The 72,089-nt window shown below is 35.9% G+C and overlaps 3 protein-coding genes across 8 annotated transcripts; 2 read left to right on the top strand and 1 right to left on the bottom strand.

Moving 5' to 3' along the window:
• Positions 1–15,210: 15,210 nt before the first annotated feature.
• Positions 15,211–21,921, top strand: LOC134233704 (calcyclin-binding protein-like). The gene is made up of 6 exons (XM_062715697.1): positions 15,211–15,476; positions 17,463–17,667; positions 17,992–18,088; positions 18,457–18,559; positions 21,216–21,331; positions 21,637–21,921. The coding sequence occupies exons 1-6, from the start codon at positions 15,459–15,461 to the stop codon at positions 21,776–21,778; spliced, it is 681 nt and encodes a 226-aa protein (XP_062571681.1). The 5' UTR covers positions 15,211–15,458; the 3' UTR covers positions 21,779–21,921.
• A 4,992-nt stretch (positions 21,922–26,913) lies between these two features.
• On the top strand, positions 26,914–43,742 carry LOC134233701 (allene oxide synthase-lipoxygenase protein-like). Of its 3 annotated transcripts, none has more exons than XM_062715691.1 (15): positions 26,914–27,612; positions 38,447–38,491; positions 39,844–39,972; positions 40,070–40,167; positions 40,375–40,510; positions 40,601–40,696; positions 40,876–40,972; positions 41,063–41,180; positions 41,570–41,662; positions 41,782–41,842; positions 41,927–42,038; positions 42,244–42,335; positions 42,428–42,601; positions 42,933–43,096; positions 43,313–43,742. In XM_062715691.1, the coding sequence occupies exons 1-15, from the start codon at positions 26,995–26,997 to the stop codon at positions 43,425–43,427; spliced, it is 2,148 nt and encodes a 715-aa protein (XP_062571675.1). In that variant the 5' UTR covers positions 26,914–26,994; the 3' UTR covers positions 43,428–43,742. The 3 variants fall into 3 exon arrangements, with proteins under 3 accessions (XP_062571675.1, XP_062571677.1, XP_062571676.1); XM_062715693.1 differs by lacking the exon at positions 26,914–27,612 and adding an exon at positions 31,884–32,589; XM_062715692.1 differs by lacking the exon at positions 26,914–27,612 and adding an exon at positions 34,329–34,964.
• Positions 43,743–44,585: 843 nt separating this feature from the next.
• On the bottom strand, positions 44,586–55,477 carry LOC134233699 (protein inturned-like). 4 transcript variants are annotated; one of them, XM_062715687.1, is made up of 19 exons: positions 55,229–55,477; positions 53,252–53,336; positions 51,780–52,453; positions 51,537–51,619; positions 50,959–51,377; positions 50,727–50,816; positions 50,541–50,618; positions 50,260–50,437; positions 49,872–49,928; positions 49,691–49,753; positions 49,198–49,416; positions 48,956–49,113; positions 48,734–48,858; positions 48,193–48,270; positions 47,802–47,947; positions 47,517–47,602; positions 47,216–47,405; positions 46,583–46,710; positions 44,586–46,236 (listed from the first exon to the last, which is right to left on the bottom strand). In XM_062715687.1, exons 1-19 carry the CDS (start codon positions 55,329–55,331, stop codon positions 46,137–46,139), a joined length of 3,060 nt encoding a protein of 1,019 aa, XP_062571671.1. In that variant the 5' UTR covers positions 55,332–55,477; the 3' UTR covers positions 44,586–46,136. The 4 variants fall into 4 exon arrangements, with proteins under 4 accessions (XP_062571671.1, XP_062571673.1, XP_062571672.1 ...); XM_062715689.1 differs by lacking the exon at positions 48,193–48,270; XM_062715688.1 differs by lacking the exon at positions 53,252–53,336.
• Between the last annotated feature and the right edge of the window lie 16,612 nt (positions 55,478–72,089).

The raw sequence follows: 72,089 nt of genomic DNA, 5'->3' as shown, positions 1-72,089 counted from the left end.
CTCTGATTACCTATGTTTTTATTATAATTTCTTTGAAACTAAGCTTAACACTAATTCAAGAAAAGTGAGGTCAAGGTCACAGGAAAGGTCAAGGTAAAAAGTTAATGCAGATAAAGAGCTCTCATCAGTATGTATATGCAGAAAGGATTAGATAAAATATCTCAAGATTCCTTGAAATTGAGATAAGCACTTATTTAAGAAAGTAAGGTCAAAGAAAAGGGTGAAAGTTAAAGTGTTGATGCAGTTAAATAGCTATCATCGGTATGTATTAACAAACAAAGTTTGATTAAATATCTTGAATAATTTTTTTGAAATTTAGCTAAACACATAATTAAGAAAAGTGAAGTCAATGTCAAAGGAAAGGTAAAAACTAGAAATATGTCCATGGGACATGAATGCCCCGCCGAGGATATATTAGTAAAGCAACATGAAAATTTGTATGTGTATAAAATTTGATCAGAATATCTTGAATAGTGATGCAGCTGAATTGCTTACATTAGTATGTATCAGCATATGAAGTTTGACACTAATTTCATTAAAGTGAGGTCAAGGTCAAAGGAAATACCAAGGTCAAAAACTGTTGATTCAGTTGAAAAGATCTCATCAGTAAGTGTCAGCAAATGAAGTTGAAAATATAATTATAAATGGTTTCTTTAAAACTGACTTAAACAAAAATGGATAAAAGTGAGGTCAAGGTCAAATGAAAGGTAAAGGTAAAAAATGATGATACACTTGAAATGCTTACCTCAATATCTATAAACTTATGATGTTTGACACTAATTTAGGAAAAGTGAGGTCAATGTTAAAGCAAAGGTCAAGGTCAAAAATGTTGATGCAGTTGCATATCTCTCATCAGTATGTATCAACATATGAAGTTTGATAAAAGTGTCTAGAAATGATGTCTTTAATAAAACATACGTAATCAAAGATTACGAAGCTCGCCTCAACGAATGTTATCAGTGTAAGTTAAATCCAAATCTCACATCATATTTCCTTAACATTTAGTATTTATCCCAACAACAATATTCTTGAGAGTTGTGTTTTACCCCATACATGGCATATACTTATTTCTACACATGTAGCATGAAAAACGTGTATAGTGTGAACAAATATTAATAACTTTGATAATAATGTAGATATTAAGAACTTCAAATTCATTGGGATTGATCTGTTCCCAGAACTTTAACCTGGTCTCTGGTTTGGAAAATATAGGTCAGATCCAGCATCCGAAGCAAGTCTGGTAGTGTCCATCCCTAGATGCAACATCCATGCAAGTTTGGTTCAGATAGGGTTTATAGTTACTTGGGAATGAAAATATAGGTCAGATCCAGCATCCGAAGCAAGTCTGGTAGTGTCCATCCCTAGATGCATCATCCATGCAAGTTTGGTTCAGGCAGGGCGGAGGGCTTATAGTTACTTGGGAAAGAAAATATAGGTCAGATCCAGCATCCGAAGCAAGTCTGGTAGTGTCCATCCTAAGATGCATCATCCATGCAAGTTTGGTTTAGGTGGGGCTTATAGTTACTTGGGAATGAAAATATAGGTCAGATCCAGCATCCGAAGCAAGTCTGGTAGTGTCCATCCCTAGATGCATCATCCATGCAAGTTTGGTTCAGACAGGGCTTATAGTTACTTAGGAAAGAAAATATAGGTCAGATCCAGCATCCGAAGCAAGTCTGGTAGTGTTCATCCTAAGATGCATCATCCATGCAAGTTTGGTTTAGGTGGGGCTTATAGTTACTTGGGAATGAAAATATAGGTCAGATCCAGCATCTGAAGCAAGTCTGGTAGTGTCCATCCCTAGATGCATCATCCATGCAAGTTTGGTTCAGACAGCGCTTATAGTTACTTGGGAATGAAAATATAGGTCAGATCCAACATCCGAAGCAAGTCTGGTAGTGTCCATCCCTAGATGCATCCTCCATGCAAGTTTGGTTCAGGTAGGGCTTATAGTTTCTAGGGAATAAAAATGTAGGTCAGATCCAGCATCTGAAGCAAGTCTGGTAGTGTCCATCCCTAAATGCATCATCCATGCAAGTTTGGTTCAGGCAGGGCGTATAGTTCCTTCGGAATGAAAAGATAGGTCAGATCCAGCATCCGAAGCAAGTCTGGTAGTGTCCATCCCTAGATGCATCCTCCATGCAAGTTTGGTCCAAGTAGGGCTTATAGTTCCTTAGGAATGGACCTGCTCCAAAAACTTTAACCTGGTCACTCATCTGGAAAATGTACGTCAGATCCAGCATCCGAAGCAAGTCTGGTAGTGTCCATCCTTAGATGCATTGATCATCCATGCAAGTTTGGTCGAAGTAGGGCTTATAGTTCCTTAGGAATGGACCTCCTCCAAAAACTTTAACCTGGTCACTCATGTAGGTCAGATCCAGCATCCGAAGCAAGTCTGGTATTGTTCATCCCATGATGCATCATCCGTGCAAATTTGTATCAACATGTGAAGTTTGATAACACCATCTTGAGTGGTATGTTTAAAATTGAGCTAAACACTAATTTAAGAAAAGTGAGGTCAAGGTCAAAGGAAAGGTCAAGGTCAAAAAATGTTGATGCAGTTGCATAGCTCTCATCAATATCTATCAGCATATGAAGTTTGATGAAAATATCTTGGACAGTTTCTTTGAAACTTAGCTTTGAACAGAGCTAAACGCAAAGTGTGAAAGAAGGACAGACGGAAGGACGGAAGACGGACATGACAAACACTATATGCCCCGGTCATTTTCATAGCGGGGCATAAAAATGATGAGGCTAAATAGTTCTCTTCAGTGTGTATAGGCAGTATTCACTTACAGAAGATGGTTTTCTGCTAACTGTCAGCTTGGCACACTTAAGCATGCCTGTCACTATCTGTAACTTTCGCCCCTGGTCTCGCCTGTCGGTTCTGATCATCATCAGATTGTCTCCAACCTTCACCGGATGTTTCCACCCATAACCATGATATCCTCCAGTTGGTGGGTCAGCAGTGGTGGCCAATCCACTACTCAATGGATCCTGACTTCCAGCACAGATCGTCTCGGTGGTGCCATATCCAGCAGGATGACTTTTCTGCTTCTTCTCCCAGTCTCCTTGCTGCTGTCTTGCTTGCTCTTCATGATACACCTAATCTAGTGAGCAGCTTCCACACTGATTGCACTTGGAAACCTCTTCAGCCGACCTCTATTGGAAACAGCCAGACACTCCAGCCTCTATCCCTGCAGTCTGCCTTGCATATTTAAGGCTCTTCCTCTCATGTGCTTCCTCAAAATTTTCTTCCCACGGCACAGTCAGCTCCATTGTGACCATGTTTTCGATTGCTGGGACACTAAACTGCGTCTGGTCTTAGGTTGATTTCCACGATGTTAGGGAAAACTAACTTCCTGTCTGGATCAACTCTGAGCTCCCAGTCATGTCCTCTATCCAACACTTATGTCTGCCTTGCTGCTCTTATGTCAACCATTGCTTCACCCTCACAGACTGTATTTGTCTTTGTTTCTTGTCTGCTGGTTGTTTCCTTCTTCTCTCCACATCCAGCCGACTTCCACAGGACTTATCATGTCGCTATCTATGTCTTCCCTGGGTCAGCGCAACTTGGCATCCTGATAGAATATGCACCATTGTCCCTCTCTTTCCACACAGCTTGCAACTAGTCTTCGCTTATCCCCCACTGTTGCAAATTTAAAGGATATGGGAGTGTGTCATGCACTGACCTCAGAAGGAACGAGATTCTAAACTGCTCCTTTCTCCACTGTTCTGTCCAGGTTAATTCCCGCAACGGTAAGTCCCACTTCATCCTGGCCCCCTGTTTACAAAGCTCTGTTGATTTTGCTTTCCGTTAATTTTCCTCAGTGCGCCGTACTTCAGCCTGAACAATAGGGCATAAGTAAAGCATACTCTCTGCTTGATCCATTGATGTTTTTGCTGACCACTTTCTTCCTGTCCTTGTCTGGATCCCAGCTTCTGCGACCCTGTCATCTGCTGAGTCACGTAACGTCATTACCAAGCTGCATTTTGCTATCTTGACCACTTTCTTCCTGTCTTTGTCTTGATCCCTGCTTCTGCGACCCTGTCATCTGCTAAGTCACGTAACGTCATTACCAAGCTGCATTTTGCTGCTTTGAATTCTTCCACCACAGAGGAAACTGGTATGCGTAACTGGGTTGAGTTGATGCAGAGTCCAATCGATGTAAATGATGATGGAAGTCTTAGCCACCTCCTCAGACACCCAGTAATTTTCCTTTCCTTGGTTTCGACTGTAGTAGTTGCAATTTCGTATACTAGTATGAGGAGCAGCCATATAAGTCTTGGTAGGATCCCATGCTGATAGATCCATGCCTTATATTTTCCAGGTTTTCGCTTCCATCGACTCTTTTCAACCAAGCAATGAGCTTCTTCTTTGTGTCCTCGATGCTATCCTTGTCTGTGAGGGATTCATTAAACCACTTCCCCAAGCACTTGATCGGGTTTCCTACTATTGATGGGATCTCCTCTGCTTGAATTTGCATCTTGACTTGCCTGATGATACGCCCCTTCCTCAAAACGAGACATCTGGATTTCTTTAGCATGAACTTCATGCGTGTCCAGGAAACACTATATCTTCCAATGCTGACAGGTCCCATCTCGCCTGTATATCGGTCGTTGTTGTCACAGTGAGATCATCCATAAAGCCTCGAATTGGTGGCTGATAAATCCCTGAGTCCATCTTTGGCCCTCTTGATTCTCTCTCTCTGCAGTCCTGGTCACCATACCCATTACGAACAGAATAGGAGAGATTGTACATCCTGTGACTATCCCTTTCTCTACTCTTTGCCAGGATGTGGTGTAGTCATCGACAGTGAACCGGATCTGCATTCCCCCGAAGTAGCTCTTGACAATCCCCTGAACGTTCTCTGGTATTTTGTACCGCTCGATCACCGACTCAATCAGCTTGTGGGGCAGAGATCCATACTCGTTGGCTAGGTCTAACCACACAGCTTCAAAATATTTCTTGCCGTCTTTGGCCTCCTTGATGAGTTGACTTATGACACTTCTGAGCTCTCCGCATCTGGAGTACCCTTCTGCTTCTGAATAGATGGATTTATGTATCTGCTCTCCACCATGTACCCTGATGATAGCTAAGCTAGCACTGACATGAACAGTTTCACCTCCACATTTATCACAATGTCCTAAACTGGTTGATTGTCCTCGAGTTCTCTTTCGATACAAAACATCCCTCTGCCTCTTTCCAGCCATCCTCGCAAGCCAGGGGTCCCGAGTCAACACGTTGCCGTTAGACCCCTGGCATATTTCATTCAATATCCGTGGGCTTGCTTCTCTCATTGAGAAGCACCAATCAAATCAAAGATTTCAAAAATAGGTAGATAAGGATTCAGCTGACACCTCAAAATTAATGCACGTGTTACAAATTGTTTATCATAGAATGGCTTTATGTGATTGGTTGAGAGATAAGAAAAACAATCAAGTTTAACTATTTTTCCGTAAGACGTCGCTTCGCTACAGTCAGCGCATGGATATTGTATTGTATATGAGATTTGCCAGGGGTCTAACGGCAACATGTTGTCTCAGGACCCGGCTTGTGAGGATGGCTGATGGCTGAAAATAAAATAAAATAAAGGCTTTCTATACATAAATGTTAAATCAGGATCTTCAACAGCAATGTCCTCAGTTTCCCCCTGTAAGGCTCATAAAAATCCTTACATGTACAAAGATACTTAGTTTTGAACATTTTAATATTCCAAACAACAAAATTGGGTTCCAGTAAATGTTCTATCAAGCATCTTTCTTTACTACTAACTAAGTAGCAGAAGTGAAGGAGGAACCTCAAGAGTACTGTTCAACAATATATTCGAGAAGTGGTGTAAATCAGATGTGGATACAAGAAAAGTCGGAGGAACTTTTGAGACATTTGAAATCATAAAATTTTACCAAAATCATCAACATTAAAACTTACGACTTTTCAACTTTATATACAATTATCCCCCACGATAAAATAAAGTCCAGGCTTTCTGACATCATTTACAGCTGTATTTTCAATAAAAAAATGGAACTCGTAAATTTACTTACCTTGTCATTGGTCATTTGCAAAATTAATTTGTTAAAACATTCTGATTGTACACACAACCACTGTGGAGTTGACATTAAAAAGTTTCTGATTGACAATATCTATGTGGTTTTTGGAGACCAGGTCTCCCAACAATCTATCAGAATTCCTATAGGTACCAATAGCGCACCCTTCTTAGCAGACCTATTTTTATTTACATGAAGCAGAATTTGTTCAAAATCTTTTACGTGAAACGAAGAAAACACTTGCTGTAGCCTTCAATTCGACGTTTAGATATATTGGCGACATATCGTCAATTAACAATAGTTGTGTCCATTCTTTGCTGACACTATACTCGTACATCCCAGTGAGCTTAAATTAAAAGATACCACAGAGTCTGACACATCTGTTTCATGTTTGGATCTTTTACTAAAAAGACGTAAATGGGACCTAACAACATTAGCTTTATGATAAACAGAATGACTTTAACTTTTCAATCGTCAACTTCCATTACTTATGAAGCAATATACCTGTACATTTTTCACGTGCTTGTGGAGTTTATATATCTCTGTTGATTCGATACGGAAGAGCATGTTCTACGCATGGACAGTTTCTAAAATGAGGTAAGTTATTGACAAACACGTTGGTGATGGTAGAATATTAGCAGTCTCGTTTAAAGTCATCATTTCGTAAGTTCTATGGTCGATATAATGACCTTATTAGCAATTACAATTTTTCATGAAGACAAATGCTGAATGCATTTTTTTCTTTCATGTTGATTGTTAGGCTATTATTTAAACACGGAGTTGTCCGTGTATTTTTCCGTTATTTCCCGATCGTGATAAGGAACACACTGCATGCGGTTGTGACCGATCGGCAGGGGATGCTCACTCCTCCATGGCACATAATCCTGCCTCTGATGTTTTGGAGGCCCGTGTTTGCTTCGCTCCTATTTTGTAAAGTTTAATGGACTTCTGAGATCAAATACTGAATATATCTCCACATGTTTTATTTTAAAAGCTTTTTGAATACTTAAATCACTAAAACCAATAAAGTACACTTGTTGAATCATTTCAAAATGAGACTCTGGCAGACTCGTTTGAAAAAAATGGGTTACATATTTTAATATATAGAGAAAATCAGAAACTAATATGCGTGTCAGATTATAAAACGTGAAGGTATTATAAATTAGGGAAAATGCATGAAAAATATCCTCCTCAGGGTAGCAGATCGATATTTAGTACCCAAGGAAAACCACGGGGTCCAGCAGCAGACTAAGTCTGTAAATGCACGGTGCATTAGGCCAAGTTATATAGCCCCCAACCACAGGCCTTTAGACCCGTTTTATCGGACAGATAAAACGGGCGGGAGCGGGGTATTAAAAGTGTAAGGAAATGGGTCATTGGCCAGAAAGCTTCACTGCTTTTTGAACGTTTTGGGAAAATCAAAAGCCTAATTTAGACAGGAAATTTATGTAAATGAGCATGATAGCAGGGGAAAGCAAGTGACTTTCGAATATGATATTAACACACTGTCCAGTAAAATTGACACTAGCAGGTAGATTCCAGTTCTCTAAATAGAGATATGAAATGATATTGGCTGGATAATGTTTGATGAAGTAAACATATAGGCTCTAGGGCCATAAAACTTTTTTTTTTCTAAAAGTGAGGTTGAGATCAAAAGTGAGCTTGTCTTTTGTTTATCGCCCCGGAGCCAGATCATGTTAAATCTGCAATGAAGTTCTGGAATTCCGTCCATGCTTAACTTGAGTCTGTCGAAACCTCTGGTTACACCGCCTTTAGATGGTGGCTAACATATCTTGGATGTTTCGACCTCAAAGCGTGATATCCTCAAGTTAGTGGGTCAGCAATTGTGGCAAACCCACTTCTACTCAGTTCCAAGCATCCAACTCGGCTCCTCTCGTCCTATGCCATCATCAGCATGATCATTTATCCGCTGCTACTGCCAGTTGACGTCTAGTACCTCTCCGCAATGATGACACCATTTCCAAGACACTTGAGCAACTTCGACACTGATTGGGCTTAGAGACTCTTGCATATGATTGATTGTTTGACTGTTGTGTTATGTCCCATTCGAGAATTTTTAACTTATATGTAGACGTCAACATATACTAGTACCCGTGAGGGACTTCTTATAAATCTTTACTCTGCACGTATTGCCATTAAACAGTGAGGAATATTTATCGTGTTAACGCCTGCCGTGACAAGAGGCTTCAATTTTTCTCAATAGCATCTTCATCCAAACATTCTCTCCTAACTAGTCATCAATCTGCATACTTAAAACTCTTCCAATGGTGCGCCTCTTCAATGTTCCTACCATACCACTGTTACCTCTATGGCTACTAGGGTTTTGGCCTGACTAGATCACGGCATCATGCATGGTTTGTCTCCATGGTGTATCTACTACCTCTGGAAAGAAAGCTTTCTCTTTTCAGTTCTATCTCTAGTTTCAAGTCTTCTCCTGTAAATGTCAAATACTGATGATTTCCATCTTGTATTTTTCTCACCTCTTGCACCTTTCCTGACAAAGTTGAAGATATTAGCCCTTTTGTCGCTTCTCTGTTCTCGCCTTCATATCCACGCCAGCTAGTTCACTTGAGACATTATCGTGTTTCCACCTGTACCCGCCTTGCATCGCTGCAACTGAGCAACTAGATAAGATGTGCACCGATGGCGGCAAAAATACAATTGACTGTTTTCAACTGATTCATCTTCCATTTGTTAGCTTATGTGTTTCATGAAAAAGTTCCCATTTGATCAAAGCTCTGTGCGTGTACATCAATTAAGAATTTTATTCCTCTTCTCAGTCTTATCAATCTTGACCAATTGCTAGAATGAAACATATGGAGATAACGAACAGTACGAGTATTCAAGATCAAAAATCCATTGAACAATACAACATAGGAGCAGAACAAACATGAACCTTCAAAACATCAGAGGTGGGATCAGGTGCCATGGAGGAGTGAGCATCCCCTGCTGACCGGTCACACCCGCCGTGTGCTCCTTGTCATGATCGGGAAATAACGGAAAAATCCGTCGTCAATTCAGAGTCTGTAAATAATGGACTAACAATTAGTACGAAAAACGTCATTCAGCATTTGACTCAATGATAAATTGTATTTGCCGACAAGGTCATTGTATGGACCATAGAACTTACGAAATGATGACTTTAAACGAGACTTCTTAAATTATTGTCCATCAACTTGTTTTTTTTATAATTTATCTCGTTTTTGAAATTGTTCATACGTAGAGCATGCTCTTGCGTATCGAATCAACTGAGATATATTAACTCCGCATGCAGGTGATGAAATTATACTGCTGCATAAGTAATGGAAGTTGACGATAGAAAAGTTAGTCATTATATGTTTATCATAAAGCTTGGTTATTTGATTACCATTAACGTCTTTTAAGAAATAAGTTTTACGTGTTTGCAATCTGATTAAAATCAGATCTTTGTTACGCTCTGAGTGGAAACTATAATAGTCACTGTACAGCGACAATCCAAATTTCGGAGAGTAACAAAGGACTGATTTAATCAGATTGACGCGTTTCAACGTTTAGCCTATTATGCTCTGTAATTCCCTCTTTCTTTCTACTGATAAAACTGCAAACACTTGTCTGAACTCCTGTATCACGAATCTTTTGATTATTGAATCTCGTATAAAGGACATCATGAGACTACATTTAGCCACCTTGAACTCATTGACACCAATGAAAGGGATAAATGAAGCTGAAAGGTCTTGCTATAGAATCCAATAGAAGGAAAGCTTTGAATTGCATGGTGAATCTTCTTACCATCTTCGTAAAACGTTCGTGAAAAATTCTCGAATGGACATAAAGCATGCAATCAATCAATCGTAAAACGTTCACATGTTCTCCAGCCCCTCTACCAAAACCATCTCCTTTTAAATCAACAACCTTCATATCGACAGCATTTCTGGCGAATTCATGTAATTTTTGTACTCTCTGAAAACTCGCTCTTGTCTAGTTTCTTCAGCAGTTGTATAACATTAGGTTATAGACGTAATATGGAGAAAACGAACATTATTCAAACTCAATTGCCCATCCATGGGGGATCAGGTGCCATGGAGGGGACTGTATTTTCGGACAAGATGGTTGTATTAACTGAGAACTTGTAAAATTATTACTTAAACTTACTAACTTATCCTTTCCGAGCCTCGGAGGACGCGTGAGGCCATTCAAACAAAGAACGCCACATACGGTAGTCCTTCCAGCTGGCCCAACCAAGTTCTCTTTCTCTCTCAAAAGTGTCGCCAGGCGTTCTTTGGTTATCCTCTTCTCTTTCGCCCAGAGGCTTGTTCCTATATGTGAACTAGCTTCGCTTTGGAGGATGTACGTGGCTTTTTCTTGCTCTCTCATACAATTCTTGGTTGCATATTTTTCCGGGTCAATGTACTTTTAGGATCCTCCCAAGGCATCTCCGATGGAATGTGTCCAACTTTTCATCGTCTTTCTCGGCGGTTCTCCGTAGTTCAGAACAATACAGCAACAGAGATAAAACACTTGTGTTGTTTGTGCTGACTTCCATATTTAAGCAAGAGATTCAAAAGAAGTCCTTGCAAGCCTAAACTTCTCCCTGTGTCTGTCTCATTTCCTTTCGTCTTGGGCATTGTGGCACCTAGGTAGAAACATAAGTAATCAAAGATTACGAAGCTCACCTCGACGAATGTTATCAGTTTAGGTAATGCAAAGCTCACATTATATTTTCTTAACAGATGATTTTTATTCTGACAATGATATTCAAGCAAGTTCTGTTTAAATAGGTCTAAAAATTCATTGGGGATTGTCCTGTTCCAAAAACTTTAACCTCGTTACTCATTTGGAAAATGTGGGTCAGATCCAGCATCCGTAGCAAGTTTCGATTGTCCATCCCTAGATGCATCATCCATGCAAGTTTGGTCCGGGTAGGGCTTATAGTTAGTTAGGAATAATCTAGTCACTAATCTGGTAAATGTAGGTCACATCCAGCATCCGAAGCAAGTCTGGTAGTGTCCATCCCTTGATGCATTATCCATGCAAGTTTGGTCCGGGTAGGGCTTATAGTTACTTGGGAATAATCTAGTCACTAATCTGATAAATGTAGGTCAGATCCAGCATCCGAAGCAAGCCTTGTAGTGTCCATCCCTAGATGCATCATCCAGGCAAGTTTGGTCCGTGTAGGGCTTATAGTTATTTGGGAATGGACGTGCTTTAAAAACTTTAACCTGGTCACTCATCTGGAAAATGTAGGTCAGATCCAGCATCCGAAGCAAGTCTGGTAGTGTCCATCCCTAGATGCATCATCCATGCAAGTTTGGTTCGGGTAGGGCTTATAGTTACTTGGGAATGGACCTGCTCCAACAACTTTAACCTGGTCACTCATCTGGAAAATGTAGGTCAGATCCAGCATCCGAAGCAAAGCTGGTAGTGTCCATCCCTAGATGCATCATCCATGCAAGTTTGGTCCAGGTAGGGCTTATAGTTACTTGGGAATGGACCTGCTCCTGAAACTTCAACCGGGACGCCGACACCGACGCCGACGCCGGAGGTATAGCATAAGCTCATCTCGACTTCGTCGAGGTGTGCTAAAAATGTTTCAACATCTTCCACATCCTTATTATTCAGCCCGATGAATTCTTCTTAATCTGTGTATTCTCGTGCATTTTGATTTGTCGCCATTGATTTTTAAGCGACGTCGTGTAGTATTATGGTATTTTCCTGCATGTCGATGTGTTTGCTGGAAAAAAGTGCAAAGTCGTCTGCAAAATTCAGGTCCTCTAATGTGGACATAAATTTCCAACATATATACCTGATGATTCCACAAATATTTCTTAGTATGTCTCACAGTTTTTCTCTTATTATGCTGTCATAGGCTTTTTTTTAAGTTTAAGAAGCTTATGTACAGTGGTTGTTGCCACTCTATAGCCTGTTTTTATACATTCCTTAGGCCTAATACTAGTATATAAATCCCTTCTGATATTCCTCTTCGATATGCAGCTTGCTTTGGTCTTAGGCTGTCTTCTATTCCTTCTCTAATTCCGTCAACCACTATTCTGCAGTACACTTTAGATGGCACCACTGATAGTTGTAATATAAATATACCTCTATAATTGTCACATACTATCGGATCTCCTTTCTAAAGTATACTGACAATTTTTTTGAGCTATCTCTTCCAGACTGTTGGTATTTCCTGCTCACTAATAATTCTGCTGAAAAAAAAATTTGTTAATTCTGATGTTGCATATGATATGCACTCCTCAGTACTTGTGCATTGATGTTAACTATGCCAGGGTTCTTTCCATTTTTCATTTGTGTGTGTGTGTGTTGGGGGGGGGGGTGCCTTTTTAATTCAACCTATACTGCATTGCCTTTTTATTTCATACTCTCTTATTGGCTTTGTGTCAATTTCAACAATTATTTACATGACGGGTTTTTCCTCATATTTCAAAATCATGACAAGGAGCACACGGCGGGTGTGGCCGGTCGGCAGGGGATGCTCACTCCTCCATTACACCTAATCCAACCTCTGATGTTTTGGAGGTTCGTGTTTTCTCTGCTTTTGTAATTTTGTATTGTTTCATGGACTTTTGAGCTTGAATACTGCTCGTCATTTCCATATACCGGTAATTGTTTCATTTAAGCTGGAATCCTTTGCATATTGTTGGATCTAACTTGCTGATGTCATACATCTTCCTGTTGCTTTCTTTTGGTTTTGAGTCTCTGCAGTGATTCATCTTTACGTTAGCTAGTATTAGATGGAGATCTAAATTGGCGTCTGCACCACATTTTACTCTGACTCCGCATACACAGTTTAATTGTAAGCTTCCTGTACTGCCATTCATTACATGATCAATTTGGTTCCTATATCGCTTCCAGTTAGGAGATTCACATGTAAACGTGTGTATGTCAAGTTGCTTAAAAAGACTTCCGCAGTTATTTAGAGCGCAATTTCAGATAGTCTGATGCCGTTTTCATTTATTTTATAGTCCCAGTGTTATGACTCTTTTCCATCCTTTATTTGACTTTCCAACTTTTGCATTTGCATCTCCCATTACCATAAGAACATGTATATCATGCTTTGCCACAATCTGTCTCTGTAGCTGTTCGTAGGAGGTGTCCTAAACGATGAACAATGGGAAATGGACTATGTAACGTTTCAACAGAACTTTGATAAACATGTTAGGATCTTCAGAGTGATCAAGGAAAGCAGACTGGAAATCTTACAAAGCTCCTATTGTACACGCTTATAATTGCATGAAACAGGAAACTACAAAATTTTCGCCCGTTCATCTAATGTTTGGAAGAGAACCAAATCTGCCATTAGATATTGAATTCGGATTACATAAAGAAAATCATAGATCATCAAACCTTACAAAATACATCAACAACTTGAAGGAACGCTTAAGATAATCTTACCAAATGGCATCAGAAGCTGCAGGAAAATCACAACAAAGGCAAAAGATAACTATGATCTTAAATCCAGAGGAGCTGTACTAGAAGTCGGCAATAGAGTCCTGGTGAAGATACTTGCATTTGATGGTCGACACAAACTCGCAGACAAGTGGGAGGAAGAACCGTATTTGGTGATTAGTCAACCTAACCAAGGGATTCCTGTCTATAAAGTCCAGAGGGAAGATGGAGTTGGTAGACTAAGGATACTTCATAGAAACCTACTCTTGCCCATTAGACATGTTACTGAATTTCAATCAAAGATAGATTACAAAGAAGAGAAGCCAGTTCCAGCAATGCGGAAACCCACACCAAAGCCAAGGACTTGACAAAATAAGAGGGAAAATGGGGACACACAGTCCACTGTCGATACCCAGTCAGGTACAGATGATGAAGAAGCAGTCATTATAACAATACCAGATGGAACACAACGTCATCACAATGATGTCCATAACATTGTGTTACCTGAAGCTAAGACAAAAAGTGGTATTGTGGATGAAGATCTTCAAACAATTGGGGACGCCCATCAGATTGAAGAAGATGTATTGCAAGAGAGTACAGATAATGAAACTGCTATGGAACCTGCACCAAAAGCAGATGATCCAGAATCTGAAGCTGAACCAGCAACCATTATTGAACAGGAAGATAAAGTTGAACCTGGAGCTGAACAGAAAGATACTGGAGAAGTTGGATTAGCAGATGAACCTGCACCAGAATTAGATGACACAAGTTCACCTGTTGCTGCTCCACGCAGATCAACCAGGACTAGAAGAGAGCCATGCAGATTGGTTAAGGAGTGGAAATTATGTATGAGTACAACAGGCTATTGATCCGCATTGGAAAGTAACATTATTGCAGAACATCTTGCAGGATGAGCGTTGTCAGGGACTGGAACGAGGTGAGATTTTAAAAACTTTACTCGAAATTGTAAAGAAAACTTAAATGTGTAAATTTCAGTAGGATTTTAATTTTTAATATTATTTTAAATTTTACATTCTTCGTTGAGAATGATGAGGACGTCATTTTTCGGAGGAGGGGAAGAATGTAGTAGTGCAAGGTACATGGCATCCTACTAGCTTGGGCTAGTGGGTTAACCCTTTAGCTCAGTTGGTAGAGCACTGGACTGGCAAGCCAGAGGTTCCGGGTTCGATCCCCAGCAGAGGCAATAAATTGTTTCTGTTACAATTGGCGCCCACGTTGGGATCCGGGTGCATGTTCTCTGGCAGGTGAGAGTGATTGCCCCTAGAACTTCGCCCCACAGGTGTCGGCACTCCAAAAGAGATGAGGACATCTCATTCTATGGAGGGGGATAATGTAGTAGTGTAAGCTTTATAAAGCGGGAGAAAATGCGTGCGCTGATTATTTTGTCATTAACAAGATTCCATTCCAAGATTGCTTCTCTCAGTGCCCCGTATACCAATGTATACGAAACATGTGCCTGTGTACAAGAAGCCCGCTTCCGTCACTTATTTTAAAGTAATTTTGTAACTAATTTAGGTCCTTAGTTCTATCCTTTGATTTTTGTACCATTTCTACTGTCCTATAATTATGTTTCACACACTGGACTTGCATGTCATTTGTGTAACACTGGTACGACTGGTTTTTCTTCTTTCTTTACCTCTAAAATTATGTGAAAGGTCTTTTTTCTGCATGATAATGCTACATGTCGAATACTCGGAATACTCGCAATAATATTGAACAAGCCCAGAATATATTGTCGAAACACTTCAGGAACGAAGTAATTTTCATCCTGGTAACCACACGTGTGTGTGTCTTCAAAAAACACTAAAAACCAGTGTAAAGCAAAATTTAAACTTTGAAAACAAGAGCTTGAAGAGGTATTATTTAACACTGAACAACTTTACAACGAGTTGGGACATATTCATGTAAGCTTCTTGACTAAAGACATCAATTATCAATCGTGTGGTGAAATCGAAAGTAGGCTGTAGAAAATTCTAGAGAGGAATATGGATACCGTGGAGGTGGTAAGTTTATCCGTATAAATGTACATCTTTGATTGTGCAAAATGCTTTGTGAATATGTCATAGAAAAAATATTTTTATTTTAAAAAGGTCAGACAATGCTTGGGGGGGGGGGGGGGTGTTGCTAAAACGCGGAACGGAAAACGGAACGGAAAGCGGAACGGAACGGAAAACGGAATATATTATTTTGGATTAAATCACTTAAAATACACAAATTTTATCATAAACGATATATCTTGTACATATTCAATCCCCCACTATTAAATACAAGTTGATTTTGTCATGCTCAGTCTCTTATTTACGAAAATCGCTAACATAGCATTCACCTAGAATCGAATTTGAAGGGGGGGGGGGACATAAACGAACTTGAAAAGTATTGATCAAGCAAAAACACAAAAAGAAGACAATTGTTTGATTCGGGAGGTGGAATAAGTTCCAACTCCAACATCTTTCAATACTATTTTACACACTAACTACTAACTTAATACATTAATTACATTCACAAAAAGGGTAAGGATGTCAACTTGAACGAACAATTCCGTAGTAAAAAGGTTATGACTGGGGGGGGGGGGCAAATATTTGATATTTAGATGAACCATGGAAAGAGAAATAAAATGTGAAAAGAAAAAAAATTGTAAGATTACGTATGGGGCAAACCCTTACGGCAAGCTCAAATAAACATCTCTTATACACACTGGTTGTTAAAGTTTTATTCAAAATAGAGTCTTTCTATATATTGAATTCTTGACAGACAAGTTGGAAAACTTTCATGTGGTAGATATAATGCAGAATCTTGCATTCAGTGAAGTTAAATGTTGTTTGTTTGTGGTACATATGCGTGTATGTTTAGGGGGGGGGGTATATGAATGACCTCGTAAAAAATGAGTTTGTTTTCCCCTCATCGGAAAGGTCTGAAAAGTTGCAATAGGTCTGCCCCCTTTTTGTGTCCAAAGTAAGGTTTAATAAATCAATTTTTAATGTGGCTGTGGGCCCCTACACAGACCCGAAACTGCCACTCCCCCTTTCATGATTCGCGAATTCGACACTGCGTGTATAGTCTGAATATCATAACTACATGTAGTTATTTTTGTCTTTACAGACATTGACATTGGAAAAAACCGGTCACGGTAGCCTAGTGGTAGAGCGTTCGCTTCGTGATCGGGAGGCCCGGGTTCGATTCTCGTTCGCGGCGCCGCGTCATACCTAAGACGTAAATAAAGGTAGTGACTGTTCCTTTGCCAAGCGCTCGGCACTAGAAGTGAAAGTCACGGGTCTTTCGGATATGACCTTAAAAACGTAGGTCCTGTGTCACGGTAGGCGCTGGCACGATAAAGAACCCTCACTGCTCAATGACCCTGAGTGCCGAGTATACGTCTTAATTTGAAGCCATTCACCGGCATACGGTGACGTCTCCATATGAGTGAAAATTTCTCGAGAGGGACGTTAAACAATATACAATACATTGGAAAAAAATTAAAAGGGGGGGGGGGGCAGTAAATAATTTCCAACATACAAAAAATTTGACAAGCAAAAAAAAGGGCATATATCCTTTGCCCAAACACGAAAATCCTATTTCGTGTGTGTGTGTGTGTGTGTGTGTGGGGGGGGGGGGGGGGGGGGTGGGTCGAATTTCCTTCGGTACCATCTTTTCCACGGAGGGTATGCATGACTCAAGAATATATAATAGTTTACAATAAATTTTTATTAGAAATGACTTTTACAACAAGAAATTTGCTTTTTTTATCTGATTTATATCGAATCTATTTTATTTGTTTGACTAAAACTTTCCGTTTTCCGTTCCGTTCCGCTTTCCGTTCCGTTTTCCGTTCCGCGTTTTAGCAACACCCCTGCTTGGGGGTACGGAACACCGGGGATAGGGTGGGGGTGTCGCGTCCCCAAGCACCTGTGGTGTAAATAAGAGAAAACCCATGGGTTCTGATGATGTAAACAACACAACAATTATGATATCTATAAAGATTTTTCATGCAGCTTCGTCTGGATGTAGAAGAAATGAGAGACTTACTCATGAAAGCTACTCGATCTCGTGTGAAGGACATAATCGGAACAGAGATGAGTAAGTTAGAACTCGAGATCAGACGTTTGGAAAGATCGGTCTCAGAGCCTGTTCCGTCCACAGAAGAACCACCCAAGAAACCAAGGCCGCAAATACAAACAAAGGTCATAAGTACATATGGTAGGTACAGATGGCGAGTCCATATCTAATGATAATTTGATGAAACAGCGGCTAGTTTGGGATCATTTATACCATTATAAATATTGATACAGACTCAAGATAAGGAAATCTATTTTGCTGAGGTTTTTTGTGCTTCAGTTTTTTTTAATGTTAAAATGACAATGAGTCATTAAAAAGACTGCTCTGATAATATGTATAAAGATCAATTTAATTTTTATCATTAGTACATGTAATTTGAAATACGTACACTGGAGTAAATTCTCGTGATATAGTCATTGGATTGTAGAGTGAATTTCATTAGGAATATAATGAAATATTTTTCAGCATGGGATCAATCTGATAAATTCATGAAGATTTATGTAACGGTCAAAGATGTACACACCCTTCCTAAAGAAAGAATTACCTGTGAATTTGGTAAGAGGTATGAACAATGAACTTGTTATTAACATTTTTTTATATAGTATAACAAAGCAGAATAAATTGTACTTATTGTGAACTCAAATTAGAATTCCTGAATGAATAAAAGGCAAATGTCCTTGTAATGTTTGAATTAGAAAACCATTCCAGAGTCAAATGTTAAGGTGAAAATGGGAATGAAGGGAGGGGGGCTGTGAATCAAAAATATTTTCACAGAAGGTATTTTTTTTTTGTATTAAATTGAATCATTTTCTGAAAACAAGTAAATTTGTTAATTTAAAAAAAAACCCAGATATTAGTAGATATTTGCAAAACAACACATATCTGTGGTAGAGTTACCTCTCTTTGCTTTTATTATTTCTTTCTTCAAAGATCATTCCGATTACAAGTTGAGGAAGAGGAGAACAAACGTCGATCAGAACTCTACATTTCTACGCTGCTGGAGGACATTGTTCCCGAGGATAGCTGGTTCAAGGTGAGGCTGACACAGCATGGTGTGGTTCATCTTCCCAAGTCAAGAGTTTCTGATCCACTCCGCTCCACATAAACCCTTGACCGAATAGGCTAAGTTTGACAGAGTTTAAAATATGTTTTCCGATTGGCGTCATGCAAGTTTGCATGAACCAATCAAAATCATTGTTTTATTTAAACTGAAACTAAATCGTAAAGAGAAAAACATGCCAGTTTTAGTCCCAAGGATAACGTCTCTAACATTAAATAGCCCAGTTAAAGGTTTTTTCAGCTATTTAGTTGAGATGTATTGAATTTATTAACGATTACCAATATTATCTCGAATTCTCTGTTGAATTCGTTTACTCTGATTGGCTAATAGCAGAGGTCAGTAGAGTTCAAAATGTATACTCTCACTAGATGGCATAACAGTAAACCCTGTCAAACTTAGCCTATTCGGTCAAGGGTTTATGTGGAGTGGAGCGGATCAGAAACTTTTGATTTGGGAAGATGGGTGTGGTTCTCTATAGTATTCTTTACAAGAAATAAAATTTCAGGGTTATCATTACAGGCAGTATAAAACCACATTCATGTACAGAGTATAAATACACAATGTAGAGTTAAGTTACATATTACCACTCAAAAACACATATAGAGTCTAATCACACAATGCAGAGTGAAGAGCTCTATGTTGCCACAGACATGTTGATAACATTTGGAGTGTGAAGACACGGAGTAAAGAGGTCCATTGCCTGTCTCAACCTCAAGTCTGTCTACATAGCCAAGGGGAGTGACAATTAAATTGTCTTGTAGTATCAGGATATCAGAGTATTGAAGCATTAGAAGTTGTACACTTACCAGAATAGGTTTCCTTCCTGCATTATCAGAGATTACATATAATTATATCAGTGACTTATAGTTAGGAAAGTGATTAAACATGTTTAATATTATCATATATTATACTTTCTTGTAAATTAGTTGAATCTGATTGGTCGAGAAACATTTGTTAAAAAACACTATTACCCGCTGAATAATGAAGCCACGCCCTCCAGCGTAGCAACAGTCAACAGTGCTTGATGACGGGTGATATTCCAAACAATAGCAACTGTGCAGAATTTATGTGCACACGGTTCATTGTTATATGTATAAATCATCCAGTATAATATAATAAATATTGCATGTAGTTGAGTGTAACATTGAAAATTTTCACCCCTCGAAAACCATTGTCAACCTCCGCTGTGCCTCGGTTGACAATGGTTTTCTTGGGGTGAAAATTTTCAATGTTACACTCAACTACATGCAATATTTATATAATATTTCCACACATGGTTTTTTAGCTCACCTCAACGAAGTTGGGGGGAGCTAATGTAATATCCTTGGTGTCAGTGTTGGCATCCCGGGTTAAGGTTAAGTTTTTTGGAGCAGTTTTCTTTTTAAGAACATATGTACTTCTGTGTCCTATATTGATTAGACATGCATGGAAGATGTTGCTAGTGTGTTTCATTGTACCAGTCAAAGTTTCAGATGCTGCAATTTCAGCAAAGGAATGACCAGGTTAATGTTTTTGGAGCACATTAACATTTTTGGTGCAGTTTTTGGTGTCGGTCTCATTTCCGAGTAACTACAAGCCCTATGTTGACCAAACTTGCATGGATGATACATCTAAGGATGCACACTACCAGGCTTGCTTTGGATGCTGAATCTGACCTACATTTTCCGGATGAGTGAACAGGTTAAAGTTTTTGGTGCAGGTTTCATTTCCAAGTTACTATGAGCCCTATAATGATCAAACTTGCATGGATGGTACATCTTAGGATGCATACTACCAGACTTGCTTCGGATGCTGAATCTGACGTACATTTTCCGGTTAAGTGAACAGGATAAAGTTTTTGGTGCAGGTTTCATTTCCAAGGTACTATGAGCCCTATAATGACTAAACTTGCATGGATGGTACATCTTAGGATGCATACGTCCAGACTTGCTTCAGATGCTGAATCTGACCTACATTTTTTGGATGAGTGAACAGGTTAAATTTTTTGGTGCAGGATTCATTTCCAAGTAACTTTAAGCCCTATAATGAGCAAACTTTCATGAATGGTACATATAAGGGTGCATTCTACCAGGCTGGCTTCAGATGCTGAATCTGACCTACATTTTCTGGATTAGCGAAAAGGTTAGTTTTTTTATATAGGTTTCATTTCCAACTAACTTTGAGCTCTATGTTGAGCAAACTTGCACGGATGATACATCTTAGGATGCACACTAGTGAACTTGCTTCAGATGCTGAATTTGACATACATTTTCCAGATAATGGACCTCATTAAAGTTATGGGTGCAGGTCTATTACCAAGATACTATAAGTCTTATATAAACCAAACTTGCACAAATGATGCATCAAGGGATGAAAACTCTCAAACTTGCTTCAGATGCTGGATTTTAATTACGTTTTTATGATGAAGAACTATTTTGAAGTTTTTATAAAGGTATTCCAAAGTATCAAATCAAAATTGCATAAATTTTGCATTTTTGGATATACACTTTTTGTTGGGTAATTGTGTGACTTTGCCTTACTTAAAGACAACATTCGTTGAGGTGAGCTCTGTAATCTCTGATTACCTATGGTTTTAATTACTTTTCCTTCGTAAAAATGAAATAAAATGTAATGTACTGGTCAAATGAAGGTGAAAACAGATACAGTTCTTCTGATGCTGAAAAAAAGTAAAACAGGAAAGACATGGGCCTATGTCACCTCAGGAGAAAAAGACTCAAAGAAAGCAAAGGAGGAAAAGGAGAAGAAGTGAGTTCATCTTTAAATAAAATTTCACAAAGTGAATTATTAGTACTTTTTAAAGACAGAGGTGATTTATTTTTAAACCTAAATATTAATGTTCTCAAATTTTAAGAAAGATTTCTTTTTAATTACAAGTATCCAGTGCAAGAATTATATACCGGTATATTATTGTGCTTTTTAAAAACAATAATAATATCAAAATGTTTATTATTGCATTAATTGTAAAAGAAAGACAACCCAAAGAAACATAATGTTTTGTACCACAGTTTTTCCCTGTATGCTATGATGGTTTATTCTCTTGGGTCTTGCAGGTCCAAATCAGATGATGATAAGGATCCAAACGAGAGCATGATGGATATGCTGAAGAAGATGTATGATGAGGGTGACGACGACATGAGGAGGACCATCGCTCAGGCCTGGACTCAGTCCCGCGACAAGCAGGGGGCCTCCTAGTTGTCTCCCCTGTCCTATACACCACTGATTTATAGTGATTTATAATGCCGTGAATCAAACAAGCTGAGTTGCAATATGTTATGATGATCAATTTATATCATTACAATGCCATTTTTGTAAATAAATTCATTTTTTTTATATGATATGGATTTTAAGTTTTACAACAAGGAAATAATGTGATATTGACAGTTATTGGCTAATTAAGTTTCACTTTGCAGTTTTCTGAACTTTTTCGGAGATAAAAAAAGAATTTATAATAAATATACCAAAGTTATTTATGCTTCAAGAGTTAACCAATTAAAATTATAGAGTGTTTAAGATACACAGGAAATAAAACTTGACGGATAATGAAGGTACCATGATTTATTCCATGTACAAATAGGAGCAGCATTTCTCTGTAAAAATACTAGAATGAGGAAGGATGCTGTGACTTACTGATTAGTACGATTTATACATAATTAACAAGTCTCACCAGAGAGACCAAAGTAAAATAGCTTGTAAAATTTGTTAATGAAGTATAAAAACTAACCTGGAATGAATATAGGCATTAAAATTGGTCAGCTATAAAGTGTTGTGATGTAAACAGTGAAATTCTTATAATTTCTGACATAATTTATCGGCAATGATTGTTATACATAAATAAGCTTTAGTTTTTAGGTCACCTGAGTAAACTCAGGTGACCTATTGCTATCTGTTTTCGTCGTTCGTCGTGCGTTAACATTTAAACATTTTCAGCTTCTTCTCTGAAACTGCTGAACCAATTTCAACAAATTTTAGCATATAGCATCTGTGGGTGAAGGGGAACAAAAATTATGAATTTCATGGTCCCTGCCCCCCTGGGGCCTGGGGGTGGGGCCAAAACCACTAAAATTAGTGCAATCTTTAAAAATCTTTCTCTTTACTCCTGGATATCAAGCAGTCAAACTGTTGGTATTATTGTAATCAACATTAAGCTCTCTACGGAAATTATGAAATTCATGGCCCCAGGGTCAGGGGTTCTGGTGTTAAGGCAGGGCTTTATTGATTATATAGTGAAAATGCATTAATTCTTTGAAAATCTTCTTCTCTGCTTCTGGGTATTAAATTAACTAATTAAGTACATAGTTATGATGAGCAATAGTGCCTCTACCAAAATTGTGAATTTTATTGCCCCAGGGTCAGGGGTTCTAATGTTAAGGCAGGCCCTATTGATTATATAGTGAAAATGCATTATTTCTTTGAAAACTTTCTTCTCTGCTCCTGAGTATTAAATAGACTAATTAAGTACATAGTTAGGATGGGCAAGAGTGCCCCTACCAAAATTATGAATTTTATGGCCCCTGGCTCAGGGGTTCTGGTGTTTAGGGGGAGCTCTATTGATTATATAGTGAAAATACATTAAATCTTTGAAAATTTTCTTCTCTGCTCCTGGGTATTAAATAAACTATAAGTACATAGTTATGATGAGCAAGAGTGCCTCTTCCAAGACTGTGAATTTTATGGCCCCTGGGACAGGGGTTCTGGTGTTAGGGCACAGCTCTATAATGATTATATAGTGAAAATACATTACATCTATGAAAATCTTTTTTCTCTGCTCCTGTGTAATAAGCAGACAAACTACCTATATGGTTATGATGTGCAAGGGTTTTTCTTCCAGAATTTTAAATTTCAAGGCCCCTGGTTCAGGGATACCAAAGAGGAGGGTGGGGGTGGGGTGGGGCTCTACTTATATTCTGAAAATAAATTGTTTGAAATCTGCTCCTTGGTATAAATCAAACATTTTTGATAAGCAAGAATGCCTTTTCAAAAATTGTGCAATGCGTAGACCTAGGGTCAGGGATTCATGTGTGGTTGGAGAACTTCTAATAATATAACTGATTAGCTGAAATGCATTTTTTGTTCCCCTACCCTGCCTATGGGTAGTAAGTAAACAAACTAAGCAATTGCCTAGTGTATAGTTATGATTAGCAATGGTGCCTCTTTCTAAATTGTGAATGCCATAGCATCTAGCTTGAAACATGAACCAAAGTCAATCATTAAAGTTGTTGCATGATGCTCAGGTGACCTATAAGGCACATGGGCCTCTTGTATAGTTAAAAGAACTTGTTAAATATATTATTTATTTTTGTAAAAGTATTCACTCTTGCATTAAAGTCTTGCCTTACTTCAGGAGTTGCAGTCATGCATTTGGAGCTGTCATAAGTCTAAACAAGATGTGTTTGTGAAACTCCGTGCGCCCAGTGTCAACGAAGTTCCAAAAACCTACTTTTAGCATTTAGGTTACAGTCAATGTCAAAAGGTCATTGACCCTGGTGTCATTTGAAAGAGCTTAATTAGTGGAGTATGCATACCAAATATGAAGTCTCTATCTCTCACAGTTCAAAAGTTATGGCGGAGGTTAAAGATGACAACAGACAGACAGAGAGACAAACAGACAGACAGGACAAAAACGATATACGCCCCGTTCTATCGATTCGGACGCATAACTTGAGACGAACTTATCTTAGTTTTAAGTAAGGCCACCTATGCTGAGATGTAGGAGATTTTAGAAGAACTGAGGATAGCAGATCCATTTTAAATTGGAAATTAACTATGTTTAATAATTTAATTTGTGAAATAATTTCTTTCAAGATAATGAAACCCTTTTAAAAATTAACACTTAAAATAACAAAATACTGGTTATTAATTGTTATTTTCAGAGGTGGGTACATAGATGAAATAACAAAAGATTGGTTTCAAACCCCCCATCCCTACCATTTTAAATTGGAAATTAAATGTTTTTAGGGTCAGTAGACTATGTTTAATAATTTAATTTGTGAAATAATTTTTTTAAATTTTTGATGAAATGCTTTGAAACAAGATATATGAAACCCTTTTAAAAATTAACACTTAAAATAACAAAATACTGGTTATTAATTGTTATTTTCAAAATTTGAATGCTATAACTCCTTTGATTTTCAACCAAACAGGATGGGTACATAGATGAAATAACAAAAGATTGCATGCATACACGTGCAAATCTGATTGGCTGAAACCCCCAACCAAATGGTGTGGGATTTAGAACCCTATGGTCCCCCCTTTCCCTCGTACTGAAATCTGGCACTTCCTTTATTGAGTTTGTAACAACAGAAACAAATTTAGTAAAACAAAATTATAATTGGATAGTTTTATTTTAATTTTATGGAAAGTAAAAAATGAAGCATTTTATATATCGCATCAGCATGTCAAGTGTATTGGTAGTAGCCACTTCTAATGTCGAGAATTTTTTACTTGCCGATGGAGAGCTGCTCAATTTAGACCTCGACTCGGCACTTGGGGGCCACTGTGGAGTGAGGGATCTTTTTTCTCCCAGCACCTATTGCGACACGTACGGAACTTAAACGAAGATCTTGTCTCCACATCCCGCAGTGGGATTCGAACCCCTGACGTGAGAAGCAGCCCCTTACTCCGCGACTCTAGTTCTAGGAAACCAGTTTACCTGCTCTGCTTTTGCAGTTGTTTTGAAGCAGAGCTGTAAATGAAAAACGTGTAAACCAAGAGGTTTGCTCTGCATGTCTGCAAGCAGACAAATTGTTTGGACCTGTTCCATTTCATTCTGCAGACGTTACTGACCATTCTGATATGAAACTACATGGCTACAAAGTGAGAGCAGGCAAGATTAGCAGATGGTGTAATCTCTCTGTCTGCTCTGCAGTGTAAAATGCAGACCAAAAAAATCAGCTGCATAAGCAGAGCGTGTGAACCAGGCTTTATACTAGCCCTTCGCGGGCAATGTAGATAATTACCGGTATATGGGTTAGAAATATAAGAGTACCTGTACCTAAGTTGTATCAAGATAAATTAAGATACATGTATGTCTTAAGAAATGTTTCAAGACATTTCTTAAGATTTATCTTAAGGATCTTTTTTCAATAAGAATGCCAGCTATTTTGACAGATGACACAATGTTTTATTATCTAATTAAATCTGTGATTCATGAATTAACAATATCAGATATTATCGAATTTTAGCTGAATTTCACGCATGGAAGTAGCGAAAATGTTTTACACGTTCTTTGAAAAAGAAGACACGGTCTAAGCACCTTGTGGGGCAAAGAAAATCAAATATTTATCACGGCATCGGTACGAATTTCTGAAGCAAGCAATTTCAGTGGAGCAATGCATAGGTAGAAATATTGCTTTCTATTTTCAATCCGTGGTGGTACTATATTCACGGTGCATGCCATATATATACATGCACCGTTAATCTCCTGATATGCCGCGGCTTAGTCCCAAGAAAAAATAATTTTGTCGTAAGGCTGAAAAGAATATAATTTTTATGATAATGGAATGTAAGTGATACCGTGACGCATGACACAGATTTCTACAAAATAGGCCTCAGACAATTCTCTAATTTATATATACGAACTGCTAATTAGTTTTAGATCCGTAATTTCAGGTCATCAATTACACAATGTCAAAGTCAAAAAAAGATCAAGTGTCAGTAAGCTTTGTATTTCAAACACATTTGAAAATAAACCCTATCCTTGACTACATAGGGAGATCACGCCATTTTCATATAAGTGGCCAGTTCTTTTACCTTTAAAATTTCAAATAGTAAGATCAAATTTCAACTTTTGGGGGATCTGAACAGATCTTGAATCAACTGCAGAACTAATTTTTCCATCAACGGTTCAGATATGTACATAAGGAAGTATAGAAGAGAGTTAGAAAACATGCATTTGTAATATGAAATGACTCAGTAAGTGCTTATAGACAAGATCAGGGAGGCCCCACAAAAGTTATCTATAGTGATCCACTTAAAAAATGGGTTAGTGTCGCTTAAATTTACACAGACATTGTCGTCTGCAAGTTTATTTGAGATGGTTTTTCTTCAAGGCGAGATAGGGTAACGTTTTAAGAATTTTTTTAAATTTAAAAATCCCTTGCTTATAGCTAGCAATGCATGAGCAATAATGATCCTTTTGTCAGATCCCGTAATAGACTTTTTAGGACTAATCCAATAAACCTATTTAACTCTGATTTTATTTTTATATATGCAGTGTTTCCTGGAAGGCTATTTAAAAAGAGACTTTGAAATAGAATACGATTTTTTTTTCTGATTACAAATCTTGTGAATAGTAAGTTTACGTGAACTATACACGTTAAAAAATTCATAAGGGTGACTTTTTAAATTGTACCTGGCGTTAATGACATTTGCTATTGATACACCTGATCGATGAGGATTTCTTGGTCGTAATGTTGTGCATCGCAACTTCCCTCGCTCGCCTCCAATTTCCGAGTCGTCACGTTACACAGTGGTTAAACCACTTGGGGCCCCAGTGGAGTTGTTTACAGTCCCCACGTGGAAGTTATTTATGTCGGAACAGTTGGCTATGCACCATGTCGGGAAAGTCTGCCCAATATAAAGTGGTGGTGAAAACTGGCGACAAAAAACGGGCTGGCACGGACGCTAACGTCAAAATCATTCTACATGATTCAAAGGGACAACAAACTAAACCCGCCAAGTTAGACAATTTTTTGCGTGACGATTTTGAACGTGGTCAGAGGGACAAATTTACTGTTAAAGATGCTGTGGATTTGAACGAGATACATCAGATCGAACTTTGGCGCGATGGTGCGGGTCTCTATAGTGATTGGTTCTGTGATTACGTCGAAGTGACCAATTCTCGCACGAATCAGGAATTCGTCTTCCCAATTTATCGTTGGATCCGCCCAGAGTACCATTATCTTATTGAGCACCTGGACACATTCCTTCCTCAAAATGACCCTCATAAAAAACAACGGAACATGGATCTGGAGGACATCAGGGAAAAATACCAATATACTCAAAGAGCCCCCGGGTTTCCTTGTCAGGTTTGTCACAGAACATTTTTTTTCTGTCCAGATTTTATATATTCGTATGTAGAACGAAAGTGTTGAATAAATATTTATGTTAATTGTGCTATAAAAGTGGAAATTAACTGATAAGGTTTACACATGATTGCTTAAGGCAAACATCAACAATGATAAAATGCCAAATTAAGAGGACAGGTAAAATCTCCACTTTTAATAAAACAGCACTCTATTTTATTTTCCCTTTTCGGAAAAAATTCAATTTACCCCTTTGTTCAGATGATGGAAGTTTAAATTTATGAAAATTTTACGAATGTTTTTACAGTGAGGTTCTTGTTGGATTTCCTTTTTTGTGGGAAGCTATTTCCTGCGGCCTAACGTTATTTCGTGTTTGTGATTCAGGGGGATTTAAGAATTACACATAGCAAACGTGTGTCAATGTATACACTATAAAATAACTTCGCCAGTTGCCGAATTCAATACCTGATGGCAAATATTCTATGATTCACAAAATATATATTTTTTTTAAATGTAATATTTAAAGAATTCAAAGACAAGGAGTTTGGTTAATCTGAGATCTATTTAACCAAGGTTTAATAAGGGGGCGGAAGGTCAATTCAAATATTTGATGTTCCGAGAGCGTAAATTAGAACTCATTTCCTGTGAATTTCTTTATGAAGTTTTTTCCAGTGATCGTTTGATCCCCGATAGAAGAATTAGGACCCTCCGCCTCTGAGCCAGTGTGCTTTGGTTTAAACATTTTAAAGTTATTTATAAACAACATTAAATAGTTCTACAAAGAAATGGGTCATTATTATATACTTTTGACATGATGTATCGTTTATTATAACCCCCCCCCCCCCCGCTTGAAAAGCTGGAGGGTATATAGTAATCGGGATGTCCGTTCGTCCGTCCGTTTGTTGCTTTGGGGTACCCATATCTTATCTGCAACTTCTCTCATACCACTCGAATGAAATTTGATGAGACTTTCACAGAATCTTTATAACTTATTGCCATTGTGCACTTTCTATTTTGTACTTTTTGATCCGACACATATTTTGGGTTTCCCATAGCAAAACATGGACACTGCCATTATATTCATATGGAAGGCTAGTCCGAAAAATCTGACGTTTTCCTGGCTTTTTTACGATTTTGATATTTTACATGCACGTAAAATATCAAAATCGTAAAAAAGCCTGGAAAACGTCCGATTTTTCAGACTAATGGAAGGCGGGGGCATCATTTAGTGAGCTCACTGCTCACAGAACCTCTATAGTTTTACCATTTGAGCGCATAGGGTTAAATTCGTAGAAATCAAGAACATATTCACCTACCCGGATATTTAAAGATATACAAGATATATGAGCCAGACTTTTTTTTTGGTTACAAAGATATATGATATTGCATATGGTTCCTGGTTATCAGAGAGGTTTCAGATTTTTTATGGATCTGCATTATGCGACTCTGGACATATACGTGAAAATGCCGTGATCTGGCACATTTCTCAATCTTGAATGTGATAATAGGATTTTATTATATATCCGTTCATCCATCTTTTATTTCCTGTATTATACAGATTTTTAACATGATATAAATAGATTATAACTCAAACATAATATTATAAGAAGAGAAAAAGAATGCATACGTAGTATGAAAAAGAAAACAACCCAAAAAGAGAACAAAAATAAATATACAAAACTGCAAAATGCAGAGAATAATGCACATAACATATACACTAGTTTATGGTAACGGATAGCTAGGCAATGTTCCTGTTCCTTAAGTTGAAAATGCACACGCGCTGGAATAATTTAGATAGATGTAATAGATCTATGACTATCAGTATACCTATATCAAATAATAAAAAAATATCTTCTAACGTAAATTTGACATTGGTCTAAATCTAGATTCGTATAGAAAAAAATACTTTGCAAAAGATAGTATTTAAAGTAGTGACTAGTGATAAAGAAAAGTTCAACTTGAGGATAGTATACGTATTTACCGGTATATAGAAACTTTTACTTGCTTTTCTTTATCACTAGTAAGACGGTATATATCTACACTACAGACAAAGTTTCCAAAATAGAGTAAATTGAATTATACCTGTTACAAATGAAACAAGAAAACATTGATGTAACCATCAATTGTCGCCCGGGAAATATATAAAGTAAACAATGAAAATGAGTCTTGCTCATCAAACCGCTTCGATGAGACCGTATAAACCGAGGCCCCGTGTCACAGCAGGTGTGGCACGATAAAGATCCCTCCCTGCTCAAAGGCCGTAAGTGCCGAGCAAAGGCCTAAATTTGCAGCCCTTCACCGGCAAAGGTGACGTCTCCATATCAGTGAAATATTCTGGAGAGGGACGTTAAACAGTATACAATAAATCAATCAATCAAACCGCTTCGATATGTGTGAAAAGGCATGCGTATTATTGATGGAGACGATAGTCGTGAATATTTTGAAAACTTGTAGTCGGATAAAAATCAATCAAAAACGATACAATTTTAAACTTGATCAATTCCTCAAGTAAAGTTTGGCTGCATAAAATATAAATTGAAGTTAGACACACGCATCACCTATTTAAAAATGTATTAATTTTCAATTTTAGAATATAAAACATGAACTGTGCAGAGTACATTTTTATCCGAGAATTGAAATTTGATGTTCTAAAAAAAGGGACCTGTCTTTTTTCGATAGTAAATGATAATCAACTTTGTATATTAAATGTGAAAAACATATACATTTTTACAGATTCACTTCATGGAAGTAAATATATTATGTATCTCGTAATTTATAAACGGAAAGAACATCCTGATTAACAATCTTTTGAATCTTTAGAAAACCTTTAATTCTAAATAACTACTCCCACCCCAATCCCCATACACCAACACTTGAACTTATATGTATAGAGCAGCCCGGTCCTCCGGGCTGCAATTAGAAAGCTTAGCTCTCTAAAAAGAGCACTTAGCAACGAATAAACATGCATAAGGGATGTTACTCAGTCTTGGTTCTTCAAGTGATGAGAACGTCTTCAATCGATTATGCTATACAGTTCGACTCCTCCAATTCCTGCATTGATACATTTCCACTTTTATAAATATTTCAGGGCGTACGCACTGCAGAGCAATGAAAAAAAGATAAAGCAGAAAACAATGGAACTTCGTTTAGAAGCTACAATTGGGTGTTTGTTAATTTTATCGATACTGTAAATAACGTATTTCTTTCTGAAATTTTTAAATCTTGAGTTGATTGGGTTAATAGTAAATATGAATATTGAAAATTAATACAACGATGGTGTGTATTGGATTAAAGAAACCACTTTTTAATTCTGTTAAAACAATAATTTAGCTGAAATGAAAAAAATAAAATAGATATAAACTAATAACCAATATTCAATTGAGTAGTAATTAATTAATAAACTGGAATTGCGGGACCTTGAACCATCTATCCTAGACGCAAAACAGTACTACACCGCTAGACTTCGCACCAAAAAGAAAGTCTGTCCGCTGTAAAATACTATCTTTTTTTTTTTTACTAGAAGGCCAAGTTTAACGAAATGAAAAGATTGACGATAAAGAGGGTGTTAGGTCTTTAAAAATTGTTAAACACAATGTACATTGTCATAAATACTACTTTTGGGTGGATTTTTCCTAGAGAGAAAATCTGCACTCCTGGATTAATCCATTTTTATGCCCTTCCTTCTCCAAAAAAGAGAGGGAATAGCGTTATACAGAACTGTAGCGTTATATATATTATTCTTTGACCATAACGACAAATATATAAAATCATAACGCTACATTTCTGCAGCTAGGAGGGAATATAATCAATATTGCTTTTCATCTCGCCTCTGTCTGTCGGTCGGTCTGTTTGTATGTCCACCAATTTAACAGTTTCCGTTCATTTCCTTCGCAGAGAAAGAATTAGAAGAGTCAAACTCTAGCTTAATTATATAATTTATATAATTTATGCACGTATTTGGAAATGTAATATTGTATTTTTATAAAAGGTATTAAATAAGGCTAAAAAATTTTCTCTGACACCGGGCATCTTCGAACGATTTGGGAAATCTTTAACTGCATTTTAAGCTCTTTAAGTATATGTATATGATTTTTAATCGTGCTTCAGTTAAGATCTGAAACTTTTCTAATTTTCCTACAATCAGCGATCCCGTTTGTCGTTTCCGTTTGATGGAGGGAACTAAATGATGGTTAATTTCCTTCTGCATCCATATTATAAAAAAAGAAGACACAACGACGGCTGGCTACGATGGAGCATAGCCTACCAAACGAACAGAATGACCTCCAGTATCAGCGGAGATGGATACCGTCTGTTTGCAGGCCCCCTCTGTATCTAAATTGCGCAGGGCACCTGCCTAACTATTTAACAAATTTTACAGATTAGCTTGTGTGTATTTTTTTTATTTCAATTGGCATAAGAATATACAACACTGTTGGATCCTGAGCCAAGATTCCAAAGATATACACGCAACTGCTGGATCAGAAGGTAATGAGGATTTTATAGAGAGGAGCACTTCTGAAAATTTATGAAATGGATTATGCTATTACAGTTAAAACAGGCGATCGTTTCTTATCCGGTACCGATTCCACAGTATATATTGTCCTCCATGGGAACAACGAGCGGGCAACGAAACCTGCCAATTTAGACAACATTTTCCGAAATGATTTTGAACAAGGAGCGACTGACGAGTTCTGCATCAGTAACGATGATATCGGCGATATTGAGTGGGTGGAGTTGTGGAAGGACGGATTTGGGGTGGCGGCGGACTGGTTTGTGGAGCGGATCACGGTTAACCAAGGAACAAAGACGTTTCATTTCCCGATTATGAAGTGGATCAAATCAGGTGTTCACTATCGGATTCAGCATTTAGACACATGTCTTCCCATGAATGACAGATTCCCCGACCAGCGAAATCAGTTTTTGGAGGAAAAAAGGAGCGTATACGAATTTTCCGTCAAGGGTCCGGGCCTCCCCGCCCAGGTAATATTAACATTGTCATACTAGCTTATGATTGAGAATGTATTTACGCATAAAAATACAAATTGCAATGATCTGAAAAACCATCATGCCGATGGATTAATTTTGAATTCAAATGTTTAATTTTGGAGGGCTTTTATAATCTTATTACATCTGGGCTTTGATCAACCTGTTGGGTGAAATTCTTGGAAGCACCATTGATAAATTTTATATGGCACGCAGCACGTATACAAACCGGTTACGTAATCTGAGGTATTAGAGCGCGGCATAAATATTCAAATCTTATATCCTCTTACTTACTACACGTACTTTTCAAAAGCCTCTCTCGTACATGTACATTGTAGTTCACCTTGCAATATTTTTTTTCAAAGCTAGACTTTAAAAAAATTCTTTTAATGTTTAAGCACTTAAATATTCAGAAAAAATTTACATTTTCCCATTTTCGATGTTGCAAATATACTCATACTGTAGATTTCTAATTAAACGCGAGGAATTAATTTCCGCGTAATTTCGCGATCGAGAAGCATCACTCGCGAAAAAATATTACTCGCTTTTATTTTTTTTAGTGCTGAAATCTATGTAAAATCTATTGAACAATCGTCAATTCGCGAATTATAATTCTCGCGATTTCACGTTTAAGAACTAGTTCGCGATAAAAAGTACTCGCGAAAAATAAGGAATCTACAGTATTACATGCACAAGAGATCAAAACTAGTCCTATTCTCAAGTGAGAACTTGAAAGTAAAACGATATATTCAGTTTTTCTTTATTTTTTCAAGCCCTGATTTAGAGGACCTTTATTCCAAGGGACAGTTTTTAAGAATTGTGAATATACATGTAGATAACATACATAACTTTTAATAATTATTGCGGTTTTTCATGCAATTTACCTTTACACTAAAATTAAAAAAAACATCCTTTGCAAAACAAAACCAAACAAACTTAAAAAAAACATATCGAACAACATAATAGTTAACATGTAAGGAGGCAAGGAGCGAGTTCTTTAATCAACACATTGTACTCGACAATCAGTTGTAAAACAGCAAGAGATTATCTATATTAGTTTAATAAATCAAAACTCGATAGCACCGGACTTAGTAACAGACGAACTTTTTCTGACTCGACCTCGACAATTCTTTGAAAATTTTGTTAGGTATTCCTTTGAACTATCTAATTATAAAAGGTATTCCAAACTCAGCTATATGTCTTTTCTGTGGGTGGTCAAAATCAATGGATTTTCCTCAATTTTTGTTCGAAAGAATTTATCATGAACTAGCTCTTTTATACATAATACTATGTTTATCACATAATTATATTTCACAAATATTTCACATTCTAAATCCGGTATTTTTGAAAAGATGTCCTTCCAGCATGAAATTATTTCACTCTAAACGATGCACGGTTCATTATAAAGACTCGACAAGACTTGACTTTTTCGGTTCATTGCAGATGGGGTACGTTGACACGTGACTTTTTTTTCCCAATTCAACTTCATTCATACGTACCCTGTTTAGACATTTTCGCTTGCAGTTGTACTTTACTACGTAAAAATATTTTCATATCCGCTAATTTTAATCTCGCATGACATTTAAATAATCCACGGTTCAGTGTAGTTTAAAACATTTAGCTATCTTAAGCCAGGTGGTTTACAAGTGTTTTACGGAGGGTAACGTTGTAATCTTCAGACATTCTGGGTGCATTATCTGTTGTGTGTGACATTGCAAGATCAATAACTTAGCCAAAGGTCGCAGGAAAGTACGGAAATTGAATCGACAAAACTTTCTTTACCTGCGCATCATTGCTGTTCGCAATCTAAGGAACCATTCCTTGGACTGGAATCGGAGTGTCTACAGTGAGTAGTGTTATGAACCAGTAAGGCCACGTGCGCTATGGGTAATTGTTGTGGCGCCCCCAAGGCCGACTATATGGTGTACGTCCGGACGGGGGATCTAAAAGGTGCAGGAACAAACGCTAACGTGAAGATACGTCTACACGACAGTGAAGGAAACGAAACCAATGATATCACCCTGGACAATTTTTTTCGTGATGATTTCGAAGCAGGTTCTTTGGATACATTCCACGTCCCTGAACTGAGAAACTTTGGCAATATTATATCTGAAATTGAGTTTTGGAGAGATGACTCTGGAATCGCAAGTGATTGGTATGTTAATAAAATTCTGGTGGAAAATCGGAAATCAAACGATATTTTTGTATTTCCGGTATACCGGTGGATAAAACCAAATTACCACTATAGAATAACTCACCTAGATACATCACTGCCTCAACAGGATCGACATGTGGAGCAACGTAAAATGGAATTAAATGAAAAGTGCAATTTATATCAACAAAGTGTTAAAGTCGAGGGGTGTCCATCCCAGGTAGGGCATTTTAACCAAAGAATCGCAAGAAAGAGATATAAGCACTATTACATGTAAGCACGTAAATTTAAGCCCTTGATAAATGGCGGAGCATTAAGAGTTGATGGCAGCCCCCCCCCCCCCCATCTTCGCTAGCCAAGGGTTTCTGATACGCTTCTCTCCTCATGAACCCTGAGGAGAGTAGCGTATCAGAAACCCTTGGCTAGCGAAGATGCCCCCCCCCCCCGGTTTTGCAGTTACTTTCTTGTCTATGTTCCTTTGGGGGGGGGGGGGGGGGGGGGTATTTCCAGTAGAACTAAATCACTGTTTATTGCTCCATCCGATATTCTGACTGTCTTTATATGACCTCAGAATGCTATTTAACTGTTGTATACAATTTGTGATACTGGTCATATCCTTATTGAGACCGCAAGATGGAGGTTTTTTTATAATTTGTAAAGAATACCCAATAAGTTCTATCGAGATTTTACCTCGACAGTTACAAAGTACACTACCTTAAAAAACCCCTCAAAATTCAACAAGTAAAATGTTGTCTCACCATGCTAACATACTGAACCAGAAATATCTGAATGGTAAAGATAATGCACTTGACGAAGTTTGGTGTCTGACAAGGAAATTTATTGAACATACACATGTATCTATTTAAAGCATCCTGTGAAGTGTCATAAAGAAAATATGTCTTAGTAGCATTAAGCAGAAATAATTTAGATTTGAATTATATATATAACACAAGCTTTGGGCGATGTGGTGTATATACGGTGTGTGTGGATGTTAAGACATAATAGAATTTTAATCTCAACGTCCACCTACGACTTCTGTTGGTAATATATCCAAACCAGTTATTATAAGGGCAACAGAAGAACTCAATACCTAGAAATATTAACCTGTGTTCTAGAAAGCGGAGAACATTTATAACAAAGAATTTGTGAAATTTCAAGCTGAAGGTCACCTCCGTGAAAGAGATTTCAATCTACTTAACACAAATTTCTTTTCTAAAAGTCACTCACATCAAAAACAAGGAGGCTTAAAAATAACTTGATTTTAATGAAACATGTCGGGATGGTGTGCTTTACCTTCAATAATGAATATATGGTAAATAGTAAAGGCTTAATTAAGCTGAAGGGATTGCCAAAGAATCACTTGATCCGCCACAGCATGCATCTGCAAACACAACATAAATTCTACTTTCATAAAAAGTACTGTATTTTCAACCGTTTAAATCGCCTTTACAGATGCTTCAAGCTAAAGATGGTTCTGGACTCAAAATTTGGCGTTTTTTTTTTTATTTGAAGTACAAGCAACAAAATTTAATTGAAAAAATGCTTTTATCTTATATTATTAGTATTATTTTTTAAACATAAAATACATAAAGAAAAAAATCACCACCTCTCATTTATCAATCAAAAAGTATTCATTCGTCTGTTATTTCCAAGATTTAAACAGATGAATGTAAATGCATCGATTACACTACATGTGTTATTTTGAGCACTTGTATACATGTACTTTTAAAAAGAGTCGGGATGAACACGGGACAAAATTTCTCATGTCAAACTGCTTCAAAGAAAATTAACAGAACAAAGAAATACGATACATCATATCATGTGCATGTTTATAATGAGCTCAGCTAACTGATTAAGATATTCCCATAAGAGATGTCTGTATACAGTTAATATGACACTAATTGTAGACACTAATTGTAGAATGGCAAAATTAACAGGAAGTTGAGAGTACCCTTTATTAAGGAATTATGAGCTGTAGAAGTTCCCATTGTGCTGATACACTAAACATTAATTGGGAAGTTTATAAATACTAGTAGTCTTAAACATTCAACAAAGTTAAAAAACAAAAGTTTGCTGTCCTTGAAAACTCTATAGCGTCTACTAGCTCAGGTTAAAAACTGCTGCATTCAAAATCGCAGCAGATAGCCTGGCGGCAAGACTAGGGAGAGCACTTCTGTGGAATTATCAATGTTCTTGGGGGGGGGGGGGGGGGCTTTCTTGGGTCACGTCCCCAGAACAATTATTTTGTCAACATGTTTATTCATTGAATTTTCTATATATTAACGAGTTACCCATGAAATTACGTCGCAAGGAACCAACAAAATTTTGCCTTCCCACGAAAATTGACTACTAATAATTAAAGTGATTCTATATCATTTGAATTGACGAAGCTAGTCTTAGTACTGTTCTCGACATTGTAACTGTACATGTTAACATGTAGCTCTACGGTAGCCACTGTGCTCTTGAATGCATCCATATTTTTTTCTTTCACATTGAGTTGAAATTTGAACTGAAATATTACCGATCATGCACGTTTGTAATTCTTTGCATAATTTCTGCTATGAAACGGAAAATGAATTTTAACTCAGTGTTATTAGAATATGCAAAAGCTCATTTTTTTGTCGGCCATTTTAATGTTCGACTAATTTGTTTTGAAGAATGTAAAAAAAAATTATATGAATAACAACTTAGGTTTTTCACCTTCTCTGTTCACGCATATAATTTTTTGCTTTAAGGTTGTCGATTTTCCAAATGAAATAATAATTGAAATGTACATAATTTCTGCATACCTTGAGGGGGAAAATTTCACAAAATGGCATTTTAAGTAGACACATTTACAAAGGAATAGCTCTTTTATCCCAGCAAGAGTTATCTTTCATATCAGAGGGTCAACGAACCTTAACATTTCGATTATTCCTAAGATATTTTATGCGACAACGTCAATCAGTGGCTTCCACAAAGACTTTTGGTAATACGCCTAAGTAGAGTTTTAACTTTTATTTTTTCGGTAAAAAAATTTTAGGCCGGTGATATAAAGCTGTATGTTTTATGAAATCGAAGATTATACATGCACGTACATTGTGTCAACCCTTTGCTTTTAATATGCCGGAAGATTGAACTAGGAAGTTGAGATTATGGTTGATCGTGAATCTTTGTTGTACATCCTTCCTTAGGAAGGATTTCTGGTACTTCTGACTTCTAACTATGAAAACAAGAAAACGCCTGTGTTGTGGTGGGGGAAAAGGGGGGGGGGGGTGAGGACGAGTTTAACATGTTAAGTAGAAAGCTTAATGCACTTTATATATGATTAATGCTAATTATTATTTTATAGAGATAAATCAATTGAGCACACAATGTATGACAAAATTCCACATTATAAGATTTGTATCACAAGTTAATCATTTGACAATAGCATCACTCATATATACAGCCTAATACGGACCAAACATCAAAGTGCTATATACATGTACACCATTTAAAGAGAAATTAATATCCCAGTGATTTGGACGAGGGTGTCGTAAAAGTCTCAAACTTTGATCATTAACGACTAAGTAAATTAAAGATTGACAGATAAATTGTAGTACAAATCTATGTTTCTAATACTGCCTCTCCATTTAAATTGAAATCTCCATTTCTTAAAAAAGGCTTCTATTGTAATTATTACTCTTTGCAATTGAAAAAAGGTATGCATTTTAATTTCAGGTGAAAGCTATCCCAGATGATGAACAGTTTTCATTTGACTACAAAGTATGTATAATACTTCCTTCTAGTTTCATTATATATTGAAAACAAATATATTTAGAAATAATTGGCATATAAGACTTCGGAGATCTCACTTCACACAAAATTAAATGTGATCGATTGTGTCTTCATGAGTGAATATTTTTTCTGATGATAAATCTTTTGAGAGGCTGCAACATTTGCCGATCTAATGTTCTTTTATCTCGCGAGATCTCCCGGAGAATTTTAGTGTGATCTATGTCCAGCAATATTCCGAAGGGGGTGATAATGTAGAAGATTTAATTCGCTGCACACCCTCAAAGGAAATAGAGTTCTTGTAAATAGATTTTAGATTAGTATTGATAAAAATTCCACCTCTTCAAAAAAGAATTATTATGGAAGGGAGTAATGGATCCGATCTTAAGGGGGGAAAAGTTAATCGGTGGAAGGTGGTGTATTTTTAGAATGTTATGTAATGATGTCTGTTATAAATTCCCCATACTCAGTATTGTCGTTATTTTTAAAAAGTCAGTTTAATTCAACCGATAAAAATGTGATATTTTATGATGTATAAAAAAGAAAGCAAGATGTGTTTGTGAAACACTGATGCCCCAATTGGCAGCTTATAGCGAGGGTTGAACTTTCTCAAGTGCAAGTCAAACTCTAAGGTCAAGGTCAGAATTGTTGGTATCCAGATGTCTTGGGAAGGGAATAAACTTGTGAAATATGAAACTCCTAGTACTAACTGTTCAAAAGTTATTGCCAAGTTTTTAAAACGTGGATCAAACTCTAAGGTCAAGGTCAAAAATATTTATACCCATGGAAAGATCTTGTCACATTTAATACACATGTGAAGTATGAAAGACTTAGCACTAACTGTTCAAAATTTATGGCCAAACTTAAAGTTTGGTAATTTTTGTAAAAGTTGGTCAAACTTTAAGGTCAAATGACATGTTAACCAAAGAAAGGTCCTGTCACAAGGATTGCATCTATGAAATATGAAAGCCATAGCCCTATCCACTCAAAAGTCATGGGCAATGTTAAAGTTTTTGCGGATAAACAGACAGACAGGCGGACGGACATGACAAAACAATATTAGTACAAGTATACCCCCGAATCTACGAGTACGTGGACAAAATAAATGAGCAATCGGTTTAATTGGGAGCATATTTACAAACAATATATATTATTATTACACACTGCACCTGTGTATTACGGTACGATATAAACTAGATAAAATTATGTTGTATTTTTTTCCATGGGTACACGATGGTTCATTTCAACTATGTCAGTCTCACTATATAAAGAGAATCTGCTGATATTTGTATACCTTGAAATGTATAAACATAAGAAAATGACCTACTGTTCCGTTTCCCTAGTGGAACATTGCAAAGAGGAAACTGAAGATGATAGCGGACTCCAAGCTCCAGTTACTGACCCAGGGAGGAAAATGGGAGGGGATCCAACATCTGACCAAGGTCTTCACTAACGCCTTCGGCGAGCCGCTGGTAGGTTATCAGACCAGATATTGTGTTCAAATGCAAAACGATTTTGGAAAACAACAGTAATTCCAACAAAATCAAGAATTGTACGTCTTCTTTGTAGGGGTGCAAACGATGGAGTAACGACATATTCTTTGGCTGGCAGAGAATAAACAGCATGAACCACTCTTTAATAAAACTTTGTACAGAAATCCCAAAAAAGTGAGTAATAATCATTGACATGATTGAAAATATTTCCCTTTCCTGTTTCACAGACACCTGATAATGTAAAAATTATGCATAAATTTTATGTGCCGAATGCCAATCAAATGCGCCCTCGTTCTTGGTGATTCTTTTGGAAAAGTAATTTTCTAACGAGCCTAGGTAGAAAATTTAATCATTTCTAAAATTAAGGGTTTTTTTTGGTAGGTTAGGGGTGACGGACATAATGCTGCAGCCCTTCCTGGAGGGATGGCCCCTTCATCAGGTGATGGAGGCCAAACGGCTGTTTATAGTGGACCTAGAAATATTACAGGATCTCCCCTGTAAAAACCCAGATTTCATAGTATGTAAACGACGCCGTATCTGTATTGTAAGATCGTGTATTTTTAGTATATCTTGAGTAACAAGTTAAAAATTATATATTTTTTTAAAGTGCCCGGTACCCATTGCCTTATTTTTTGTGAATGGTGATGGACGACTTGTTCCCATAGCCATCCAGTTGTTCCAACAGAAAGCCAATGACAACCCTGTACGTATTTCAGATTTACATGGTAGAGGTGATAGTAGGGGGGGGGGGGTACTCCTAGTCACAAGTAAATAAATGATCAATATGACCTTGTACTGCACATCTTTATTTTCAGATGTTCCTCAAAATGTGAACCTATTTTTGCATGTTCAGTGAAAGTTTGTTATTTTTTGTGTGGGTAGGTTTTCCTTCCAACAGACCCTCCCTACACCTGGATGATGGCGAAAATGTGGTATAACCTGGGGGACGCCAGTTATCACCAGTCCCTAACTCACCTAGGTAACATTCTAACCTACCGGGATTTACCTGGTCATTATTTCATCAAAATGTTTTATATCTCATAGTAATATACATCTCCTTTTTTTGTAGGCTACACACATCTGATTATGGAAGGAGTTTGTGTCGCATTTCATCGTAATCTTTCTCAATCTCATCCACTCTTCAAACTTCTAGCGCCCCATTTCTTGTACCTCATAGCCATTAACACGTAAGATGCCACATATTTACCAGTTTTGTGTACAACAGGTGCTTGCAAATGCACCCATGCTTCCCTGGGACATATGCAGCATTTTTGCCATATGCAACTACTGCAGCAATTCTTTATGCCACAATACCTCTTTTAGGAAAGAACGATTTCAGATATTTTAAAAATAAATACGATTAGTATGAAGTATAATGTTCACAACAGTCGTTGTACGGTTCAGGGCAGGTGTTTTTGACATTCACAAAACCTACATTATCCCTTTGTGGTTTATTAGACTTTTCATATTTAATCCGACTTGTGTGCTTTGACGTTAATCGATACCGTGAAGACTTTAAAATCAGATAATGAAATGTACAGCCGAAGTTAAATTGAACTTTAGTTTTCTTTTGTAGGCGGGGCCTAGAGCTCCTGGTGGCTCCGAACGGGTGGGTGGATAAAACCATGAACATTGGCATCAAAGGAATGTTCGACTTGATTGCTAGAGGGTATGGGCGTTATCTACAGTTTAAATTGCACTACGGAATTCCAACAAAATTACTAATCAAATTTGTTTGCCTATTTCAGTTGTTGCACTCAGTAGTTTATTTTATACAATCTTTTCAAGGTTAAAAGAATGGCGCATGGATATTCATGGTACACTTCCGGAAGATCTGAAAAGAAGAGGGGTGTGTATCTTAACTGATAAATATCTAAGAAAGAGTTTTTAAACAGATAGTAAAAGAATTTTTTTTTTCTTTTTCTTCCCTTAGGTCTACTGTCTCAATGGGAAAATTCTACCCGGTTACTACTTCCGAGATGACGCGTTACTCCTGTATGACGCCATCAAAAAATACGTCACTAAATACGTTAATCTTTACTACGGTAACTTGGCAATTATTTTATGTGTTTTGTGTACCTTCTGTATAAAATAAAAATGTTTTATATGTCTTGTTTTTTTTTATAATTAGCACTTCACACATGATAACGAATTTAATTGCATTGCTAGTTTTCCGTCTTGAAATACCGGGGTAAATTCATCAAGGTTCACGAAAAAGTTAACCATTTTGATTCTTCATTCTTGCCACAGATTCTCCAGAAACAATTGAGAAAGACTGGGAAATACAGAACTTTGGCCGTGAACTGACTCTTTCGCGCGAAGAAGGAGGATGTGGTTTACTTGTAAGTCTGAGCTAGGACAAAAGTGGTTTTGGTTGCTTTTGTGTTATTTGGGATGTTGATGACAATATAAGGTTCTTAATCTGTCGTTCTAGGGTGTTCCATTCGATGGTAAATTTAACAAGCCTGAACAGTTAATAATGGTGTTCACATGCATCATCTACACATGCAGTGTTGCGCATGCGTCTACAAATTTCCCGCAATACGACGAGTATGCATTCCCCCCAAATTATCCAGCTTCTATGAACGGAGTACCGCCCAAAGACAAGGTATTTAATGATTTCTAACCTTTGATAAAGACCATTTGTATATGCAAAATATACCTTGAGATTTAGTTTGGATATTTAAAAATATTCCAAATGTTTAACTCTTAAAATTCGTTTTATCTGCCATATGTATGTATATATATGTACATGTGTTTTTGCATGTTAATTTATGATGTAAATGTTTTCTTGTGATATTTTAACTGTGATAGTCGGTTTAAGAGCTCTACAGAGCTCATGTTTCTTGTTATGTAATGTATACAATGCCGACTTTAAATAAAATTTACTTACTTACTTAATTAACGTAATTGTATGATAACTGACGATCTGTCTACAGAGTCCGTTAACGGAAGAGGATATTTTGATGACACTTCCGGACAAAAAGACGACACTGGACGTCATGACGGTAACCAAGATTCTCAGCGATCGCGGTACAAAGAGTCTGGGCGACTTTGAAGTACAATACATATTTGATCCAGATGCAAAACAAATAGTCCAAGAGTAAGTTTATACATTTTTGAATGAAAAGTAAAATACTAGTACTTTTATTTATTGTTCAGACTTATCACCATCAAAAGGGCAATGCTAACTGGGTACTTTATATGTAATTGAACAGGTGCAGAAAAGTAATGCGGTTATCAAAATGATAAAGGGGCAGAGTTTTAACCGTTTGTATTGAAGAAGTAGCTCAGAATTTCATTTTTTTTTTTTTGGCAGGTTCAGAGCTGAATTGAAAGAAATAAGCATGAAAATCAAAAGGAGCAACGAACACAGAAATCCGAAATACGAATGGCTTGATCCTGAAGTGGTTCCGAATTCTATCAGCATCTAGAAGTAAAAGGGCCTTGGGTACATACTAGATAGTGCAATATGAATACCAGATGTATATAACGGAAGTACCACATTCAGAGCAATTTAACATTTTATTTAACATTTTATAAAATTTGTGTATTTACATTTTTTAGTATTTGTCATATACGTGTACATAAATGTACAACTATTTGTGACTAGATAATTTTGTTATCTTTATTATGGATTAATAAATGATTTTTTTCTACACTATTAGCTTAATGGTCATGCAACTGTTGTTTCTTTTTCTAAAAATTCTGAAGTATACGCAGATGTGCAAATAAAGGGAATCGAATTACTTGTATGTCTTTACAAATTATGATGAAATATTGGCAACTATATTTATTTGGAAAATGCCGATCCGAAACATTTATATTGTTACATGTATTATTGCTTTAGAAAATGCCAATTTTGATTTGATTAATTATACACACCTGTCTGCAAAGTTTGTTTTGTAATGGAAATCTATAATTTAACACAACATTGATAGTAGATTTTCCATCAAAAAACTCCAACTAGTCTCCTATTGCATAGTACTATCGGGGAAAGGGGAAAATTGGAAAATATTTTTCCAAATAGCATTAATCCCATGGTCTGGGAAGATGAATTGATCCCAACTGTTTCCTTTAAGCTATTGATTCTTTACAACTGACTTAATACTGACCTGACACATTATAGGCTAAATGTTCACATCAAAGTGACATGACACAACTTATTCCCATAATTAAGCACTAGCCTAGTGCGATACAAGTAACTTTGAAGCTAAAATAACTTCTTCAGTAGAATTGACCAAGTGGTGCAAAATGTCAAAAATCTTATAAAATACCCTTGCTTTATAACAATTTTATATACCCAGGGACAAAGATTTTAAAGAAATGATGCATTTTCACTATACATTCACCAGAGCCCACTCCCAGAACCCCTGCTTAATACCCTGAAGCAGTGAAGAGGATTTTCAAAGAATAAATGCATTATTACTTTATAATCAAGAGCCCACTCTACAAGTGCCCGTCCAAAGATCAACAAATAAGACAGCTATGGAGAAAGATCTGCAGATTAGCATCACTTTAAAAAATCAACATTCATTAATATCAAATGTTACATCTACATGTATATTTAGAATTTTGAAATTCAAAACAACTGAAAATAAAATAAATACATGTTTATATATCATAGCAAACTTTATATAATATTATGGAGGTTCCCTTGTGTTATTATGTTACAATAAACTTCATGTACAGTATCATATTACTGGCACTCCAAAAAAAAAAAATTAAAATATTGATAAAGTAATGAGAAAATGATATTCATAACAAGTATTGATTAATTTTTAACAAAACACTAACAGACCTAGGACATATAATAAAGACGTACATGTATACATGTATAAACATCAAATGTTCTTTTTGAACATGCTAATGAGAGAAACAAAAAACATGTAGTTTAATTCTGTGATTGTCAAAATGGAATTTGATAAATTGTACACGAGTAAGACTTCACTAAACTTGTAACTCCTGATAAATGACACTAACAACAATGCATCAAATATAACATTCTGGGATTAATTGTATGATATATAAAATTTATAAAGAATGACCAGCTCTTTCATTTCTGCTTGTCCCTTCTTCATAATAAGCACTGGAATTTTGTAAGTTTTTAATCAGGTATGTATGTCTGCAGATGATATACAGATGTCAAAGGAAATAAAGACCTCTCTTACTATAGAAAGGAGTAAATTTTTCAGTTTTTGGTTAGTTAGTTATTTTTTGGCTTGTCAAAAATATTCCCAATTCCAAATTTTGTTAGAATTGATGCACCCCCACCCCCATTTGTATTGCACAAGGACCTTTTTCACTGGATAGTAAATTACAAATGATGTTTGATTATTCTAGATAGTGTGAATACCAAGATTCACACTATTTTACCATGTTTACTACATATTTATATTTCTACCTTTTCTTAATAATTAAACCAGACAGTTCATTTTTCTGTTCTTACAAACAATTGATTTAAAAAATAATTTAATTTACTTAACAAATTATTTCTTATTCAAACTTTTAAACTCCTTAACATCAAATTACAATCATAAATATGAATTTATTGCACACATATCTGTTGTGCAAATAAAACAAGAAATTTCTGATTTTTCCTAAAAATACATGATAAATATACTAATCTTGTAGAGAAATATGTGTAGTAATAAATAAAATCAAAACTTATGGAAAAAAATCTACACATGATATTGGATTTTTAAAGGCATAAATACATATATGTACAAAAAGAAAACGTTAAGAAAAAATTGAAATGATTTTGTGAAATTTAGCACCACAAATTTGTTTTTACCTGTAGAAAAATAAAATATAACAAATATCATTGACTGTTACCACAGACTTAAAGTGTATCACAGAAGAAATAAGGTTGTGTCAGTAAATCTGCTGATGTCTTCACATTCTGTATTCAAATGAATATAATCTCACATTCTGAAAGACCTATATATGACAACTATAGATGCTCTGAACATTTTGTGTAGTTATAATTGCTGTGAGTAGCTTGAACGGTGATTTTATCCCACAACTAACTACTTCCTTGTGGCAAGAGGAATTCTCAGTCATACACACTAATTCCTGAACTATTTTCACTGGGTCATCAGTAAAAAGACTATATGGCACACATGGAAATTCAAGTCAGTCTGTCAGGTACCCAAGCCCAGTCTGAAGGCCAGCTCAACAGCCGACTGAGGAACAGACTCGTGGAAACACACATACAACTCCTTATTCTGTTTTACCAGTCGTCTGAAAAAAATCTTATTGCTTTATTTCATCCTATTTTGAAGATAAAGCTTGCACAATATACAAGCATTTTTTTTCAAATTAAAGTCAACAGTTGTGTATGATATTTACTACAGAATGAGAATTTGTCTTCTACAGAGTGTATAAAACTCTTTTCATAAAGACCTACTTCATAGTACATTTAAATACTTTTCACCACTTAGTACAATAAGAACATTTTTGGAGGAGTTGGTTCATATTCAATGTACTTTAATAAAAATTGAGAAAAACAAAAACAAAGTTAAAGCATACATATGATGAATGAGAGCATTTTAAACACTGAAACCTGTATATATAAAGTCTAGCTTACCCCACTACCCAGTATGTAAGAGTTATTGGTGGTTTCTTGTTTTCCTGAGGCTGCATATAACTAAACAGCAGTCCCTGCTCCTGGGGACATGCTGTGTTCACTCCACCATTTTGTTGATTCAGTTTGACCTAAAGCAAAAGTTTATGTACACATTTATGTATATGATGAGAAAACTATTGATTGTTAGCAAATGATTCAAAAAATAATCTATGAATGTTGATAAAATTTGTTGTACAGTCCAGAAAAAATACCCCAGGATTAAGAATCCATATTTTGTCAAATAGATCTTGGATAATTCTAATCAAAACAGTGAAACCTGAGATAGTTAAGTGACCAAATTTAATACTGTATACAGGGTTATTTTTGCCCCATATTATTTTCGCTCTTTCACACTTGCAGACATTGTTGCAAACCATGGTCAAAATGTACAATCCTCTCCCATTCTGGCCGTGGTTAAATGGGAAGAGAATATTTAGTAGCTCATTAAAATATTGACTAATGTGAGTAAAGCATAGTCAGAAAATGAACTTTGACATTTCAATACCAATCGCAGTTTACAAAATATTTATCTATCCATGGAGCTCACTGCGGAGGCAGTGCTTTTATCACTTGCTGCTACACATTTCGACTTACCTGTTGAGGAAGGCTGCTGTGAAATGAATTGCGTATTTGCAGACAACTCTTGTAGAAGTTGTAGAGAACCTGACCCTGAAGATGCCCCTGGGAGACGGCCATGGCCTGAGGGGTAGGGGAGATAAACACACCCTCCATCCCATCAAACTGAACAGCATGAAATAATGAGTTCTGACAACCTCGGGTTACTCTGTAAGATAATACACATTGTCTGTTTAAAGAAAAGGTCGCTTTATAAGCGCGTTATAGCTGAATTCTGTTTAAAACTTGCCGAGCTGAAAAGTCACTTCTATTATCTCACCTGATGACTTTGTACGGTTCTGGATGGATTGCACTGTTAATACTATTGACATCAAAAACGGAACCAGATTTGCTGCCCAATTTTCCCTGTATTGAAAAATTATAAGAATTTTTAAAAAAAACATGTAAGTTTTGCTACTAAATGTTTAGGTTCTTTTAAAATTATTTAATAGAACAATGTTTCCAAGTCTGGGAAAACAAATCAACAATTCAGGAAATCAATGAAAAGCATTTCATCATATATGAACTTAAACTGGAGTATCAGATATTAAGTCTCTAAGGATACCTTGTTGTGTGGCCCTGAACTACTTCCACTTCCCCCCGAGTCATTAGAACCATACGACAAACGACTCCCATGGCGCTTCATCACAGGAGTGGATACGTCACTATTGGATCCTCCCCTGTATTGATCTGAGGATTCCTCTGTCAAGCCTAGGAATTCAAATGTAGAGTTTTAAAAGAATAAAGAAAAAGGTGCACGATTTTTAGCTGATATACTTGCAAACATGATTTCCATTTAATGATTTTCTTTTTATATTAATATTTTAAATAATTGTTTTGTCTCTGTTATCTTTTCTGGAAACAAGAAAACCGGGTATTGCTACATATTTTACAAAAAATCATCATTTAAATATTTCAGAACGCATGTTTAAAGATAAAAACCTTTGGAGACTCACCATTGTTGGTGCTGTTAGGTGGAGAAAGAGGCCACTTAAAGAGGATTGTGTATGTGGGGGACAGAATAGGGGTGGTAGCTGTCAAAGCAAGATACATTTGCAGACACACAGTTAAAATGACAAATGGTGCAAGGTAGGCTACTTCGACTAGCAAAAGAAAACAGTGATTGAATATAATTTTTAACAGCAATGCTGTATTGATCCAGTTTTTAGTTTGAAAAGTTACAAAATTTTTATTTACATGAATTTCACAAGAAATCATAACCAAATGCAAAGTTTTTATTTAGTTTCAGATTTTTTTTTTATCCGTGAAAAATCTTTCTTTTTTTTTTTTTTTCAAAAAGTGGATCAACAGTTAAATCAAGAGAAGATAGAGAAGCAAACTGGCAGTAAGTTATTAAATAATTTAATAATAAGGAGCCATTTAAATGTACATTTGTAGTATACTGGTATGTATTGTAAGCAATAAACCACTTTTATGTGCAAAGTTTGCTCTATGTTTTGTGTGTACAAGCACTCAGAAAATTAATTAGTTACTTACGACTCTTGGGAGATTCCTGTACTTTAGCAGGACTGATAAATGAACCATCTTCCTTCTTTGATTTGATACCAAGTAACATAGAATCGGCACTGACCAAAGTAGGGCCAGTGGATTCTGCGGTCAATCTAAATAAAATATACCAAGAATTTGTTTACTTTATAACTGACAAAGTCATCAGGTATAATTGAGGAAATATTGACCTGAGTCAGGTAAAAAAATTACCTTTTCTCACAGCACTGTGCCATGGCAACATCATCAGTCTCAAACTGCAGAAGAGTGGCCTTAGCTTGACTCACATAGAATGGATCGGGAGACAGAGGGATATTCCGTGTCTTTGTGCAACCGCCCATCTCAAGCAAGGTACCCAGTAAAAAATGTTTCTGAAAATAGCAAAATTATTTCCTTTCTGTACACAACCATATTATAATAGCTACACAACAAAGTCAATATCTTGTTGGTCTTACCATTCCCACCAGTAGCAGAAACCAATGCCCTCTGGGCTCAGTATACCCTGGGGGTGGGGCCTCCCTACAATGGCATCGACGAGTGGGAAACATTTCCCTCCAGATTACCAGATCTTCTACACTCTTCCTGCCCATTAGCTGAAGCAGGCTGTGATATTTAACAAAGAGGTGGATATCTTGGAAATCAGAGACAGGTAGGTGGTTACACAAGAGATATTCCTGTAAAAATAAACAGAAAATGCACCACTTTAAATGTACATAAAACTGCAGCAGCTTGGGCTACAGATATCAAGAAATTGAGCACGACAGTGGATATTGCTATACCTTCTATCCTTTATACAGATTCCTAACATTACTATAACACAATACAATAACACCCGAGAAGGATTATTCTGCTAGGTCAAACAGACGATTTCCTAGCATTGTGAATGCTCTCCTTTCATACCTTATAGTACAGCAAGCTCCTTACACAGAAAACGCTCTCTTTTCATACCTTATAGTATAGACAGGTTCCTAACACAGTAAATGCTCTCCTTTCAAACAGATCCTCTTCTTCCTGTGAATGAATAATTTTTTTGGAATTGGAATTTGAATGGGACATAATGAAAATATAAATTTATAAGGAACACAACTCTTATAAATCAAGTTCAGGCAATGATAAGAAAACTGCTTACCATAAATTCATCAAAGTCAGCAGCCTCAAATTCACTCAATATTTCATCACAGAGTAACTGGAAAACAGAAAGAACAGCAGCACATTTTTATTGTCTATAATAAAATGGCAAATGTGTTCAACAAGTTGTATTTTTCTGCATTGAAAAATCAAATAATGAAATCTTTTTAATTTACAAGTTCAAGTGATTTTTTGCGGGAAAGTGATCTATATTTGTGGGAAATTGCCTTGAGGATTCAAATAAAGATCAATTTACAGTGTCAGATTACATAGCATGGAAGAATTCACAGTAAAATGGATTGCACAGGTGTCAGTTTAGACTCTGTTTGCTGAGCATCTAATAATTCAATGAATTTTTTTTCACAGAGATGTCACAGATAAGTACCTACCATATTTTCCTGAGTTAGGATGAGCCTCTGAGCTCCTGTTATTGATTCAAAGAAAACTTGGGCTGGAATACTGGAGTTAGTTCCATGTTGGATTATGTCTGGATTCTGAAGTACGGTGTGGAGAGTTAGGGAAAACAACTGATCCAGCTGGATGCGGAACTTTGGAGATCGAAAAGCGCTACAAGTATAAAAATACAAAAAAATTAAGTGTCCATGTAAACAAACACAACTTGCAACCATGTAAAGAAATGTCATATATATTATAATAGAAGATTGTTTACCTGACTACTGAACCAAACAGCACCTTAAGGAGTCTATGCATTTCCTTCATAACGACCTCACAGAATGCCAAGGGAACTCTGAAACACACACTTGCATTTAGAAATAATATATAAATGGGCATTAAGTTCTCTTAAAATAAGTTGTTTTTTCAATAGTTTTTTAAAAAATCTGTATTTTTATGTAACCTGGATTGGGGAAAGCCCATCAAGAACAAATCCTGGCCTTCTCGTATGAACACTACATGGATTGTTTGCCCTTTGTGACTAATGGTACAGCTAATAAAATTTATAAGAAAACTGAATTAGAAAATAGTCAAAATGAAAAAAAAATGTGCATGTTAATTTAAAAAAAAAAAAATTTTCAAATTAATTTTCAAAATATGAAAATATTGCAGTTCTTTATTAATCTAGTGCCTACCATTTAACATTATTGCCAGTGATGTCTGGCACTGCTCCACACAATGTCAGAAATAACCCTCTGACATCAACAAGTTTGTTCTCAAGGTCACAAGGAAACTGATATACAATGTCTTCTTTTGTGTTTTCTGACGACTCCTCTGGTTCAGGAGAATCTAAAGTCAAGTACATCACAGCACACATAACGTTCTTCAGGAACAAGACGAGTCTGGACTTATCCTCACCGGACACTAGTTGGAGGATATTATCCCCCAGCTGGGGGCGCCGCTTCTTGGGAGGTTGGTGTGGGGACGTGGGGACCACCGTACAGGTGCTGACTTTGTGTGGGTATGTTTTGGGAGGTAGAGGGGGAGGGACTCGCGAGGGGGGAGGGTTTTTATCTGGCCCAATAACCACAGGAAGTTGGAAAGTTAGCTTTACCTGTAATAACACCAAGAAAAACATATGATTTGTGTTATAATTATGAATTTATCTCTTAAATAAGCTTATTTACAATTGAAAGACTATATAGAAACATTAGAAGCAACAACATAAATATTTTTTTTAGAAGAAAAGTTTAAATTTTGTATTAAATCTTACCGGTCTATTTGTGATCGATCTGAAAATTTCATCCAAGTTAACCCATGTTAATTCAATGTCATTTAAGCACACCAACATATCTCCTACAATCAGAAAGAATGTACATCATAAACCAATATGCCTGGGAATCATTCCTCTTTTGTAAAATTCATTCTCTTTCTTTTCAAATATTATAAGTGAGTTAAGGTTAATAAAAACAGGACAATTAAACTGCAAACAAAAGGAAAAAAATTAGAAATTTACCTCTAAAAATCTGAGCCGACTGTTTGGCAGGACTGGCCTGTAACACATCTTGTACAATAATTTTCCTCTCCCTTGCCAGTTTTTCCAATGTGCTACCATTTAGCATAAGCTGAGGAGTCCTTTGGTTATACTGACATAACACAATCCCAAAAAGCTTCTCACATAGAATAATTCCAGATTTATCACTTGAACAACAGTTTCTTAAGTTTGGCACCAAATAAACATATTTGATTTTATCCTCACTTTGAGGGCAGGAAGAACTAAGAATTTGACCATTACTAATCTTTTTATGAGTATCAATTTCAACACAATTTTCAGAATTTAAATCATTTTCCTTTAACAAGTTCTGATCGCTAAACAAAATTTTAGGTTTAAAATGTTTGTAACCACTTCCCGACACTTGTACCTCATTTTTATTATACTTTGTCTCTACAGCAGAATTCTTGGTAAATAAAGGCTGGTTGTTATTTTCCAGATGACTAGTATCCCCATTGTATGTATACGAGTTCCCAGAATTCAGAGACTGTGACTGGTCCCCGTGATGGTTTGAGGACCAGTCTGATACATGGCCTCTTTGCTGATGCTTGTTTCTGTTTCTGCCATCCTGTTTCACATCCAGATAAAAAAGATCACCCTGTTTATGCACATATGGCCCCCAATTTTCCTGGCATTTGCTGAAATTAATGATCAGATTATAATTTGATTTAAATATTAAATGAAAAATTAAACAGCATTATTAAGACAAAAGATATGAATTCTTTTTAATTTGTATACAACTTACTCTCTTTTTATAAAATATACTCAAAATTTATGGTTATTCAAACATAAACAAATAAGAGCAGATGTATGATATTTCATCAAACAAAATCAACATCCCAAAGTAAAATGTCCAACATGCACCAGTACAAGTCCCTTTACCACAATCTGATACAAGATTCACGAGTCTTATCCTCAGCATGCAGTGTTTTGATTCTCTTTACACCATGAATCAGATATCTTTTTAAGAACTTGTTCAACCCAATTCATGCAGAAAATTCTGAACATGTAAAAATTCTCCCTCTGCCAAAAGTATAAATGTAAATCTAACATAGCTCTTGTTTACATCAATAAAAGTACAATTGATTCATCATCTTTGAAATGAGCCATCTTACATTGTTACATCATAACTATATCTTTTGGTAAAGGAAGTGAAAATTTATTTTTAAAACTTTCAAAGAATGTTCAACCACAAATCTTAATTAGCCAAAATTGAACGTCAAACACAGTTCCTACCAAGCAGCTACACTGCTTCATTAAATTATAAAGATATGGAAGGCTCTTTATAAACCCCTCATCAGCTTCTCATTGTCAGAGTATTTATTTTTTAAAAGTCTTCTCCTTAATTGATGTAAACAATGAACAACCCATAATACATGTGTTCTGATTGGTCCGTGCATAAATATCCCCTGTGCACATTTAAAAAAAAAAAATACTTGTCTCTTAGAGCACTGATGGCAAAAATTCGTCCTGGGCAGAGCTGTGGGTTCTCCTCAGAGTATTGAGAACTGTACAATCCATCTGAAGGATGTATATAAGTACTGTAAATCACTTTTTATTCGCGAGAACTTTATTTTCACGTAATTACGCGAGACAATGTGCTCGCGAAAATTTAATTCTCGCGTAAAATAATGTTCCTTATTAAGGTTATACAGAAAAATAACCACAATTCGTGAAAATTTTGTCTCGCTAATCAAGAGTCAATGACTATCTCGCGAAAATAAGGTGTCGCGAAAATTTAGTGATCTACAGTATCAGGTACATTTTCAATTTGAATGTAGTTATCCTTTTGTTGCAAATAGTTTTACATCACCTTTCCTCTTAAAAAATTACATCACCTTTCTTCTTTAAAAATTATATAAATGTATAATAGTGAATAATATGCATTTTTATAGCGAGTGCAGCGAGCTCTATAGACAAATCTGTACGAGCAAAGGAAATTCGGAATGAAATCTGTACATACATCAGCCAAATTTGCGTGTGAAACCTTCCCAGAATTCCTTTGCTACCCAATACTCTCTGCGCAAATAAATAAATAAATAATAACATAAAGCATAAAAGGCTATAAGTTTATAGAAATCTTTAAAAGAAACAAAAAATATAACTCTGCAATGTCTTTCAACAAAAATTGCACTAGGTCTATAGTTTCAACTAGACGCCCGGCTGTTTCTGTAAACCCTGACGAGCTTTAGTGTGACGTCACAGTCTAGATGTCTCGTGCGACTTGAAGTGGCGGATCAACGTTTCAGGTGTATTTTTGAAGGTACAACTGCGCTAGCCCCAACAGTCACACCGTAAAACATATTAATCTTAAGCTCTTAAAACAATGCCCAGGCAAAGAGAAAATTTAGACCTTGCATTTTGATTCAAATGATTTTTCCCAAAGTTACCCCTGTGGTCCCATAATCCTTAGTGAAATGCATCTTGCTGCAAGCTATGTTCTCTCCGTAACAAGACATTCCAAGAAAAAATAAACTTGTCTTGAAATTGATTGTAAATTTGTAATGGATGTATAGCTGATGAATAGAAGATTGGATGTTTTTTTAATTAAAATTTGCACTGTTCAGACTTTGATTTGGTAATGCAATTCAACATACATAGGATGCCAGGCGCGGATCCAGGATTTGGAGTTAGGGGGGGGCGCCAAAATTAGGCAAGGGGTCTGGGGGCCGCCTTAAGGCCCCCATTGGGTCCAGGGCAAAGCCATGGTGGGGGCCCAGGGGGCGAAGCCCCCGGAAGCTCCTGGATTCTAGAGATTTTGAAGGGTTAAAATGAGGTCTACCAAAGCCCTGGTGGGGGTCCAGGGGGCGAAGCCCCCGGAAGCTCCTGGATTCTAGAGATTTTGAAGGGTGAAAATGAGGTCTACCAAGTAGACATATTTGATTTACGCTAACTTTGACAATTTTAGGGGGGGCGCGCGCCGGGTGCGCCCCCCCTTAAATCCGCCACTGGATGCCATGTGACATCAGAGTCTATACATAGCAAAGGGCTATGCGGTTTGATGAGTCCTAATAGTAGCACTGTCAACACATTAAAAATCAATTATTTTTTTTACTGACAGAAGTAAGGACTGAAATTGTTTGACATATTTTGTTGTTAGACAGGAGGGGGGGGGGGGTTGTTACAATAACCATTCACAGCATCTTCACTAGCCAAAGCTTTCTGAAAATGCGTTGGTACAACAAGAATACTGATTAAAAAAATCTTTTTTCCAAGATAAAAATTATTCTATCTCTTTTTAATGAATTTTCTTTGTTTATCAAACCCTATTTTAAAATGCCAAAGTTTTATGATAAATTCAATATCAAATGAACAACAAAAGTCAACAATATTAAAAAACAGCAAGATAACTAAATTTTGTAATGGATTATATATTGCAAAATCAAATTATTTTTATCAAAGAAAATATGTACTTTGATACTGTAACAGGTGCCCTTTGCTGTTGAATCGCACTCTTCTCTTCATTCGACTTCGTGGAGTTGATAGTTCCAACGTTGTTTCGCGGTGTTTTTTCATTTTTAGGATCAAAAAATTGTTGGAAATGAGAGTTAAATGCCATAATATTGCAACGATTCCTTCAAAATTACATGTTTTTAAGTCCAGTTAATGTTATTGTCCCCCAAAGTCCTCCATTTTGTTTACATCCGGGTATCTCTTAAAGTATGTGGGTTACGTGACTCCAAAAACAGAAGAGGTTATAGAAAGGAATGTAACTCTAGCACATATTGAATTATCTTTCGTTGGCCCTCCCAAATATTGAATTTCGTAAGTACTTATTTTTAAAATTACATAATAAAATCATAATAATTAAATAAAACGATTTTATTAAATTTATATAAATGATTCTTATCATGTAGAATTTGATTTTTTTTTCATAACCGATTCAAATCTATAAAATGACAACCTTTTTTCCCAAGGGTAACCCCCCTCCACATTTTCCTTAGTTCCCTAATTACTTTATTGATATACTTATATATATATATATATATATATATATATATATATATATATATATATATATATATATATATATATATATATATATATATATATATATATATATATATATATATATATATATATATGTTCTTTATTCTTAACTCCCTCGAAATCGAATGTAATGTCTGAAGACAATTCCTGCTTGTCAAAGAATTTTTGCATGATCCCATCCCCATCTAGTTAGAATAATCTAACTGTGTCTCGGTACAGGCCTTAAACCGGGTCCGTAGGACAATATCATTTTAACGATAGAACATTCTATCTAATCCCCATCCCCCATTGGCGTCGGAAGCAAATTGAAAGTGGGGGGGGATAAGTGTAAAAAAATTGTTATACCCTCAAAAAAACCTGACAAACAAAAAAAAAAGGAAAATGTCCATTTCCCAAACACGAAAATCCTATTCCGTAGGGGGGAGGGGGGGTTGGGGGGTTGGGTTCGAACTTCAATACCAAATTTTTTTTTCCAAACACCACCACTTTCCCCATTTCTAACCTATACTGCGACGTGTCTGTGGAAAGTGGGGGGGGGGGCTAAACCTACGAAGCAATGTTCAATGTCTATATACTAAGTATATATTTTCGAAAAAAAAAAAGTGGAGGGGGGGCTAAGCCCCCCTAACCCCCCGGTTCCGACGCCTATGCCCCCTACGCAGAATTTTGATGTGCCCCATAAACCTCGATCAATAGCTTCATTTGGGCCTACAATGATTTTTTAACAACATTATTCTGATATGGAGGAGAGCAATACCGGTATTTCAAACTTTTCTCCCCAGAAATACATGTAGGGTTTTTCAAAATAAAAAAAATGGCCCAGGAGCCACAATGCTCACCTAAGTTGTCTTTTTCCCGCTTGAGAATTTATTAAAAAGACTTTTCCTTTTTATTTCCATGCTAAACCTAAAAGCAATCAGATACCTGATCAGTCAGCAAGGGCACAGCAGAGTGATTTCAGCAGCTAAGGACAAGGCTAAAGGGATGAAAATGTTACAACTTGACAATGACAGGAGCTGCTAGGAGGCTAAAAGTGGGGTTTTTTTTGTATATTTCAGCTCAGATCATGAAGATACAATTATTATAGTTCATATTCAGGATTTCAGGTATCAATCGCACAGTCTTTCCTTTTCTCTGTGATATGAGAAAAGCTTGAAGAGTATACATGTAGATATTTCTTCAAATTGTTGAAATATCAATTAACTAGAGCAAAATTTTGTCTTTTAGTTTGATTACGATTCAGTAAGCACCGGAACAGAGTCAAACAGACAGACTAAGATACCGGGTAAGTAAATGAACCTTCTCAAAAATTTTGAGGAGCCTATTTTGAAAGAGTAGGCAGTTCAAGTCAAATCGGGTCCACAACACCGTAACGGGCACAATATAATACAGTTTCTTTGGTTTTTTGTTGCAGGCTGCACAATGCTTTTCTTTCTTGTACAATACCATCTGGTCGAGATTTTTTTCTGTATTTTTTTTAATGTGTTTTTTGAGAGATGTAAGTAGTTATGATTGTCATGCATGTGAATAACGTTGTTCAACACTGAAATTGATAATAGATTTTAATAAACCATGCACCTTTCTTTGTGACATTAATCAATTTATTTATAGAGTATTAGTATGATCCGTGCGTTTGTGTCATTTCTATATATCCCGACATGATTAAAGAATTTTGACAAGTCTTATAGTGTTTAACAGACTAAAGAGTACAGTACAGAAGCACGAGTCTTAAACTCCTTTGATCCACTAAGCGGAATTCCATATAAATGTTTACAAATCCAAGGGGGTATCAGCTCTTGGGGCGAAAATCTACTCAGCGCATCCAGCATGTTCTTGTAGTTAAGAGGGGTCAATGTCAGATCTAGCGTGAACTTTGACCTTTATGTTATCTAATACACATTATTCTATTGATTCTCCGCTTAAGTGTACACATAACCCGTCAACGACATTATCTATCATTATTTATCTACTCCTAGACACACACGGAGGGAAAAAAGGAACACACTATACAAAAAGGAGGAGAGAGTAGAGCAAATAGACATACCTGCGTGATAAGATACTTCTTATTCCATCAAAGTCATCTAGTGTGTTTCTTTTTCTGCTTCGATAGATCGGTAATGAAAGTCCAAACATACTTTTTCTTGAACACTTGTCAGTTCCATGTGGAAACTTTCGGAAACGTCCGGGAATGTTGTATTTACTAGTATGGACCTTTCTTTCATTTCTTTTTCTCTCTTTTAAGCCTTGAGTTCTATAAGAAAACAAATTGTTACTTCTGCGAATCAGACTAGAACAAATTGAAAGTTTTTTGTTTGCTTTAAAAGACATGATAAGAAGTCAGGTTCACTATCAATCTGGTTTTGTAACAATCCAACAAAACTTGATAACGTTCTTTTGTGCTTCAACCAATCTATTATTTCAGAAGAATACGGGAACATGTTTTGCAAGAACATTTAGACTCTTTCTCGTAATTAATTCGGGAGCTAATTTTCTCTTCCATTGAAGACTGACAGTCAATCAGTATTGGCATTGAGAAAGAATCTTTATTGCAAAGACTTAATATCGATCGGGTAAATTTAGCAAATTTTTGGTTGAGAGATAATGACGAAAGATTCATCTGAGTCATTGCAGGCCATCCAGCACACAGATAAGGAAAATAGCCTCGAATGCATTAATAGCTGGTGCTTTTTTCTTTCCTCTATCAAAAGAATTTTTTTAAAATGCAATGTAATCATGCAATTGTACCTGGGACATTTTGTAAAAACTACGAATGTAAAACATTTAATATAATATCATGAACATTGAAGAGGCTTACTTATTAAATATAGTGATATTCCCTTTTATCGCCTGGAATATCTTACCGGGTCTAAATAGCCTTGATTGAAAACCGGAAGAGTTTTGAAATTCTGTTTTCTCATTTTTCGACATTAATTTGAAATATGATTGCGAGACCCAGTTTTACTAAGGTCGTCCTAATGATGTTGCCAGCTATGATTAATTGCTGTTAATAAGTGGCTAAAACTAACAAAGAATCCACCATCTAAATTCACATCTCTTGACAAAAGTACCATACCACGTTGATCGCCATATTAATATTTTGTTTATTACTAGTTCTCAAACTATAAGCACACGATGTTGTGCAGTTTTAAAAGAATTGCAAATCACGACAAAAAAGTGCCATAGAGAGACAAGAATTCGACCGATCTGCAAGTGTCGTCTTACCGCAATACGCATTCTTTGTCGGATTAAATACTTAGATTATATAGCGGGTAGGCGATTGTCATATTTAATCTGTATAAGTGATTTCTATTGTACCCTATTGCCGTGTAATTGCCGTAATGATTTTGTACCCAACATAACGGATGTCAGAGGAGACTACTGTCGATCAAAAACTGTAACCGTATTGCTGCAGGGTGTCCGCGACAGAAATTGCACGTGCTGTCACATAAAAGTAGACCTGAAGTGATTATGTCTCGGAATTAGAATGTTTAATAGATTTTAAATCAGTTTAATGGACAGAAGGTTTCCCCTTGTCAAATTAAATCACTGTCACTAGAATGGAAGAAGGAGCGGGGAAACTCCATGACAGGGTAAACCTCGACATCATACGCTTGTCATCCTTATAAATATTGAGAAATGTTTTTCGTAATGTATGAATTCAATCTACAAATCTATCACCGTTACTTAATAATTGTAATATTTTATGGGATAGTTATATGTTGGGGACACAAAAAAAATAACTACAAATATTTTATCACTGCAATACCTCAGATAAGGAAGCTGCAGGTCACTTTCAATTTGTCCGATGAATTTCATTTTTGTCCCTCCTCGTTGTTCGCAACAAGTAAGAAAAAATATGATCTTCATGATTTCAGCTAAATTTAAATTTTGCACTAAGATGTGTTAATTTGTGTTAAAACAATATCTATGAATATTTTGGAGTTCTTCTAACAATTTGTAGGAATTGCTATGGGTACAAATTCTGCAGCTTTATTAGCAGCCCTAGTTTTGTAATTCAAAACTTACACATAAGAAAGAGAGAACACTTGCTAAGTCTTTCAACTCAATTATCGACGTATTATCAATTAACAATAGTTACTTCCATTCATAAATAGACTCAGTATATCCCAGTGAACAGAAATTGGAATAAAAGATTTAATTGAGAGGGCTGGGGGTTGTGGCCATTTTGATCTCCTTTGCAAGAAGAGATATACAAACTGATCAAATTATAAAACTAAAATGTACGAATTTTTTTCTTTGTCAAATGATAGTTGATAGCCTAAGATATAATATCTGAAAATTTAAGTTACTAGTATATCTGATGGTTAATTTGTTGACCTCCAGCCTCCTTAACGATACCACAAAGCCTGAAAAATCTAATTGATATTTGAATGATTTGGTAGAAAGGGACGTTAATGATAGCCTAACAACAAAACATTACTATAAGTTAACTTGATGACTTCAACTTTTCTATCGTCAACTTCTCTTTTTTACAGCAATATACCCTTATTACCTACATATGGAGTGTATGCCTCCAGTTGGTTCCATAATCAATGGCATGCTCTACCTACGAACAGTTTCTAAAACGAGGTAAGCTATTTGCAAACAAGTTTAGGAATCAAAATCCAGTTTAAAGTCAACATTTGTCAATTTCTACGGATTTTTACATTTGTTCGACCATGGCAAGGAATACGCAGCAGGTGCTGGCCGATAGGGGATGTTTAGTTCTCCATTGCGCCTGATCCCAGCCCCGATGTTTTAAGAAATCCGTGTTTGCTCTTCTTATAATGTGTAGTGTTTCAAAGAGCTTTTGAGCTGGATATGGCTGTTTGTTATATCACTTCACTACTGAGGATTCAATTTGAAATGTTTTTTTTAAAAGAATGCATATCACAGCTTCATATTAATTTATCATGCTACATAAGAACAAACAGCACACGAGGGTATGTCAAGAAAGTCATTTTTTTGCCAACAAAGATCGATTCTATGGAATACTTACCTTTTGTTTTATAGATGAAAGGAGAAAGTGTCCTTTATTATGCTTAAAAAGACGCTTTCGGTATCCAAAGCAATTCACGCAATATCAAAAACACATCCCTATATATATTTCGGCAATTATACCACATTGGAGTTCATGTGTCACACGATGTCAAAAACACTCAACTGACTTAGTACTCACCTGTTGTGGTAACAAATACTACATTGAAGTTCACATTGCAAAGATACATTTTCTTCTAACAAATGTTGCCTGATACAGTATCATGATTTTCTTGATAGCTCTCTTTCTCTTTTTCCTGCCTGCGCAGACATCAGCGATCGATTTTTTTAATTGAAGGTTCATATTTTAAGTAAAACAATAGCCTCCGTTGTCTTTAGCCAAGTGTATGTACAACACAGAATGACATTGCTTCATGTATTGAGCAGGACGACGGGAGATTCAGCAGGGGGTCTACAGGCAAAGTGCGAAATAGGGAGGGAAACTTTAAATACAAAGACAATATTGTTCAACAATTAATTGTAATTGTTCTTTAATTTGAAACATAACCCTTAAAATCACAATGAATCTTTTTATTTCTCTCTCAAATATACCGTAAAGAGTACCCTAATGCTTTTTCTTGCGCTACTTGCTATGCCGCATTTAAGTCAATGAAAACGCATTTTTTTTAAAATCTCTTAAAAATAATCATTACTTCTTTCTGATAATGTTTTAACACGATTTTCCCCATTTATCCATTCAAATTCAAATATATTTAATTTGCTTCAACTCGAACCATTAATCGTTGAACATAAAAGAGAAATGGCAGGTCTCAAGTTTAAGGTATTATTATTTCTAACTGAAGGCATGCTTTGTCAATTTTGTTTATGTTGATACAGGCGAACACGCCTCTTTGTTTGAAATTATTTTTTCTGTTGGTCGCAGAGGGATGTCATTATATACATCAGGGTAAACTCCTTACTGAGGATTTTTAATCCATTTCTTATTATTGATCAAAGGTAATTAGAGGTAAAATATTTGTATTGGAAGGGAAAAAATAAGCAAGATATTCCGGTATCGATACTTAACAAGAGACTTAGAGCCACAACGCTCACTTGAGCAAATTGGCTAGGAAAAAAAAACAGGTATCAGTTCAGTATTGAAAATGTACATTACATCAGAATGCTTCCATATCAATATTACTAATCATAGCTTTGCTGTTCTTGAGCAGAAAAGATTTTCAAACATATTTCCTACATAACATGTATGACCAAGTTCTTACAAGGGATACATATTTTTTCCCTTTTATTCAGTGTGAAACAATGAATGGAATGATTATATTCCCAGAGAAGGGGACTGGGTAAGGTACTACTTGCACTGTGTTTTCCCCCTAGTTCCCTAGGATACTTGCAACTGGTGCTTATAGCTTCTATACTTTTATTTAGCTCATATCCTTATGTAACTTCTTTATTGTCGATTCAACAGCCAACTTCTTCAGCTGGCTCCTGGATTCCCGATTTTCCTGAAGCTTTGCCTCAAATTCCTTTTGGCTTGTTCATTCCATAGGTTGTCAAATCACTCCACAATTTGAAGTGTCCAATGCGTTTTATACAAGTACCCCTCAACCAATACACCTACACTATATATGTATAATGACTCATTGTTGTGCCCCCCCTCCTCTATCCCTGGGGTCATGAATTGAACAAAATTGAATTTTACACCACCTAAGGATAATTCTAACAGTAAAAGCTTTTAATCTAAACAACTGGAAGATACTTATACAATTGCATGAATAATCATAGCTTTGCTGTTTACGAGAAGATTTTTGAAGAGATTTCCTATATATTCCTATTCAAAATTTCGACCCATTCTTATGACCCCCGCCCTAACCGCGAGGGTTATGATATGAAGAAAATTAAATCTATAATGTGTAATAAAGTTTTCACATAAATTTCATCTTTTTCTTGCCCAGTGATTCTTGAGAACAAGATTTTTAAAAGATGCCACCAATTTTCACAAATTCTCATTTGTAGCCTCTTCAAAAAAGGGGGCATGCCACTTCCAGTGAACACCCTTCAACACCTTCCACCCAATTTGCTTTGTTGCAAAGTTGGTTGAAATTTGCCCTGTGATTCTCACGTACGTAAGACACACGACAGACAACACACGATAGAGAACACACGACAGACAGTAAATGTTGTCAACCTCTTTCCAAAAATAATTTCGTTATTGGACCCATTACATAAAATTACATATAAAGACATCTAGTGAACATTTAAAGGTGTATGAACTTTGCGAAATTCAAGGGGTTTTTTTTCAAAAAAATAATGATTAATTTCAAGTTGAGTGATAAAAAATAAATACGAAAGGGAAAATACTGCGTATTCTTAATGGCTTCTTTAAGATTGAAGGGGTTTTGGAGAAATAATTAAGTGAAATTTTTAATGAAGCTTAATTAATCTGATGCACAGAAACATGATTAGACCAATATATTGATCAAAACAACACCTGACTGTACAAATATTTCACGTTTTAAAAAAAAATCCTGTTGCTATAAATCCTTTTACTACATGATTAAGAAAGGGGTTTGTAAAGTCACTAGAGAAGAAGAACTCATGTGAAGAAATTTTATTATTGTTGCTTTATTGTTGACAGGTGGAGACTTTGAAAGATAAAATGTCTTACCTTTTGTTACAGAAATCTCAATTACGGAGCTAGGCATACGTAATTTATATCATAGTTCCCCATATCTCTCAAAAGTCTCCACAATATTTCCAAAGTAATTTAAAGACAAGTCCTATTTATCTCCTCTTGTCAGTGTATCATAATCTTAACTCTCAGAATCCCCGCCACCGCATGCTGACTAAACTAATCCAGGAAGCTTCATAAATTCTCACCGACAGGGACCGCGACCAGAGTTATACAATTGTTCAAAAGACACGAACAAATCTTAGTCCGAACTAGGCATGTTTTCATATAATTTGTCTTTAAAGTTTAATAATAGGGATTTCAGCTTACGAACATATAAAATTTGGTGTAAGTAATCCCCTTACGTCGTGTGATTTAAGAAAAAGACTATTTGAACATTTATTTTGACTTGGAGATTACATATTGTGTCCGTCTGTGGGGGTTAGAGTGAATTTGTCCACTTAATCAAACAACGTAAGGTAATCATAGAACTAATCTTTCAAAGTTAAGCAATAAAAACATTTAAAGAATTCATTTTCAATTCCTTTATCCTCCAACTAATATTGATAAAACACTTCTACAACATTTTGTTTTTGTTTCTTTCATTTCAAAAGAATTTTTCTAGCTTTAAATATTGTGCCTTTATTTCCTGGCAGTATACTTGATACTTTCCCCTTTTTAAATCGTCTATATATGACTGCGAAAAAATATGAAAGATTAAATTTCCACATTAGGCTATGCTTCGGGTTGTGCAATAAAAATGATGAATCAAGACATCTCCAAAAATTAATTAACATTTTAAGAGTAACACTTTTCCTGATCTTAAGTTTTTGGAGAGGAGAATTGAAGCCCTTTGAGGCGTGTTGGTTTGTGTACATAGAGAGACCAATATAGGAATTAACAAGGCATTTGGAATGAACTTATTTGAAATGAAAGAAGGGGGAGTGAACGAATTCATTTGTAATGTTGTGATAAGTTGCACCGACTGTTCATCACTTCATAAAGGATTATTCTTCCAAATTCTCATTATCCGAACCCTAGCCCCAATCATCTGAAACGAAGGCTAACAGGGTATTGTTATGTTCTTCTCTCCAAAGAGAAATGTTTTCATTGTTATACAAGGCTAGTTCAACAAGGCAATCTGCAAAAAGTTTGCTCCTCTATCATATCCAGACTTCATTATCAAGTTGTGATTGGCAATCTAGCCTCAATGCAGTGTCATTGAGGACGATTTCAGTTGGGCACTTGTTTCTCTATGAAAATAAAGAGGATTGTTATCAAAAATAAAATTGCCTGCATGTGTCTATTGTATGAGAAAATAACTTGTGACAAAAGCTTGTTAAATGTCCTTGAGAACAGTAAGGACACATTGTGCAGAAATTCAACAAAATACGAGGACCAATTACGGGACCTCTATAGAAAGTGCTTTATTTATCACAAAGTCGTCAAGAAATATCTAATGATAAAGCTCTGTAGTCATATTACATAGCACTGAGTGTATTAGCTTTCTATCAAAAATAGAAAGCATAACAAAAGAACAGAAAACAACATTGCAAAATCTACAAGGATGTAGAACATGACAATGGTTGTTATGATGACAGTTCTATGCTGTTCATTAGGAATAGTGTACACTGAGTCTTTAAAGTTAAACCCAAGTTCAATCAAATATTTCTTTTTAGTATAAGTAATGTTTTTCATGTTAACATGAAAAAAAAATCTATGGCTGAGAGAAAATGCAACATACTTTTTGAAACATTTTCTAAAGAAAGTTTGGAATTTCGATTTTCACTTTAGGGGCGTGTGGGGATCAAAATACGTCTTTTCTACAAAAAACCCTTTATTCCTGAACTCCTCTAACGTTTTTTTGGCTGTAGCCAACTAATCTTTTGGAAGATTAGTGTACTGTAGATGTGCAATAAGATATCGGAATTTTCATTCTTACCCTAGGGACCAAGTGGAAGTCAAAAACTTTTTTAAAAACAGAAATGTAGTTCTTTGAACTCCTCTTTACACTTTCCAGTAGTTCGGTCATATTTGGAAAGTTATTGAGCATGATCTGTAGATAAGCAAAGATTTAGAATTTTAATTTTCATCCAAGGGCTATTTGGGGCTCAAAGAATACTCTTTTCTTCTACAAAAATCTTGTACCTGAGCTCTTTTTTAAATTTTAAAAAGTAATAATTTTAATTTTCATTTTTGATTTGAAGTCCTGTAGATGTACTGTATGGATTCAAAATCAAAATTTTACCTTAGGTGACCTGAAATCGTCTTAAATTTTTACAGTAGCCCAAAAATAATTTGGAATAAGTCTGGACAGAAGAATTCAGGGAACCAGAACGATACTTTCTAATCCCGACTCACCCAGGAAAACCGAAATTTGAAACTTTATTGCACACCTCAATAAGATACTACCAAGGATTGCCAATCTATTTCAAAATATGAATAAGATACTGCAAATAAAAGCGGAAAGAAGTAGAGGTAACCAGTTTTTTGTTTCAAAAAATAAGAAAAATTTGACCACCCGATCCGAGTGAGAAAAAAATTCCAAAACTTAATTGCACAGGCACAGGATACACCAAGACTTCTTTCAAATTATGATTGGAATGCTGTAAAAATGTAAAGAGACTTCAGGGAGCCAGGTTTTTTTTCTTTAATTAGAAAAGTTTTCTTTTTTTATTCCTCAATCGCCCCCACCCCTGAGATGTTCAGGACCCTAACCAGGTTTTTGTGGAAAACTTATTGTTTAATTTTCAATCACCCCCGGGGGGTGTTCAGGGAAGCAAGGTTCTGTAAGCAAAACACATTTCAACCCGACTAGGCCACCAAGATTCCTCTATCACATCTATTCTCCAACAATCATATTCTACAATATGAGACTGCTACTAAAAAGATGTGAATGAAATTCATATAATTTTGTTTTAATCCAAGACAATTTCCAGGGTAAAAAATTGAATTTCATCAAAACAGTATCACATGTACAGGACACTTTCAAACATATTCAAAAAGGTGAGTTGGCTACTGCGGGAAATATAACAGGAGTTCAGGAAATCAGTTTTTTTTTTAAAGATAAAATATTAGTAGACAACGAATAGTATTGAAGCTCAAAAGTCCATTCAAACAAAACAAATCAGGAGCAGAGCAAGCATGGACATTTAAAACATTAGAGGTGGGATCAGGTGCAATGAAGGAGTGAGCATCCCCTGCCGACCGGTTACAACCGCCGTGCTCTTTGTCATGATCGGGAAATAATGGGAAAATCTGTCGACAATTAAGTGTGTAAATAATTGTCTAACAACTAGCATGATAAATATATATTATTATAACAGTAACTTGATCCGAAGGGTCGTATCACGTCGAGTTGACAGGCGCGCATCATCAGATCAAACGAGACGCGAAGCGTCGAGTTTGATCTGATGATCCGCGCCTGTCAACGAGACGTGATACGGCTCTTCGGATCAAGTTACTGTTATAATGATAAATTTATTATATACCCCCTTATAACTGGCTAGATATATTAGAATAAACCTGAGAGATCAATTGTATAATATTAATCCATTACAAAAGGCATAATTACAAGGGACTTTTTAACGCGCAAGAAAAATAACGTCATATTTCTGCGTACTACGTCATCAGTTTCAGAGTGTGGTGATATGGATTCAGAAAACAACATGTTGGTGATCCGGAAAATCGGATCACGACGTCACGTGATAGCGTTAATTCAACAGTAAAATTGGGTGATACACATTAGGTATATAATAAAACTCCGTCAACATTTCAGTATATGATAGATTGTATGTACTGACAAGGTTATTGTATCGACGAGAGAACTTGCAAAATGATGACTTCAAACGAGACTTGACATTATTCTTTCATCAACTTCTTTGTTGTTTGTAACAACTTCCCTCGTTTACGTTGTGTATCGAATCAACTTAGAGATATAAATCTCTTATGCAGGTGATAAGGGTATATTGCTACATGTAAGGGAAGTTGACGATTCAAAAGTTGAAGTCATTACGTTTTTCATAAAGCTTTGTTGTTAGGTTTCCATTAATTTTCTGGTAAAATGTCTAAATATGAAACAAACGTGTCATACGCTTTGGTGTCTTTTATTTCAAGCTCCATGTCGTGTCTACATATGGATAAACATTGTTTTTGACCCAATCTCCTCCAGGATATTCTGAAACGGTATTACACATATTACAGGATACTAATCAAATTCCAAGATTTGATGCACCCAAGTTTTTATAGAAAACACATTTTTACACTTAATATGCCTCCAGAATAAAATGAAAATTCCAAAATCTTTATGAACAAGTTCAAAGCACCACCAATAATATCCCAAAAGATGGTTTAGCAACTGATTTAAGATCAAAATGTTACTAGTATGAGGACGAAGATGAAAGCATTACAAGCAGAGGGACGAGCAGAGAACAATAATATATCACAACTTTCTTCAGAAAGGACAGGTATAATTATATAATTTAAACAGGAAAAGAATGAAAGCTTATAGGATTTCATGGCAATATAAATTTGCAACGAGAAATTGCAATTTTTCATTTATTTTGCACTATTCAGAAAATGCATTTTAGTACGAAATACAAGTATATGAAGATTACGAACGGTACTCCAGCTCAAAGGTCCATTAAACAGTACAAAGTTTGGAGCAGAGCAAACACGGATCTCTACAACATCAGAGGTACTGTTTTCACATTTTACGTCCAGTGAATTTATGAAATTTTGACTGAGACTATTTTGTTTGTGACAAGAAAACTTCTGATTGGTAGAACTTAACTGAGCATGGTTGTTTTTCTAACATTAAATAGATGAGACTAAATAAACAGGATTTCCATACCTTTGGGAATTAGGCAAACTCTATCATTCCAAGTCTTCTATAACAAAAGATGTAAAACAAAATACTACATGTAGTAATATAGAAGGCCCATAATCAAAATAAAACCACGTCTCAAGTATTTTTATCATAAGTGCACATTTCTAGAAATAACATTAATTTGGTTGTTAGGAGAGCAAGACGTTTTCATACCAGATATTATTGAGTTTCTCGGTTCTGCTTTTTAAAACACTTTCTAATAGAGCCAATTTGTATGGAACTTCTCAAATTTTGATTACGAACAAATGTTCAAATTTAGATGGCGTCTGACAATTTCCAGTTTAACATTCTGAGTACCTCAGCTGGAATGTTGTATGGATGTTTCTGTTTGTTAAACCAGTTTTTTCGACTTTTCTAATTAACTCAAAGTAAACATGTTGAGAAAAAACTTGGAGACAGTTGAGACAATAAATTTAAAAGTTGTTTTATTATGAAAAGCTTTCATTAAAGTCGGAATGCATGTAGTTTGTACATGTAACCCAGTATTTCCTCTAAATCAAGAATTGCAATTCATACATATTGTATTCTTAAACGAATTCCTTCTTTAGATTAAATGTTTAGGCTGGAGTAGCGGTCAGGTATCAGTGTTTTTTTTTTCAAAAATACAATCACGGTCCTCTTGAACATTGTTTCTCATGGTGAATGTTTAATCAATCCTTGCTGAAGAGCAATTTAATAGCTGAAGTTGGGTTTCTTTGAGTTTAGAAGTGGGGGAAATCTCGTTACATTTTTCCTTTCTGTGCATTCTGAAAAATGGATATACGGCGTGAATTCAAAGATTTTTATCCCTCAATTAATATTTGAACATATTCATTGGTTTACTTTAAATGTACTTTGTCATTGTCTTCAAGTCCACTAAGGGTCCCTATGAAAAATAGGGGTAAATGTGTTGAATTCTTTTAAAATGACTTTTTGTCCGTTGTAACTAGGTAATTTTGAACCGACAATGAAGGTGTTTAACTTTTTTTGAAGGCTCAGAATAGGGAAAACTGATTTATATCTACGTTTGTATACCATGTTACTTGTACTGAAATTTAAACGATAAGGTAAAGAAAGTAAAGTCAACTGCAGGCCTATCAAAAATTTCTCACCAGTAAAAACAATTACTGTAACAATCTTTCTTTTTGAAAAAATATGAAGAACATTTGCCGGTCTGTGAATATCAGTCACTCGGTAATCAGGTCGTTGAGCTTTATGAAAACACTACCAGTAACGATATCTTAGCTATCCATAACTGACAGTTCTCTTTGTTTTCTCCCAGTGAGGTGGAATGGACGAACTCGGTCCGCTTTCTTTGTTACATATCGTACAGAGATTGTCCCGATATGGAGTTTCTGTAGTCTACATACATTACACATAAGTTCCTTGTAGAAATATGAAACTGACATGACATAACTACAGATAGAAGTAGTTTTAGAAAGCACGGAAGTTATTATGAAGTATTGAATTACCAAAAAAAATATCACTAATCATGGCTTTGAAGTACTTGAAAAGAAGATTTTAAAAGGTATCCCTATAATATCCCTATGTAAAAATTGGGTAGGCCCCAACCTAGTTAGAAGTAAACGTCTTTCATTATGGTCAAACATAGTACATGTATATAAATAGATATTTTGGACAGGAAAAAACGAGTAATCAAATATATATTCAAAAAGTTTCATCTTTCCTGGCCCAGTGGTTCTTGAAAGAGAATTTTCCTTGTCACTGGGTAGGCCATGGCCCCATACTGTAAATAGAATGACTACAGTACCTAGATTCCACATATTTATACGTAACAAAGATTTTTCCTATATATCTATGTAATGAATCAGGGCAAAAACATTATAATACTTTAGTAAAAATAGAAAAAGAAACTACTTTTGAGAAGGAACTGTTGTGTAAATGGAACTTAATGTCATTCAAAACCTTGAAATCAAAAGTCCATATAGCTTGTATTGTTTCTTTCTACTCGATATATTTAATTTAAATAAGGCAAATCTTCACAAGTTGATATTAAAATAGGGTGTACTGTATTTAATTTACTATAAAATACTTCACGATCGAGACTGCTCTATTTCATGTAAATAAAAAATGTGTGGAATTATTACTGCTTGATCACGGGCGTCTGAAGTTTTAATCGTTTTAACGTTTGTATACATGTGCTGTTTTATTAAAAGTCAAACATTTAAGGGGGCCGACTATAGTTTCCATTGCGCAATATTTCGCGCATCATAGTAAAATGAAGCGTATTTACTGTTTCAAAGCAAGTTTTTTTCGCTTTATTATTAAAATTAAACAAAATTAATAAATTATAGGTATAAAAATGTAATTACAATTTGATATAACTGATTTTTTAACCGATTTTGCGATTGATAGGTAGGTTGACGTCGTTGCAGTGTGTTTTTGACGTTATGAAAAGCTGTAGCTCTTAAAGAAATGGGTAATAAAAATATTATCAAAGAAAAAGTAATAAACATAGGCTATTGAAATTTAAAACATAGAAATTTGAGAATATCTCCAAAATTGTTATTATGTTTTCATGTGAATCCATTGCGTACGTCATATTTAGTAATGCTCTATAAAAATTGTAAAATTTGCTAATTTTTTGCATTTTGAGATGCCCCCTATGCTAACAAGACGGTAGAATTTTGTGTTTCTTACATATATTGTATAATATAGTATTACTCATCAAATATTATAGTTTGAACAAAATGTCTATTGTAGCATTTGTATAATTTGCATTAAAGTGCTAAAAATTGGCATTTTCCTATATAATCCTATAGTAAGTGTACCTGTATTTTGAGACGGTCCCTCAAAAATACCTGGACGGTAGATTTCCCCCAAACTTTGCATGTACACTGAAGTTAATGTAAATTATATATGGTATAAAAATGAAGAGTTTCGCTACTGTAGTTTTCACACAATAAAACTATAGTTAATATGATAAAGTATGTTAAAGCTTGCTTTAGTTAGACATGCAGATGTGATAGGAACGGATTTTCTCTAAGGAATGACAATAATGCATGGATGTTTGTTTATATTTTGACAAGAAGTGGAACAAACATAGGCTCTTAAGAGATTTTCTCCATTTAAATGCAGAATCAAGCTGAAAGAGTATTTTTATAAGTTGAATTGAAAAACCATTTTATCTATTGAATTCTACAGGACACGTATAAATAAAGTAGCATTCAGGTTTTAAAGTGCATCATACGTAATTCTGTACTGTAGACCAGATTTAACATAATTATTGATTCTTTAGTTGATAACATATAATTGTACTTATGTCACTCATCTTTATTTTCCAAGTGCAGATGTTATTATACATAATATCAGTGAAAGTAAACGATTGTGGGAATCATTTACTCAAATAGGGAGTGACTTGTGCAAGATCCTCTCAATCTATTTTTAGTGTTCATAAAAGGGAAGGAACCCCTGTATAATAGATCTTATTCAGCTCTCTGAATGCATGATTGAAATGTGACACTTTTTCTTTATTCAGCATTTAGGATACTGGTAATTATATTGTACCTGCACTTTCAGAATTAAAATAACCAGACCATGGGAACTTGAGTAGGGAGGAACGAGAACAAATGGGTAGACTAGTGAGTATTGACACAATGTTACCAATTGGTTGAAAAAAGGACAACAATAAACGAGCTAGGAAGACTGTCATTAGCTTATGAATAGCAACATACGTTCTCAGTTTGGGATGGGTACGTGCAGAAAGAAGCGGTTTATATGGCCATAGGTATCA

Source organism: Saccostrea cucullata, unplaced genomic scaffold (assembly GCF_032062105.1).
Source record: "Saccostrea cucullata isolate Sc308-1 unplaced genomic scaffold, CSIRO_AGI_Scuc_v1 ctg145, whole genome shotgun sequence".
Lineage (NCBI taxonomy): Eukaryota > Metazoa > Mollusca > Bivalvia > Ostreida > Ostreidae > Saccostrea > Saccostrea cuccullata.
Note: the sequence above shows the minus strand (reverse complement) of the source record. Positions and strands in the feature narration are given on the sequence as shown.

What these genes read in the sequence shown, in the direction of transcription:
- LOC134233699 (XM_062715687.1), bottom strand. Translation starts at nt 55,331, where the DNA reads ATGAAAAAACACCGCGAAACAACGTTGGAACTATCAACTCCACGAAGT. An exon ending in ATCAGTGCTCTAAGAGACAA is followed by an intron (nt 52,454 to 53,251) that starts GTATTTTTTTTT and finishes CATTAATTTCAG; the next exon opens with CAAATGCCAGGAAAATTGGG. An exon ending in ACAGGAATCTCCCAAGAGTC is followed by an intron (nt 48,271 to 48,733) that starts GTAAGTAACTAA and finishes TTGCTTTGACAG; the next exon opens with CTACCACCCCTATTCTGTCC.
- LOC134233701 (XM_062715691.1), top strand. Translation starts at nt 26,995, where the DNA reads ATGTTGTGCATCGCAACTTCCCTCGCTCGCCTCCAATTTCCGAGTCGT. An exon ending in ACGCCTTCGGCGAGCCGCTG is followed by an intron (nt 39,973 to 40,069) that starts GTAGGTTATCAG and finishes TCTTCTTTGTAG; the next exon opens with GGGTGCAAACGATGGAGTAA. An exon ending in GTAAAAACCCAGATTTCATA is followed by an intron (nt 40,511 to 40,600) that starts GTATGTAAACGA and finishes ATTTTTTTAAAG; the next exon opens with TGCCCGGTACCCATTGCCTT.
- LOC134233704 (XM_062715697.1), top strand. An exon ending in ACCTGTGAATTTGGTAAGAG is followed by an intron (nt 18,089 to 18,456) that starts GTATGAACAATG and finishes CTTTCTTCAAAG; the next exon opens with ATCATTCCGATTACAAGTTG. An exon ending in CCGAGGATAGCTGGTTCAAG is followed by an intron (nt 18,560 to 21,215) that starts GTGAGGCTGACA and finishes GGTCAAATGAAG; the next exon opens with GTGAAAACAGATACAGTTCT.